Source organism: Acartia tonsa, chromosome 8 (assembly GCF_053477335.1).
Source record: "Acartia tonsa isolate MP-2025a chromosome 8, ASM5347733v1, whole genome shotgun sequence".
In the NCBI taxonomy this organism is placed as follows: domain Eukaryota; kingdom Metazoa; phylum Arthropoda; class Copepoda; order Calanoida; family Acartiidae; genus Acartia; species Acartia tonsa.
The window spans coordinates 39,954,572-40,023,493 of record NC_137267.1 but is presented as its reverse complement, the minus strand read 5'-3'; the positions used below and the strand labels follow the sequence as shown (position 1 = coordinate 40,023,493).

General features: G+C 30.7%; 2 protein-coding genes across 2 annotated transcripts; both read right to left on the bottom strand.

Annotated features, from left to right (window-relative positions):
• Positions 1–15,512: 15,512 nt before the first annotated feature.
• LOC145326940 (sodium/hydrogen exchanger 3-like) lies at positions 15,513–44,271 on the bottom strand. The gene is made up of 20 exons (XM_080170389.1): positions 44,193–44,271; positions 40,151–40,201; positions 39,149–39,230; positions 38,637–38,754; positions 38,221–38,263; positions 37,425–37,521; positions 36,732–36,874; positions 36,067–36,162; positions 31,075–31,124; positions 28,271–28,342; positions 25,800–25,944; positions 24,641–24,759; positions 23,655–23,713; positions 23,114–23,150; positions 17,937–17,983; positions 17,415–17,524; positions 16,829–16,917; positions 16,542–16,626; positions 16,102–16,164; positions 15,513–15,797 (listed from the first exon to the last, which is right to left on the bottom strand). Exons 1-20 carry the CDS (start codon positions 44,199–44,201, stop codon positions 15,723–15,725), a joined length of 1,590 nt encoding a protein of 529 aa, XP_080026515.1. The 5' UTR covers positions 44,202–44,271; the 3' UTR covers positions 15,513–15,722.
• Positions 44,272–56,950: 12,679 nt separating this feature from the next.
• On the bottom strand, positions 56,951–67,714 carry LOC145326938 (uncharacterized). Its single transcript, XM_080170388.1, has 17 exons — positions 67,591–67,714; positions 66,756–66,806; positions 66,149–66,212; positions 65,024–65,098; positions 64,756–64,837; positions 64,103–64,196; positions 63,899–64,005; positions 63,473–63,552; positions 63,032–63,135; positions 62,792–62,845; positions 62,486–62,558; positions 62,146–62,186; positions 61,092–61,161; positions 59,521–59,569; positions 58,692–58,768; positions 58,042–58,108; positions 56,951–57,302 (listed from the first exon to the last, which is right to left on the bottom strand). The coding sequence occupies exons 1-17, from the start codon at positions 67,670–67,672 to the stop codon at positions 57,207–57,209; spliced, it is 1,266 nt and encodes a 421-aa protein (XP_080026514.1). The 5' UTR covers positions 67,673–67,714; the 3' UTR covers positions 56,951–57,206.
• Positions 67,715–68,922: the final 1,208 nt, after the last annotated feature.

Genomic DNA, 68,922 nt, shown 5'->3' with positions numbered 1-68,922 from the left:
TTCGCACACACAGTATGTTAGTAGAAATATATTATTATTTAATAGCACTGCTATACTATACTTGTAATCTGTATGTGTGTATGTTAGTAGAAATATATTATTATTTAATAGCACTGCTATACTATACTTGTAATCTGTATGTATGTATGTTAGTAGAAATATATTATTATTTGATAGCACTGCTATACTATACTTGTAATCTGTATGTATGTATGTTAGTAGAAATATATTATTATTTGATAGCACTGCTATACTATACTTGTAATCTGTATGTATGTATGTTAGTAGTAATATATTATTATTTAATAGCACTGCTATACTATACTTGTAATCTGTATGTATGTATGTTAGTAGAAATATATTATTATTTGATAGCACTGCTATACTATACTTGTAATCTGTATGTATGTATGTTAGTAGAAATATATTATTATTTAATAGCACTGCTATACTATACTTGTAATCTGTATGTATGTATGTTAGTAGTAATATATTATTATTTAATAGCACTGCTATACTATACTTGTAATCTGTATGTATGTATGTTAGTAGTAATATATTATTATTTAATAGCACTGCTATACTATACTTGTAATCTGTATGTATGTATGTTAGTAGAAATATATTATTATTTAATAGCACTGCTATACTATACTTGTAATCTGTATGTATGTATGTTAGTAGAAATATATTATTATTTGATAGCACTGCTATACTATACTTGTAATCTGTATGTATGTATGTTAGTAGAAATATATTATTATTTGATAGCACTGCTATACTATACTTGTAATCTGTATGTATGTATGTTAGTAGAAATATATTATTATTTGATAGCACTGCTATACTATACTTGTAATCTGTATGTGTGTATGTTAGTAGAAATATATTATTATTTGATAGCACTGCTATACTATACTTGTAATCTGTATGTATGTATGTTAGTAGAAATATATTATTATTTGATAGCACTGCTATACTATACTTGTAATCTGTATGTATGTATGTTAGTAGAAATATATTATTATTTGATAGCACTGCTATACTGTACTTGTAATCTGTATGTGTGTATGTTAGTAGAAATATATTATTATTTAATAGCACTGCTATACTATACTTGTAATCTGTATGTATGTATGTTAGTAGAAATATATTATTATTTAATAGCACTGCTATACTATACTTGTAATCTGTATGTATGTATGTTAGTAGAAATATATTATTATTTAATAGCACTGCTATACTATACTTGTAATCTGTATGTATGTATGTTAGTAGAAATATATTATTATTTAATAGCACTGCTATACTATACTTGTAATCTGTATGTATGTATGTTAGTAGAAATATATTATTATTTGATAGCACTGCTATACTATACTTGTAATCTGTATGTGTGTATGTTAGTAGAAATATATTATTATTTGATAGCACTGCTATACTATACTTGTAATCTGTATGTATGTATGTTAGTAGAAATATATTATTATTTGATAGCACTGCTATACTATACTTGTAATCTGTATGTGTGTATGTTAGTAGAAATATATTATTATTTAATAGCACTGCTATACTATACTTGTAATCTGTATGTATGTATGTTAGTAGAAATATATTATTATTTGATAGCACTGCTATACTATACTTGTAATCTGTATGTATGTATGTTAGTAGAAATATATTATTATTTGATAGCACTGCTATACTATACTTGTAATCTGTATGTGTGTATGTTAGTAGAAATATATTATTATTTAATAGCACTGCTATACTATACTTGTAATCTGTATGTATGTATGTTAGTAGAAATATATTATTATTTGATAGCACTGCTATACTATACTTGTAATCTGTATGTATGTATGTTAGTAGAAATATATTATTATTTAATAGCACTGCTATACTATACTTGTAATCTGTATGTGTGTATGTTAGTAGAAATATATTATTATTTGATAGCACTGCTATACTATACTTGTAATCTGTATGTATGTATGTTAGTAGAAATATATTATTATTTAATAGCACTGCTATACTATACTTGTAATCTGTATGTATGTATGTTAGTAGAAATATATTATTATTTGATAGCACTGCTATACTATACTTGTAATCTGTATGTATGCAGGGAGTAAGGGAGGGGACAATGGGCAATTAATTCAATTTAAGAGCGTTCGCTGAAAAGCAATAAAAACCAGATTTATCAAGAAAATATTACCAAAATTGTAAGGGGATCATGGTAACCTAATTTAGAACAAAATTAGTTCTAAGAAAAAAATCATTTACTTGAAAATTCAATTATCAATACATCACAATGTAGTAAACATTCTGTAATTAATCACTAGAAAAATCTTGTTTAGAACTGCCTCAACCCTTCTGATATATTTATAACTGACCCTTAAATTCAAGCGGTTCTTAGACTATTTAATACATAAATATCACAGTAGAGTTTCTATACATGAAAAGACATTTTTTTGGGAAAAAATATTTGTTAAAACCAGCGATAAATAACAAACTTTTCTGTCTGCATATTCAAAACTAGCTCAGCTAGTTAGCGGGGCATTGATGCGCAAGTCCCCAAAATCAGTAAGAATCTGCTGTATTCATGCACATTCCCTTTAAGCCAGTCCCCAAAGTCTGAGACTCTTTAAAAATTGAATATTCGATCCATTGTCCCCTCCCTTACTCCCTGGTATGTATGTATGTTAGTAGAAATATATTATTATTTAATAGCACTGCTATACTATACTTGTAATCTGTATGTGTGTATGTTAGTAGAAATATATTATTATTTGATAGCACTGCTATACTATACTTGTAATCTGTATGTATGTATGTTAGTAGAAATATATTATTATTTGATAGCACTGCTATACTATACTTGTAATCTGTATGTATGTATGTTAGTAGAAATATATTATTATTTAATAGCACTGCTATACTATACTTGTAATCTGTATGTGTGTATGTTAGTAGAAATATATTATTATTTGATAGCACTGCTATACTATACTTGTAATCTGTATGTATGTATGTTAGTAGAAATATATTATTATTTGATAGCACTGCTATACTATACTTGTAATCTGTATGTATGTATGTTAGTAGAAATATATTATTATTTGATAGCACTGCTATACTATACTTGTAATCTGTATGTATGTATGTTAGTAGAAATATATTATTATTTAATAGCACTGCTATACTATACTTGTAATCTGTATGTATGTATGTTAGTAGAAATATATTATTATTTGATAGCACTGCTATACTATACTTGTAATCTGTATGTATGTATGTTAGTAGAAATATATTATTATTTAATAGCACTGCTATACTATACTTGTAATCTGTATGTATGTATGTTAGTAGAAATATAAATTATTATTTGATAGCACTGCTATACTATACTTGTAATCTGTATGTATGTTTGTCTTTCAATCTATGTTTAGATCAGCTGTTAGACCAAAAATGTCTAAACTACGCTAGGCAGCGCTAGTTCTGTATATTTTTTTCAGTTTTGGCGATTTTTCGTAGGATGTTTGTGGTATCGTCCCCCAAAATAGCTTTAAATCTTCCCTCTACCTATGAAAAGCCATGTTGGTTCAGCGGTTAGCGAAATCCTTCGGTACAGACACACACGCACAGAAACACACACTCAGAGATCCTATTACTTTTTTATAAGAATTGTTAATTATCTAATTAAAAAATTTCATTGTTGCAGTTTGGTTTGTTAGTTAATTATGAATTTGATAAGGTCATAAAATCAGGGTGTGATGATTTTCAAGCCAAGGTCTTATTCTGTTTAAAGTCTAATGTCCCATCCCTCTCTGGTTGTCTCCCAAGATGTATCCTATAAAGATAATAATCTCAATATTTCACCTAAATTACCCTAATAAGTAAAGAAAGATGCTTTAACTAATATACATATTAATATATTATTTACACACAAGAACAAGACATGTTCTAAGTTGGTAGTTTTGGTAGGGATCTTAAGGGATAAAACAATGGACTATACAATTACATTGATATAATTCCCAATAGTGATAAACAAAAGTATCACTTCTGTAGATTAAAGTAATTGGTTGAAAATTTTAGATATTGCTACTTTGGAAGTAACCGATCAAAATTTTATAATAATGGCCCAAATTTGTGAGCCAAAACTAAGATTACGTGGTTAGAAAACCAATATACGCCTCTAGATGCCTATAAGAAAACATAAGGGAGGAGGAAGGGTTAACTTTCAATTCTAAAAAGACAAAGTAAACAAAAATTGTGGGAGGTGTTATGTTTTTCTAGGGGTGATTTTCTTGGGAGGTTGTGGAGATACCTTTCCCCCAAAAGTTATAAAATTACCCAGGACCTGTGAGAAGCTTCACTGTAAAGGAAAACCATATATGTCAAGTGTTTGGCAAGATCCTTCAGTAAAGATATCACACTAACAGACATCTTGTTACTTTTATATCAGGATAAAAATGTTCTAAACTCCTTAGTACCGTTTCAATGAAATTTTTAAATTTGACCTCAAGAAGAAAACATTGTAAACAGAGAGTAGCTGCGCTACTTATGAACATGATATACGAGCTGACATGATTTACATGTTTTAGTAAATTAGATTAAGGTTTAGGTTTCAACAGGGATACTGGGATAGTACAATGACCGATATTTTTATACAGTTCCCAATGTTAATACACAAATTACCATTCTATAGATTATACAATACATACACATAGTGGTAAAAACGTTTGGACACTCAACTGAATAAAGCATAGCAACCAATCAAAATGCATTAAAGTCCAAAAAGTTGTTAAGCCAATGAATAAGAAATAGTTATCATAAAACTTTGGGGAATAGTGTATAATAAACAGCCCATTGTCCCCTCTCTTATTTAACGGGGATACTGGGATAGGACAATGAGAGAACATTTTATTGCTTACCTGAAATTAGTTTCCTTTTTGGGAGAAATATTAATTGATATTTGATCTAACTTATTGAGAATTTAAAGTAATCATTCAAAAAAAGATAAAATATTCTGTTACTATTCAAAGTTATGGTGAAGGTAAGCAAAGCAAAGCAATGAATTCCTTGAAAATGTTTGGGGGTTCTGTAGTTTATTAGATCTTACTAAACAAACATGCAGCAGCTTATTATTTAGCATATGGTATAGAAGAATATCTAAATATCTTACCTACTGTTGATGAATTAATTTCGTGACATTAAAATAAAGTTAGATATACCTTGAGTAATTATTATATAAAAGTAACAGGATCTGAGCGTTTGTGTCTGTCTGTGTGTAGCGAAGAATCTCGCTAACCGCTGAACCGATAAAGGAAAGTCCTAGGAAAGTTTATAGCTATTTTAGTTGAGGCTAATTCCACACCTTTAATGCACCTAGAGGGGCGTTGCCGCTGATAAAAAGTTGAATTAATTGTCATGCACATTTATTTAGACAAAAGGTTGTGCAATCAAAGGTTTTATTGTCTGTTGGGTGTTAATTTATCTAGTAATCTATGTGTTGAACTATAATAGTTTCTTTTAGTTATACTTGGTTGTTTGACCTGACGTTATGCTAAGTAGTTTTGAAAGTATCAAAATATATGTTTGAAATTTAAAATATATGAAAAATATATTTAAAAATATGATGAATCTTCTTATAATAAAGTAACCGGATGTTTGTCTGTCTATTTGTCTGTCTGTGTACTGAAGGATCTCGCTAACTGCCAAACCGATATGGATCTCCTTTTCAGGGTAGCTTCTCATAGGTCCTGGGAAGCTTTATAACTATTTTGTGGGAGGGTACCACTACCCTACAAAGAGAAATTACCCCCAAGGAAAAAAATATTTTTTAAAATTACATTTAAAAATTGGGTTATCGAATTCAACTTCCCTCTACTTAAGTGTCCCTAGAGGCCTCTAGGGGCGTAGCCACTAGTTAATAATATAGGGAGACCTAGAAATAAATGTACTGATATAGATTTAATTATTTTGTTGAAAAATCAGCGAGACTCTGACATTTGTCATAATTATTTACAGATATGTCAACTATAAACAACAGGCTTTAAACATTTTTCCCCTTTTCTAGAATTGAAAACAAATAGGGAATATCCTCGTATAAAAGAAACAGGATCTGTGTCTGTCTGTCTGTACCGAAGTATCTCTAAACAGATATGGTTCTCCTTTATAGGTTAGCCTCTCAGAGGTCCTGGGAAGGTTTATAGATATTTTGTGTGTTTCACCAACCTTCCAACAGAAATATCCCTAAGATGTTCAGACGTTTCAACCACTAATTGATTGAGGATGTACATCAATTTATCGGCCATTGTCATATCCCTTTATATTCCTTGGTCAATAAGAAAGGATTGGAAATTAATATATTTATTAAATGGTTTAAAAACTGTCCTAGTTCAGTGGAGCAGTAAATTTTACCTTTTTTATCTCTCCCTATTTATCAAAAGTGTTACGATACATCCTACTAGCGGCTACGCCCTGGCATCTAGGGGCTTTGAATTCGAAGGGGCAGAGGGAGCTTAAAAATAGCTTAAAACTTAAATAGAATGACATAAAGCCACCACTGATGGTTTTAGGCTATTTTATTTTCAGATTTAAGTCTTGGGATAGTTTAAGCTATTTTTCTTTCTTCGGATTTCCTAGTCGCTTATATAGAAAGCTTCGCCTTTATAATTATCCTAAAACCGAAGAGAAAATTTGGCAAAAAAGATGTAACATAAGATATATGACAGATAAATGACAGTTAGAGATGTAAAGATTGACAACTAAAAGACAAATTTGCTCGTTATTTACCACAGCCAGATATACAATATAAAAGTTGAAACTTTATAAATAGAGGGGGGGGGGGGTTAATGCAACCATCTCGTAATCAATGATTAAATGGCACTTACAATTCGAATTTCGATCTGAAATTTTGCATGAATAATCCTTGGTAGATCTGTTTTCCCTAAATCGAACAAAAAGTTGGAAAAAGAAACGGCTGGCGGCTCAGCCGTTTAGCCGTTTTTGGCCTATTTTCAGGGCAAATTCATCATTAATTACGTAGAAATCAACTTTTTAAAACATATTTTTGGTTTATTTTATGTTAAATGATAGCAATAAACATTCCATTGCAAAAAACGCGATATTGGGTTTGTTTAAATATCCATTTATTTGGCATTTTTCAAGAATGTCAAGCGTGGGAAAATTTTTTGAATGTGGGAATCATTTATTTTGATTTAAATGGTACATATGATTTTCATTTAAATTCATTTTTGGGACCCGTGGGAAAATTTTTGGAATGTGAGAACCATTTAATTTTCATTGAATTTGATTTTTTGGAACTGTGGGAAAAAACAGGAGAAAAAATATGTTTTAGTATAAAGAAATGTTCTATCAGTTTCAAACCTTTTTCATTCGATAGATCATACTGACTTTGGAAAAACTGTCAGACCGATTTTTGAAATTCAATCTGTGAAAAAAGATATTCAAGTTTTAATTTTTTGTTTTGAAAATATTATTTTACATGTATTGACGCCATCTTGGATTATGATAATTTTTTTTTGTTAGAAGATTTTTTTTCTAAAATATTTTTAAAAAATTATCTTTTTACAATAAAAAATCTTTGAACTTAAATTGACCAATAATTCAAAGATTTTTTCTCTTTGATTTGGAAGATTTTTTGGGATTTTTAATTTTTAATGTCAAATAAAAACACAACAGTGAAAAAAATGAAAATTAAATGAAAAAACGTTTTATGATTCTATTCAAGAAATTATTTGCTAACATCACCTTTTGTTGCAATAGAATGTTATTTAAGCAAACAAAATTTAGCATAAATGGATATTTAAATCCCTCAGTATTAAATGATGAGCTAATGCTCGATCATTTAATACCTTGGGATTTAAATATCCATTTATGCTAAATTTTGTTTGCTTAAATAACTCATTTTTTTTAAATTTCTAGTACCAACAGCTACCGGCTAGAACCGTTTGATAAGGTTTAAGAGCGACAAAAAGTATTATGTGGAGATAGGTTCATGACTAATTGGCTGTTAAGATTACCAAATTAAACGGTTGCATTAACTCCCCCCCCCCCCCCTTACTGCTAATTCTAACGTTGAAAGTTTTCAACCAATACAATTATTTAAAGAAGGGATAATTTTTTTTTATCATAATTTGGGATGTACAACAATTTATCATCCATTGTCTTATCCCTTAAGATCCCTAAATAAAAGATACAATTTGAAGTTACTTCCCTCTCCTTCACACCTTTTAAACACTGCGAATATGAAAGATTGATCGACGATTATTGGTAGGCAGTCACTTCCGCAGATAGGTCACATTATCAAAACAATAAATGTAATAAGTATAGATGTATAACTGACTTGCCTCGGTCTTGGGGACCTTTTTCGTCTGCTAGCAAATTGCTATCTTGCTTATCTGCACTTTTGTAGCGACTTGGCTGTGTTAATATTTACGATGCTATTGGATGATATTCAAAGATCCAATTAAAAGTCAGTACAGGGTCCGCTTCGTGGGGACATTCAGATTACTTTTAAATTATTTGCTACTATGTCTTTTAGCGAATATGAAACATTATGCAGAGGTGATAGTTTGCGAGATTGGATGCCCACCCCAATTGTTGTTATATAGATAACATCGGGGAGGGAGGGGACATTGGGCTATTTATTACACTAGTCCCCAAAGTTTTATAAAAACGTTTTCTTAGTTGACTTAACAACTATAGGGACTTTTTTTAAATTGTTTGGTTCATTAAGTTGAGTGTTCAAATGTTTTAACCAATAATTTAAAAATTTAAGAAAGGGTGCTTTTGTCTTTTTATCGTTGGCTGTACATCAATGTATCGGCCATTATGTTATCCCTTTATACCCCTAAGATAACAAACTACTTTTATCGGTAGCATCACTAGGGTTTTCCTTTGTATGTCCGTATGTCCAGTTAAATTCTTATTGCATTATTGAGTCGACTAAGAAATTTTTTTTCGAAGGAAGGGTTGATTGTCTGCAAAAGTTAGTATTTGGTTCAATTGTCTAGCTATAATACCCAAATATATTAAAATATAAATATCTTTTAAAAGCGAAGCTTTTCTATGATTAGGGTCGATCCGTCCGTCCGGAACGGATAGCTGTTTTTCGTTAATTCAGGCATGATAGAATTGTCCTATCGATTTCAAACTTTGCATAGTGATTCCGGTAATAGTTAGGTACGCTTTGGAAATAGAAGCCACTCTATAATCAATCATTACCAGAATGTCCGTACGTCCATTTTAAACATGTTGATTTTTTTACTCTTTTAATAACAAACTTTTATGTGATCTAATTATCCGATTGATCTGATTTTAATATATTGATACCTGGGAAAACAAAGTACAATATTATAAGCGAAGCAATTCTATAATAAAGTCCTAAAAATGTAAGTATGTCCATAAACATTATCCCGTATCAATTATTTTTTCAACAAATTTACCTACAATTTTGCTTCGACTCTTATACATTTACATTCTGCTTATTTAGTTCTGACACTATTCAAGTGTTAATGTCCGTTTGTCCTAAAGTTTCAGAGCTTCGCTTTATGGATGTTGTCATCCTTGTTTTGTATATGACTACTTGTGTTATCTTAGTAAGTAATGGATGTAATTAGCTATTCTTTATAGGGAAGCATTTTACAGGTCCTGAGTTTTTTTTGAAAATATCCATCCTACCAATTCAAAATACCCATTAAAAAATATTAAATCACCCGAAATTTTTTTTTTATTTTCTAAAAGTTTTCTAAATATTTTTTAATTAAAGGTGGTGTTCTTAAGTACCCCCCCCCCCCCATACACTCCCCTTTTCCTTTTTTTCCATCTCGATGAGCAACCCTTTGACGCAGCTGTTAGTAATATATATATATAATAACTCTTATTGATATAGATATACCTATCTGTCATGTTTATATTAATCAAATAATTTACAGATTACTTTATTTCCTAGCATACAGAGTGCAAAAATAAATTCTTATTTAAAACTTAATTTTTCCATCTATTTCTGTGAAAAATTGCTTCGAACCTGACCAGAACTAAGAAAAAACTCAAATGTTCCAGATGTTTACGAGGTCTTTTATACATGCATGAAACTAATTTCGTATTCAAAAACTTTATCACTTTCACTAGACACCCTGTAAATAATAGATAAAATTAGAGTATATCATACTATACTATCACTAGACACCCTTTAAATATTGTATATAATATAAAGTATAGCATACTATATTATCACTAGACACCCTGTAAATATTAAATATAATATAGAGTATAGCATACTATACTATCACTAGACACCCTGTAAATATCAAATATAATATAGAGAGAGTATAGCATACTATACTATCACTAGACACCCTGTAAATATCAAATATAATATCGAGTATAGCATAATATACTATCACTAGACACCCTGTAAATATTAAATATAATATAAAGTATAGCATACTATATTATCACTAGACACCCTGTAAATATTAAATATAATATAGAGTATAGCATACTATACTATCACTCAACTCTAATACATCATATCTACGTCTATAAATAAATCTATATACTCACATAGGAAATGTTATTATGAAAAGGAAACTCTTTTTCTTTACATTGTTACTAGCGGTTGCGCCCCTAACATAAGGGATATAGAATGGGCTGAAAAAATAGCCTAAAACTATCCAAAGACTTGAATATAAAAAAGAGGCTAAAAGCATCCTGGAACCTAAATGAAGCCTCCCCGAATGAGAGTTATAATATTTTAAGCATCAGGCCAAGGATTTTGACTTAAAATTTCTTAAATTATTAAAAACTGCTTTAAAAAATTAACATAAATTTTGAGATTCCATATTTCATTTTAATAAAATATTCAAAGATCTTAAGGAATAAGACAACTTAATTTACCCCTTTCCCCTCAAATTACGATAAACAAAAATAAAGATTATCCCTTCTGTAGTTTCTTTGTTGTAAAAATTTAAAAATAAAAGGTTTGTTGAACCCAATTAGAAATAGTCCCCAAACTAATAGATCGTGATTTTTAAACTTTGGGGTCCAATTTAGTTTACAATCCAACGACCTCTCTCTGTATATAAAAACTAAAAGCACTGACTATCCCTTTGTTAATGTGCATACCTATCTATCATAAATAATAAACATATACCATACATATGATGTAAACTTTCAGATTCATCATATTGATGTATCAGTTTTAAACATTTCCGAAATATAAATTGCTTTGTCATATTATTGCAATTATATATGCTAACTTATTATATGAAACTGTCATATGTGTATTATATACTTATGTTGATATATAATAGCCTAAACTCAGAAGGCTTTCGGACGATCTGGATCAGTAAAATGATATGTCTTGACATACAACTATGCAAATAAACTATGCCGATTTTGTAAAAATGACATTTTTTGTCTGTAGTGAAGCATCTCGCTAACCGCTGAACGGATATGGTTATCCTTTACTGTGAGGCTTCTTATTGGTCCTGAGATTGTTTTAGGCTATATTATCTTTGTAATTAAGTCTGGGAAACCACTGGTAATCCCTCCTGGGGCAAAGCCACTATAATACAGAAACTATTACAGGTATGAAAGAATCAAGAAGATTACATATTTCATTATTAGAAGCAAAGCTTCTCTACAATATGGGTTGGTCCGTACGTACATTCGTAACTGGTTTGTAATTTGGTAATGCTAAAAAACGTCCTAACATTTCGAAAATTTGCCTGTCATTTCTTGTAAGAGTAAGGTACAATTTAGAATGCGTAGCAGTTCTATAATATCACATTAAATAATGATTGGCACACCGTTTTGTAGATTCAATATTAAATTTAAAAAGCACTGACTATCTATAATTGTTAATATTCTTATGTCTGGTCTGTTGGACGTCTATGGATATTGTCATCCTTGATTACATATATTATGTATATTGTATATCATTATATTGATGTTAGTAATATATCTAACTTGTAAGGAATCAAAAGAAGTAAATTAGAGGAATAATGATATCTTTGCTTGCATTAATAACATGGACAATTACAATTGAAAGCAGCCAGTGATCTAAAGGGATAAGGCAATGACCGATAAGTTCATGTAAATTCCCAATAAATATACACAAATTACCCCTTCTGTAGATCAAAATTTTTAGTTAAATCATTTCAACACTCAACATTAAGCCAACGAATAAAAAAACGTAATTATACAACCTTCGGGACTAGTAAACTATCATAGGACCTATGTAAAGCTTACCTAAAATTTGTAACCTATAATCGGTTCAGTAGTTGTTGAGATCTTAAGCTTCTGACAAAAAAAACTTACTTCTTTATATAAGAGGATAAATGATATTTCTTGTATTCATTCGAATCCGGTGGATAGGAACCGGTTCTCATCCATACGAAAAAACTATGTCTAGCAAAGCATCGTATTATATCTAGCTTTCTACGAATATAAAAATGTACAATCATAAGATTAAAACCAGTTTTTTAACCCGTGCCTTCGGCACCTCGGGGCTAAAAGACTGGTTTTAATCTTATAGAGAAAGCCCAATATTTCCCGCTTTTGTATAATTTTTGAGGAGCACGATTCCTGTGACGTCATATAAAAAGGAAAGGGGGGAAGAAAATATCTTCCCTTTTCTCTCATCTTTGAAGAGACTTTCTTCCCCCCTTCCCTTTTTCTTTCCCGAAACGTATATGACGTAACTGGAATCGTACTCCTCAAAAGTAATACAAAAGCGGGAAAGATTGGGCTTTCTCAATTTTGAATACATTAAAGATTATCTTGAATAATCACCAAATGCCTTTTTTAGGTCAAACTGTCTAAAATACAAGTTTCACTAGCTTATTTGTCCATCTAAATCTATTGGTCAGTTTAACCGTCCTAACTTAGAATATATAGAAAATGTCGTCAATCTTTTATTATGATTCTATAGCAGAAAATTTTCTAAACATCTAGGTTATTTTCTTCCCCTTAGATGCTAGGGTTGAATCTACTATTATTGTACATAGTCTGAATATTAACCTTACTAAATTATTATTATCTTAGCTGACACATATAAGTAAGAACGAACAATATCTATTATCCAATGATGTCAATTTTGTACACTTAAGAAAGCCAACATAGTTGTCTTTTATAGTTTATGAACGGCTTTTAAAGGTTTGGGTTTAGATTATATAAAAAATGACTAAAGATAGGCCAGTATACATTTTACGATTGGCCAATTACAATGTATATTGGCCTATCATTGGTCATTTGTATTGTATGACGTAATTCTGTATAGGTACCAAAACGTCACTGAAATCATCGTATAAAGTTAATGTCAAGAGGAAGTTTATACCATACTTTGATTTGAAAACAAGGATGACAACATCCATAAAAGCGAAGCACTGAAACGGTAGGACAAACGGACATTAACACTTGTATAGTATCTGAACTGAATAATCAGAATTTTAAAGTTTAAGAGTCGAAGCAAAATTGTAAATAAATTAGTTGAAAAACTGCTTGAAGCAGGATAATGTTTATGGACATACTTACATTTTTGGACTTGATTATAGAGATGCTTCGCTTATAATATTGTTCTTTGTTGTCCCAGGAATCAATATACCAAAAATCAGATCAAACGGATAATTAGAACACTTGAAAATTTGTTGTTAAAAAAGTAGAAAAATCAACATGTTTAAAATGGACGTACGGACATTCTGGTAATGATTATAGAGTTGCTACGCTTTCTAAATCGTACCCAACTACTACAGGAATCATCATGCAAAGTTTGAAATCGATAGGACAATTCTAACATGCCTAAATTAACGAATAAAAGCTATCTATCTCGGACGGACGGACGGACGGACGGACGTACGGACGGACGGACGGACCGACCCTAATTATAGAAAAGCTTCGCTTTTAAAAAGCTTCGCTACTTCAGATGAACTAGATAGGATAATGAAAAAAGTGATTTATCATCTGGTGCAAGATTATTTGACAGAAAAAAAAGGAGACATATTATTACTTTCTTTATGTCTATTATCATTATTATCTTATAATACTATAGAATAAACTAGCAAACGCCCCTTACATCTAGAGACTCTGTATAAGAAATCTTAAAATAGCTTAAATCCATACCAAAACCTAAAAAGAAAAGTAGAATAGCCTAGAACCACCTATCTAAAGCATATCTAAAATAGAGAGCCCAATCAGTTCAGTTGTTATTGATATCTTAAGTTTCAAAAAAAAATCCTATAGTACTTTATATAATAAGATATATAAAGTTTAGGATATATAATCCTCTGATGGGACCAATAGCATCACAGTTCAAGCACAATCTGAACATATTATTGGTTAAATAGAGTACATTTCATTTTATTCAAATATTTAGTTGAATTTCTTAGGAAATTTTATTGTAAAAATTAGCTAAATATTTTTGTCCACAAGAAGTTCCTGTTTAAGTTAACCATAAGGGCTAATTTTGTTTATTATCATTGTGTAATATCTTATACATTAAGATCACTGGTAGTTATTAGGCATATGCTTATTAATCAGAGGAATCATATTTTTTGTAAAACATATTCTTTAAAAAATCTTAAGTCTTAAATTTTCTCCGGTATGATCCTGACGGATAGACAGACAGATAATTTGATAATATAGAGTAGCTTCACCACAAAAAGATTTATAAAATAATTCTTATAGAAATTTTTTATGAACATACTATCAAACCAACACAAAAGACCTATAGGGTAACATTGCGACTAAAATGCAATAATTCATATATGGAAAAGAATCATATATTTTCATTTACAAAAGTTTGGGAGTCGAAAAAAATTTATCTCATTAAAACGAAACAACTACAAGATTATCATTATCTTATAGGAGAGCGAATCATTTGTTAAACTATTGATAAAACAAGGATGAAAACTTCCATATGATTATACAGTGCAAATAAAAACATTATAAATATAAGCAAGGAGAAATGTTTCCATCTCCTAACTGTACTTTGATATTTGTATTTGATTATCAATTCCATACATGTCCTTTTAGCGAAACTACAAAAATGTTTGCAGTATTTTTAGCTCCTATATAATGAGATGTTATTTGGGATATTTTAGCCAAAAGTTTTCAAATTTATCCCCATTTTTATAGGCTTCAATACACATTACCAACCCTTAATTTAAGTTTTAAAAATAAAAATGAAATAGTTACAAACCTTCTAAGGACCTATGAAAAGCTACACTGTAAAGTATAGAAGTACTACTATAAAACTTTTTAAGCAATTATTTTAGAAATAGTTATACCAAATGTTCTCAGAGTACGTTTAGCTTTGAGACACTTCTTTTATGCCTTTTGAAGAAGCTCCATTGAAAATCGCGTTGAAAATCCTTTTTATGAAGATTTATATTTGTGCTCTTTTGAAAAGAATACATGTAATAAAAATAATATATCTTTGTTTGAAATAAAGAAAAAATCAGTTTATGTACTTTAATAACTAATAAGAATAATTATTTATTAAACTATTCAAAGCAGAAACATATTTTCAGTAATTTTTTGTTTAATAAATATGCATTGAAATATGGTACATTAAAAAAAATTTAAATCGCTGATTATCTAATTGTCAATTTAGATGGTACAGGATATTAAAACTGTACTTTTCAACAAACAGGCTAAGATTAATTTATCTTCTTTTAGCCAATCCCTGTTTAATGATGTCCAGAGGGTTTTTTACCCATCTTGGTTAGGTAATCATTTTGAATAATGGTATCAAATGTCTCCTGAATATCAATAAGACAATTACAATTTTGTTTATATCGAACCCAGTAATAGTGTCGGACTGATTATGACGTAAAAAAAATTAGCCAATGAGAGGCCATTATTGACCAATGGTAAAATTTATAGTTACCTCTCATTGGCTAATTATTTTTTTTACGTCATAATTAGTCCGAAACTTTTACTGGGTTCCTAATATACCAATTCATTATTAACAGACACACACACATTCACTTGAAAACTTCGCCAAATCAACTCTTCTTATTACCAAAATTATTCCAGTTTAAATCTAACTTTAATTATCTTTTCCTGGAATTTGGGTTCTGGTTTTCTGTCTCTAAGCAGAAGTCGTTGCAGGTAGTGCTCATCAAAGTTCTAGAAAAGTATTAGTTTTAAAAGGACGATTTTTTTCAATAGTAGTATCGATATTTATATAAAGAGACTTTACTCTTGCAGGAGTCATTGTAGGTAATTATCATCAAAGTTCTAGAAAAGAATTAGTTTTAAAATAAACAATTAGGTCCAATGTTTCCATGAGCAAAATATTTCAAAACTGGGTTTGGTTTATGATCTTTCTCCTTAAGGCCTATTCTGGAAACACCATGTGAAAATTTTTAGCTTTATAAGAAGCGTCTTAATATTTCAGGGTGAAAATACTTTAATAATTGGTTCAACACAAGGTTTGTTCATCAAATGGCATAAGACCAGACCTTTAACAATAACAAAAAGAGGGGAAATCCTCGAATCATTACCTTGTAAACCCTTCTTGTTCTGAGAGGAATTTCACTTTGTTCTCCTAGAATGTCACCAATTCCAAGCTTTGCAAGATCCATCAGCCTAAAATCAAAACATATAAGATAATCTATTATTTTGTTTATTTAATTTTTTAAAGATTTAAAGACAACAAAAAATTAATCTATCAATTTTCTTTATGTATAAAAGTTTCTAATAAAATTGTGGATACTACATCTAAGTATTTTACAATCTTATTGAAAGAATGCTATTTTATTTTACTAAAATCTAAAATATATTAACTAACCTGTTAGTTACTCTTTCTGTCATGGATGGGTCTGTGTTTGATCTAGTTTTAACACGTAACAACCTTACCAGGGGTTTGATTGTAATTCCCTGAAATATAGATATAATTTTAATATAGATAGAAACAATGGCAAAATCACCGCATCCTTGAAGACAATAAAATAGTTGTTGAAATATCCATTAAGGAGCAATTTCAGAATTTAATGAGTGAGATAGACGTTCCAAAAACATAGAGTTGGGTTTTAAGTAATTTTCAAATATTAAGTAGCTAATTTATATCAAAGCATACAAAAGATCTAATTATGCAAAGCTATCTTGAGAGGCCTTCCCCTTTTCACAAGGGTTTAGAAACCCCATTACACCCCTGTCCTGGATATCCATGTTATTTTTTTTGAATAATTATGAACAGTAATATCCAAGAAGCTTCTGTAATAATTGATTTCTTTGAAATGTTTTTCTATTGGTACTGATCAGGCACTAGATTATTTACCTAATTTTCTTTAATAATAAACATCAAATAGTTGGTTGGTAGGAAAGAGGGTTGTCCCCAATCCCAACCTGTTTGATATGATAATCAAAGTACATACCTGAAAGAAGACTGTGAAATATACCATGGCCAGAGTTGTAGTTACAAATAGGTATTTGTGGGGAGATTTCAGGGACAGCACCAGAGCAAAAGCTACACCTCCTCTCAAACCTTGGTTGATATAATTTTATAGAAAATCAAGGCTGGTTATGTCAATTAGTAAATCAATGATAATTTTAAATAAAGAAGGAAAAGTAAATATGAAGTATTTTAAGATGTACTAAAATTTAAATTTTAACAGATATTGTCATTAAATCACTAGATCTGATTATATAAAGTATAAAATTTTTTTTGTCTAAAGCTTACGACTACTAAACTGATTGAGCTCTCCTTTATAGGGAATTTTCAAGTAAATCACAGGATAGTTTAAGGCTATTTAAATTTTAGATTTAATTCTTGGGTTGGTACTAGGCTATTTTGAATACAGAATCCTCTAGATACTGTAGGCTCACTCGCTAGTTATTTAAAAAAAAAAAAATATAATAAAAATACAGATAATTTTCCTATCTATCTATCTACTGACCTCCATACATCATAATTACTTGTTCAATACCACTGATCTTCTTAATCCTAAATACAACAAGGATGAACACATCCATAAAAGAAGAGCCCTATTGCCCAAGGAATCAGCATTAAACAATAAAATATTGGGTATATTATGTATCATATAGTACAAATAAAGTTTTAAATAACATACAGTTGCTATGCTTTCTAAATTGTACCTTATTGTTGCATAAATCATCATCTATAATTTATTAGCTAACATGCCTAGATTTTCCACATAAGCTATCCATTATGAACGTACGGATAGTGTAGAAAGTTATGAAATGAGCAGCTTTGCTGCAAAAATCAGTGAGACATAAAATACAAATATATTCTTTACAATTAATATGCATTAGAATAATAATAAAAGTATAATATTAATCATTTCTTTAAGCTTTTCTATACAGTACAACTGTGATAGCTTGTACAGTAGCTGAGTTAATTCTAGGGAGGGAGGGGACATTGGGATGTTTATAACACTAGTCCCCAAAGTATTCTAATAATGTTCTTTATTCGTTGGCTTAACAACTTTGGGGACTTTTATTGAATTTTGATAGGGTGATTCTTTAAGGTGTGTTTCCATACGTTTTAACCACAACTTGTAATCTACAGAAGGGGTAAATTTGTGTGTCATCATTGGGGATGTACATCAATAGATCGGTCATTGTCATATCCCTTCATATCTAAGTATTTTCTATATCCCTTCTTATCCCTGGTATTGAATTAAATGAGATTCTATTATATACCCGTCGTATATAAGTTATCCAGGTTTTATTAAACAAAACTATATAAAGACACAGGGAGTAAGGGAGGGGACAATGGATCGAATATTCAATTTTTAGGAGTCTCAGACTTTGGGTACTGGCTTAAAGGGAATGTGCACGAATTCAGCAGGTTCTGTCTGACTTTGGGTACTAGCGCATCAATGCCCCGCTAACCAGCTGAGTTAGTTTTGAATATAGCAGACAGAAAAGATGGCTGGTTTTAACAAATATTTTTTCCCAAGAAAATTTCATTTCATATATAGAAACTCTACTGTGATATTTATGTATTAAAAATCTAAGAACCCCTTGAATTTAGGTTGCAGTTAAAAATATATGATAAAGACTACGTTGCTTTAGGCTGTTACTAAACTATCCTCAAAATTAGTCGAATCAGTAATGATGTAACAGTAAACACAAAAGTCCGAAAGTCCAATTCAAATAGGCTAACTGGCAGCAGTTTTTTATGATGAAATTATCCTCTTCATCTGAAATTTTTAATAATGATTCATCACACAACAAGGTACAACAATAAAAACGAAGCATCTCTATTATCAAGTCAACAGATCTATAGTATAGATGTATATACTGATAACTATCTCCCTCCCTTTTTAATGACGTTATTCGTCTGCTACCAAATTGTTTTCTGCTACTTGGCTGTGTTGATATAACCAACACCATTGGTTTATTTTCAATGATTACTAAAACTAAAAATGTTTGGGAATACAAAGGATATATACATTTACATCCAGCTGCCTTAGAAATTAGTATTGTGCTACTAGAACTAGGAAGTATTGAGTAATTTGATTAAAAACTTTGCATGTTGATGTGTTGGTGTACACTCACTTCCGCAAAAGTATCACAATAATAAATGTACAAGTATAGATAACTAAATGGATCCAATGTGTGGGACACTTTTCGTCTGCTAGCAAATTACTTTCTGCGATTTTGTACTTGGATGTGTTGATATTTCCAACGCTATTGGTTGATATTCAAAGACACAATAGAAAGTCGGCACAAGGTCCACGGGTTGGAGACATACAGTTATTTAACCCATTCCCCCTCTATTGTTTTACTTTAATATCACAACAACAAATATTCAGAAGCTGCATATTTTTTAACCGCACAATCTAAAATTATCCTTCTTCTTTTATTTATATACATTCCTTCTTTTAGTAAATAAGCTACTCTTTAATTCGCTTTGTCTGTCCGCAAATTTTTCGGCTGCTAGTGAAGATAGACGGATAAAAGTTTTGTGAATGACCATCAAGTGTACAAATTACTTTGTTCGTCAGTCTGTCGGTCTTGCATAAGATAACATTACAAATATTATTTCAGGAAGGTTTAATTGTTCAAGAACTATTGCATATTTAACAACTGAATATCTTCTCTATCATTACTTTTGTCTGTTTGTCCTTCCATGAATCTTTGCGGAAATTAATTCACACCTGATATGTGTTACATATTATCTGTGTAACTTTTTAGTAGGGTAAATAAGAACATTTTTGTACCTAAACGAACATGGGGGGGGGGGGAATTTGACTGTAATATAATGGTATCTTATTCAATGTATTACAAACTTTTTTTTTTAAACTAAAACTTTTGACCAATCATTTTATATAAACAATGGAATTGTTTTGTATATAGTCATTGTTGATGAACATTTATGTTTTGTACATAGTGTTATCCCTCAAGATTCCGAATTAATATAGTATAGAATATATGTAGATAAAAATAGCCTAAAACAATCCTTTAATTTGAGCTTCGTAAAGCTGCCCTAAAATAGAAATTCAATCGGGCCATTTAACTAACTAATCTAACTGGACTTAAAAAGAAGGATACTGCGTTATTAAAGGAACTAATAAGAGGAAAAAAGTAAAGATATACTTTTATTTTACCTATCAAAGTTAGCTAACTCTAATCTTTTTGTAGAAAACGAAGTTCCTCAAAAACTTTTTTCCCTCTTGTTCACACCTAATAAGATATCTTTGACAGCAAAGTTTTTCAATGATTTGGATCTAACAGTATGGCACTGATATATTCAGGATTAATTATGAATAGTTCTTAATAATCCATTTGCTGAGGGAGTGGAAGTATTTGAGGGGAACAAGGACGTGCAAGCTTTTTGCTTTGTTGGGGGTAATTTATCTCATTAGAATTACTTTAATGGCAGGGACGAAATACTCTCCTAAAATATATATTTTTTTATGGGGGAGCTGGTGGTTAAAACCCACATTTTTGCGAGAAATGGTGAAATCTTCCAAAATGAACATAGTAATAGTGTTTGACTGATTATGACGTAACAAAAAAAATTAGCCAATGAGAGGCCACTATAAATTTTACCATTGGTCAATAACGGCCTCTCATTGGCTATTTTTTTTTGTTACGTCATAATTAGTCAGACACTATTACTGTGTTCTTCCAAAATAAATTTTTGGTGTGTCATAGGCACTTCACTTTCTATGGAGGGGGTATAAAATGCATTAAATTACCAAAACATTTGGGGGCTCCTAGACAACCCCTAAGATCTCTAGGGATAGGAGTAATCACACATTTTCCCTGCCCCCCTGGACGTCCCTGGATGGGACCTTATTTAATTAATACCGTAGGCTATAAAAGGTATCAAGAAAAATTTTAAAAGAAAATATGTAAAATTATACAAAAAAAACGCTTTTATTGCCGTGACACCATCATTAACCCTCAAAAACTGCGATAACGATATAATAGTAAAATAAGTAAAAAATATGAAAAATTTACTTATGGTCATATTTGTCCTTGCTTTTCTTCTAAAAACTATCCAAGCTACCAAATGATGTTATCACCCTTGTTCTGTTTCTCTTGTTGTACCTTGTTGATAACAAATATGTTATTTTTTTGTATGAATATTATCTCTTCATAGACGGGTGGTCATTCATCTCCGCAAATGCGTCATATCATATGGATATTACACTAGATTTTCCTGTTATCTACTAAAGTGACGGACCGACCAATAAATGAGTTACATGGTAACAAACTAAATTGACGACAATTTTTCCCCTGTCATAATATCCACATCAATTATGAAATTGTAAAACACAATGTGGACTTGATTATATGCGAAAATCATATATCTATGATTTATACCTCTGCGGACGATTGAATACAACAAAGCTTAGGACCAGACCTTTATATTAGGTCCTAAGGAACTAATACTACGACTATTGTAGATGTTTATTGAGCGACCTTTGTCTAGAAGTCCTAACTGTGCATAGTAAGGAGTTACGCCTTTTTTGGGCCAAGGCTTCCACTCCCCTTCTCTTACGTTTATTTCTGTCGCTCATCCGACATAGAAGCAGTAGGTAAAACTTAGTATCTTAAGCTATGAAGGGGTCAGGATTAAGATTCGAATAACCTATAACCCAACCTGCGACTAGCTGGTTATGCGGCAGTAAAAGCACACCATCTCTTTGTAAAGAATAAGAATATTTTTGTCCTATTTTCTTTACCATAAATATGAGATAAAGACAAAAATCTATTTTTATTATAACTTGGAGGAAAAAGCGTTAAAAATTTGAAATTAAAAAATCTACTAAATCACATTGGATTAATCTGCGAAATTTCAAAATTAAATAACATTTTTTAAATCCATTAATAACAAAGTGAAGTGAATTATTTCAACACATACAAATAACGAAAAGGCAAGCGTTTATCTATAGAATACTGCGCTTCTACTAATATTATTTTCAATTGGCATTAATTTTCTATAAAACACATCCTTTTATCCCTGGTTATATTATGATTAGTATATATTCTTTTTTTACATGGATTATTATTTCTTTTTTACGCTTAACCAAACAATTTTTAGATACAGTACTGTATAAGGTAGGTAAATGCAAAATAGTTTATTATAAATACAAGTATTTTTTCCGCCTGTACTTCTATATATCTAAATATTTCTCCTTTTCTCTCTATCTATCCATTAGGTTGTCCCAGGAAAGGCATCTTTTGGGGAATTGTGACAAGGACACTATCTAAACCCAGCATCCTAACGAAATGATGACGATTAAACCATGAAGCCATTAGCTCTGATGCGATAAAATTTTAAACCCCATGAGAAGGAAATAAAAATTCAAATTTACTTATAGCTGACTGAAAAGTCTCTTTTAAAGGTACCAATGGTCTTGTAATGAGTAATGAAATAGTTTACAAAAGTGTGCTAAAAAAGTATTTTGGTCACGCTACTATCCACCCGTCTATTTTCTTAGCTTTATTTAAATTTATCTATCAAGATTTCTATACTCAATTGCTATCTATCTATTTTTCTATCTGTCTTCCTACCTATCTATTTATATATCTTCCTGCTATCTACCCATCTAAGATCTATCTATTTATCCCCAATGTTATGATGAAAGTTTACCTAATTAGATTTGTTAGTTTAGCAAGAAGCAACACTCCTGAATTCAGGATTGCCAACTTTAATCACTTTAATACATTATCAATTTTTTTTCATATGACGTATGATTAAAGTTCTTTTTTCAAAGTGAAAAAATCTTCAGTTATGGGAAAATGGAAAATATATATATTAACATATTTCAAAAATTTGCAAAAATATTCTTTATGTCGATGAAAATTATTTGTTGAAAATTTGAACCCTGTCACTTTGTACAAACCAATCATAAATCAACCCTGACCCTGCTCTAACACTTTTTTATTCTCTACATATGTGCTGTATATGAAATATGTAATATTTATAGTTGATACGACAAGCAATTAACACTAATCATAAACGTAGCAAGAATAGCATTGTCTAACAATAGGTGCAAAGAGTTAGTTGTCTGATAGGTGTTACTTCAACTATGTCATACATTGCTCTAGAGCCAAATAATAATAGAGTACCTCCTAATGAGGTACTGCAAATTAGCTACAAAACTTTGATTTAAGAAGTTGGTATCTCCTGCCTATGACTCTCCAAACCAAACAGCAGACAACTGTGGCAATGATGAACCAAAAGTTGAAACTAAAATAAAACAATTAATTTTAAGCATTTTTTAGTGCGGGTTCCCTCAATTCACAAGCACAACCCACCCTCCACCCTCTTATTTTGAAATAAGTTTTAAAAAAGAGAAATTTTTCCCGTTTTATTTTAGGTAAGGCTAGAGTTAGGGCACTGCATTTAGAGGCCCTACTGGTTTCCTTCTGTGGTACATTTTTCCTCCTCCCTCCCCCCCCCCCATCTCTCACTTTTTTAAAATTTATAACCCGTACTATTAAATACATGCCTTAGTTTGAAATATTTTCTGTATTGGACAACCCTGCTCAAAATGTAAAACTATGATATATCAACCCAGTTTTATTTCTAAAGACATTTAGTTCCATAATTATAACATCTCAATTTTAAATAGGCTCTATCTGATATTACACTGTGATATTTGAAAATTATTAACTTTAGTAAGAAACTACTAGGCTTTTTAATTAAGAAGGACACATCATGGTTTTGTTAATTTCTGACATAATTAGATTATATCCGACAAAAACATAGCCTTCACCTTTTTTAACAAATTGTACTATCTTTATAATTATTTTTAATGTAATTTGTATCTACAATTAGCAACTTATGTAAATACTTTATGTTCTTTTTACCAATTTTAGAATCGAATCTACTCTATAATTATATTGTCTGTCCGTCCGTCAGTTCTCTTGGACCTTCTTTGGGTTTAGTTACCATTTTTCACCTTTTTATTAAGTAATTTGAAGCATGACCGACAGACTGACAGACCAAGTAAATTATATACTGGATGTTGTATGGTATAGGGAATCTTTAACAAAAATGTGAGTTTTCTATCTTAAACAGCAGTTGAGAAAATCACCTTTCCTTCATAGCGTTATAGACTGATTAACAGACAAAGTTAGTTATAGTGTATCTTTACTAATAAAAATAACATACTAGTAGCTTTCATTGTAGACTGTGATAACACCAAGAAACAGGAAGATGGTCATTTCAGAGATATTGGCTAGGATGTGCATCATACTCTTGATGGTAGCATTCGAGGAATCTGATACATTCTTAAAAGACAAGAATAGAAAATGTTAACATAATGTCTGTCTGTTGAGTGAATCATGCTAGCCACTGAACTGATGTGGATATCCTTACAGTGAAGCTTCTTCGCCCTCCTTCAGATATCAACAGATGGAAAAATATAAACCCAATTTGTTTTACTTTTTCTTTAATATGTAATTAAAAGTGGAGGCAAAGGCGTTCAAGGAGGCGGGTTTTAAGAGGTCATTTACCCCACACAAACTTTGAAATCCCTCTACCCCTGTCAAAATTTTAAAAATACACAAGATTACCCCTCACCCAAAACCCTTGAAACACCACATTTTACCCCCCTTGAAATAAAATCTTGGACGTCCCTTTGGGGTGGTCCTCTTCCCCCATTTTTTTTTTGTAAAATTTGAATATGGTATATATATTAAATGATTTTAATATCCATCAATAAACAAGAAAAAAATATTTATATGTAAGTTACTTAGTCCACAAATAGGTTCAATTAGAACACAAAGGTAATGAATGCAAGGGGGGGGGGGAAGTTTGGACACATTTACGTAAACCTGGCACCTCGGCTTTATCTTTGGACTGAGAGGATAGGTTATTACAGATAAAATCATTCTTATATGATGAATTTCACGAAGTTTTAATATTTTTTGGATAGGCCTCCAGGTTCCGGAGCTGCAGGCCTCCAGGTGTTCTCTGTACAGGTAAAAATGAAAAAAAAAATTTTAAGAGTTAGAGGTCAGCTTATGAAACAAAATATGCATGTTTTTTCTTCAAATATGTGAATAACATTAAAAAAGATGCATATTTTGTTTTATAAGTTGACCTGTAACTTTAAAAAAAATGTTCATTTTTACCTGTACAGAGGCCACCTGGAGGCCTGCAGCTCCGTAACCTGGAGGCCTATCCAAAAAATATTAAAACTTCGTGAAATTCATCATATAAGAATAGTTTTATCTGAAATAACCTATCCTCTCAGTCCAAAGATAAAGCCTAGGTGCCAGGTTTACGCAAATGTGTCAAAACTCCCCCCCCCCCTTTAATAATCTACCTTCTGTACGTAGTTCTTCATGGTGATACCACAGAAGGTAACAGCTAGAATGCCGGACATGTGAAATATTTCCGCGGTGAGATAGGAGAGGTACGCCATGGATATTGTTACAAGGGCTTCCATCAGTTGGACACTCTTCATATGTCTACAAATTGTTTTTGAATTATGTTTTTTCAAAGATTTATCTATGCTACACCCTAAAGGCCCCTAGGCCCTAGGGACACTTGAGGAGGGAGGAGTTGAATTCGATAACTACCTCTATGTTTTAGATTTTAAAAAATAAAGTAAAAAAAATTTGGGAGGGAGATGTCGACTACCTCATTCCCATTTTTAATTATAGTTTTGGGGGGATAATTTTTTTCTAGGGGCGAAGGGTTGTGGTAACCTCCCCCTAAATAGTTATAAACTTTCCCACGACCTATGAGAAGCCTCCCAGTAAAGTAGGACCATAACGGTTCAGTGGTTAGTGAGATCCTTCAGTACAGACCGACAGACATAGATCCTGTTACTTTATTTTATGATTTCATCTACACCAATAGAGGCCTCCAGTGAGGGGAAAGGGAACACAACGACCCTCCATTTTTTATTTTAGTTTTAATCAATTATTAAACAATTTATATATCAATTATCTATGATCTACAATCAATACATATTAATGCAGCTATCAACATTTTTATTGAATATATCGATCAATCTTTTAAAAATATATCAATCAATTTATCAACCTATCAATTACCTCATACGGGCGAGACACTCTAACCAATAACATAGGATAACTAAGGGGGGCCAGCGACGAGCGGATGCGCTATGTGTTGATACATGGTCGCGGATATCAATTTATTTATCAAGCTATAAATTCATTCTTTAATCAATAATCAATGCATTAATAAATCTATCTCTCATTCTAACAAAAGAAAAGTCTACAAAGAAGGCGTCTTAACTTTTTTGCTTTTTATTTAGAATAGCTAGCCGGTGCTTTTAGTACGTAGTAGATGTAAAATTTTCCATAGAATTCAGATATGCAATTGTTTTTTTTGTAGACCTCTTATTTTTTAAGTAAATTAAGTTTTTTTTTTTAAATAATTAAGTCGGTTTTAAGGTACTAAAACAGAACAAAAAAAGAGAAAAAAATAGCCATAATGAACAAAAATAGTAAGATCTTTAATTTGACACCTTACTTTTTAAATTCTGTTAAGTAATTGTTAAAAAAATCAATTTTTTTAACCTCGGTGAACAAAAACTGTAAACCTTAATATTTTCTCTCACAGGCATAAAAAATATGTGTTTATAGATGACTTTAGAATGAGAAAAATATTACGAATCCATTCTAAGCAAAATTGAAAAAGTTTTATAAAAATATGATAAAAAATATAAATTTATTTTAAGAATCATAATTTTTGGCTTTAAAGGGTTGACTTGAACAAAACCTAAACAAATGTACATACACTGTAACAGATATTTTTTAAACACATTTAATTGCATTGTTTTGAAGTTTATAAATAGATTGAAGCATATTTGTTCATAATTTTTCATTCTTTACATGTTATGTAAGTATCACTATTTTTCTTGTAGTATCTATTGTATATATTGTATGAACATTATCCTTTTTTTTGTCAATTCTATTGGTTAAGTTTTGAGTTGAAGCTTCTTGATTTGTCAATTTTTGATATTTTTGATAGTTACAATAGTTACAATTAAGTGTTGCCTGTAAAAATATAATATTTTAGATCATTTATATTTTTTAAAGTTTTTACTTTTTTTTCAATCTTGCTTAGAATAGATTCGTATTATTTTTCTGATTCTAAAGGTATATATGAACCCATATGTTTTATGTCTGTGTGAGAAAATATTTAAGTTTAAAGTTTTTATTAAACCAAGGTTAAAAAAATAGATTATTTCAATCATTACTCAACAGAACTTAAAAAGTAAGGTGTCAAATTAAAGATCTTACTATTTTTGTTCATACTGGCAATTTTCTTCTTTTATTTTGTTGTGTTTTAGTACCTTAAAACCGACTTAATTATTTTTTAAAAAAACTTAAATTACTTCAAAAATAAGAGGTCTACAAAAAAAAACCGATTGCGTATCTAAATTCTATGGAAAATTTTACATCTACTACGTACTAAAAGCACCAGCTAGCTATTCTAAATAAAAAGCAAAAAAGTTAAGACGCCTTCTTTATGAAGTAATCTATCAACTAATCTATTAATGTTTTGAATATATGAATCAAAAAATCTACATACATTATAGATGTATATATATACAGATAACTACCTGCCTCCCTTTTCCAAAGACCTTTTTTGTCTGCTAGCAAATAGTTTTCTGCTACTTGGCTGTGTTAAATTATTGATTGATTTTCAAAGACTTAATGGAGAGTCGGCACAAGGTCCTTGGGATGGGGACATAGAGTTATCTAACCCCTTCCCCGTCTATTGTTTTACTCTACTAATATATCTAAAATTAATTTTTACCTTGTTGTCCAAGCACAGACATAGCCCCAAATTATTCCAATAATAGTTCCACCACCAGCTACAACCAGAAAACTAAAAAAAGTTATTTTTTTAAATTGGTCATTCCACAGGGATCTAAAGATATAAGACAATGGCCGATAAATTGTTGTACATCCCCAATGATATTACACAAAATTACCCCTTCTTTATATTAAAATTAGTAGTTGAACCGTTTGTACACCCTACTTAAATAATCAACTATTCAAAATTTAATAAGTTCCAAGGTTTTTAGGCCAACGAATAAGAAGACTAAAATTTTAAATACATTGTCTTTAAAAATGTATGGGTGATCTTATATTTTTGGTTAGGGATCTTAAGGGATAAGACAATGAACTTTAAATTGGTGTATGTCGATTCTTATTAATGGTAAACAAAAATACTCCTTCTGTAGATTAAAATCATTGGTTGAAAAGTTTGGAAATTGCTAGTTTCGAAGAAACCAATTAAAATTCAATAAAGTACCCAAAGTTTTTGAGCCAACGAATAAGTGAATGAGACAACAAAACTTTGGGTACCAGTATAATTTACAGTCCAATTTCCCTCCCTCCTTGATTTTTGGTATGTGTGTGTCTCTGTGTGTGGTTGCATCTTTTATGATGATGAACACCATTTCCTCTTTATTAAACATAGTCATTTACTTTACTGTTTACCTGCCTGGAGTTGTGGTCTTAAATCTACTATGGAACCATTAATTAAATTGCAAAAAAAGGCAATAAGAATTGTTTTTAGTAAGAAACACATCTCACACACAATGCCTTTATTTAAAAAAATGAATGTCCTTCCTTTACATGAATCAGCTAATTATTTGAAATTATTATTTATGTATGATTTTATAAACAGTAAGCTACCAAGTTCCTTTCAAGGTACATGGCTTCGCCGTAATCAATTACATACCAGAAATCTTAGAAACTCTAATATGTTTGATGTTAAAAAACCGAAGTTTAAATCTATTGAAAGATTTCCTAAGTATCATTTTCAAGAATTATGGAATAACCATTGTAATAATGATTTATTAACCCACAATCAATCAAGAAAAAAATTTATAAAAAATCTAAAAGAATCTTTGTTATCAAGCTTAACTTTAGTGTGTAACAACCCATTATGTCAAGAATGTAGATAAAATTATATTTCTTTTCAATATTGTTTGAAATCTGATAAATCAATCAAAATCTATTTGTTAAAATGTTTTTTTTTTAAATTTCTATTATTGCAATAATGGTGTGAGACTTGTATGCCCTAATCAATCCTTCCTATTATCATTCTTTCCTCTCCAATATGATTTTATTTATTGCTTATTATCTTTTTTCTATTTTTTTGTCTTATCTATATGGCCTGTATGAAAACAATGTGTGAATACACATTACTGCATACTTCCTAGTTTTTAGGATACTGCCATTTGGGAAGAAATTTTTTTTTATAAATTAACCATATCAATAAAATTTGACTGTATATATAAATGTATATAATATTCATTTAATTCATTTATTATTTTGTTGTTTTTTTTTCTATGTATGTACACCCAAGAATAATAAATCTAATCTAATCTAATCTATTTCATCTTTCTTAAGAAAATTCAAAACTAAGTAAAACTGCAGCTACTCTACAATGAAATATTTCATTTTTACCATTCTACTCATTTATCTATCTATTACTCTAACTAACTAACTATATTTCTATCTATATTTACTATGTCTAATTGTCTATGCCTCTCTATATTCATCATTTTGACCATCTATCTATCAATTTAATACTCTAACCCAGCTTCTACCAACAATGAAATTAATTTGAAGAAAAAAAATAACGAAACCTATACGTGTTTTTCAGCTGTCGTTGGGGGGCAACACATCGTAAAATTGAAGACCTCTCCATTTGTCCCCCAAATAATATTTCAGATTTATTTCGCTTGTTTGTTATACCTTATTCCTGACTCTAACCTATCTATATATATATCTACATTCACTATGTTTATTGTCTATCTATCTATGCCTCTATATATCCATCTGTTTATTTATCTATTTTTTACTCTAACCAACTAATTCTATTTCTATCTATATTTACTATGTCTATTGTCTATCTGTCTATGCCTCTCTATGTCTATAATTTTTCCAACTATATATCTAACTCATACTCTTACTAACTAGCTATATACATATTTATCTACATTTATTATGTCTATTGTCTATATATCTATTCCTCTCTATATCTATCATTTTTTCCATCTATCTATCTATCTAATACTCTAACCTAGCTATATATATATATCTATATTTACTATGTCTATTGTCTATCTGTCTATGCCTCTCTATATCTATCATTATGTCTACATATCCATCTGTTTATTTATATATTTTTTACTCTAACTAACTAATTTTATTTCTATCTATATTTACTATGTCTATTGTTTATCTATCTATTCCTCTCTATGTCTATCATTTTTTCCAACTATATATCTAACTAATACTCTTACTAACTAGCTATATACATATTTATCTACATTTATTATGTCTATTGTCTATCTATCTATCCCTCTATATATATAACTATCACTCTGTCTATATATCCATCTGTTTATTTATCTATTTTTTACTCTAACTAACTAATTCTATTTCTATCTATATTTACTATGTCTATTGTCTATCTGTCTATGCCTCTCTATGTCTATAATTTTGTCCATCTGTCTATCTATTGTTTACCCATCTATCCCTCTCTATATATAACTATCACTCTGTCTATCTATCTATCTAACTATCTATCTATCTATGTACCTGACTAATCCCAGACCAATATCAGCTCCATTGATTCCTGCTTCTCCTTTCTAAAACAATAAGGTATCTTACAATTTTACTAATTTCATTTAAAATCCTGAATTGGATTCAAATGAGAAGCAAAATAATTATGTACATATTTCGAAGAATTAGAGTAAATTTGTCTGCTGTTCACGTCCACATTCTGAATATTTTCAAGCATAACTGTTACAAAGTTATATTGATCATATAACTCTATTTTAATAATATCAGTATGCCTCAGAGATTTAAAAGGATAAGACAATGGCCGATAAATTTAAATACATTACCGGTAGATTACAATCAGTGGTTGAAATGTTTGTAAACACAACTTGTACACCAAAAATTAAATGCATTGAAAGACCCTAAAGTTTTTAAGCCAACAAAAAAGAAAACTTTGTGGACTATTGTGATAAACAGCCCAATGTCCCCTCCCTCCTATGCCTACTTATGTTGACATAATAGTAACAGCAAAAAAGTTTGACTAGGTAAGTTAGAGAGAGAAAGACGTGATGATTAAAATTCAATGTGATGGATTTTATAACCAAAAGAGTTCGGTCCTTAAAAAAAAGGATTACAACATCTATTAAAAGAAAAGCTCAAACAATTTACCAGAATATTAGAGGAAGAAAAGGAGCTTTTACTCAAACCTATTTCTACGAAAAATATCTCAACGTTACTGGCCATCTAGTAGTTATTAAATATCTAGGAAAAACTTTTTCGAAAATAAATACCTAAATAATTTTTAAGGATTGGGAATAGTTTTGATAACAAAATTGTGAAATTTTGTGTCAAGTTTTGTTGTAAAGTTTTGTCAACTTAGTTTGTGTATGTGTGTGTGTGTGTGTGTGTGTGTGTGTGTGTATGTGTATGTGTAGGGATCTAAAGAGATAAGACAATAGCAGAAAAATTATTATGCATCACTGTAATGATGCTACACAAAATTTCCTTCACTAAATTACAATTATTGAAGCAACCAATCAAAATTCAATAAAGGTCCTCAAAGTTGTTAGGCTAACGACTAAGAATACGTTTTTATAAAACTTTGGGGACTACTGTAGTAAAATGCCAAATGTCCCCTCCATCACTGGTGTGTGTGTGTTTGTTTCAAACCTGTCATACTTTTATTTAAACAATAATTCAGAGGGAAAGAAAGTGAAAAATTAACGTAGACAATTATGTCTAATGATGACAATATCCACAAAAGCGAAGCTCTAAAATTGGAAGAAAGGACAAACGAATAATAACTATTAGAGTGTTTTATAACTTAATAAGCAGAAAATTAATTTGTAAGTCTAAACAAATTGTCTTACTGTCTATCTACTTTTGATTGAACCGAAAGTTCGTTAATCGATGGACCAATATTACTCTCCTTTACAGGGAATCTTCTCATAGATTTTGGAAAGGTATTCTACTTGTGGCTATGTATAATTTGTACATATAATATGTATAATTTCGGAAACCGCTGGATCGATTAGTTTATTATTTACAATAGAGGTTTTAGTCTAGGCAAGATATTTGAAAAAGTTATTTACTTTTTTATTTATCTTTGTAAACAAATAAAACAATTTATAAGTGTTCAAGGACATTATCTATCTATACATTTTTATATAAATTTTTATAAACAAGTTTTCAAGTACAAAAAAACATTGGGAACCAAAAAAAATACCCTTAAAATTTTAATGACCCCTTTCGGGTATAGTCCCTTTCGTGGCAATTCGTCGTATTTTCAAAATGCGTTTTGATTGTTTATTTTAGATTAGGTTAGGTTATATTGGGTTAGGTGATTGCCTCGTAGGGTTATGCAATTGGCCCAGCAGGGTTAGAGAGCCCCCCGCATTGACTAGAAAAGCTACTGTGAAAATACGAAGAAACGCCCCTTAAGGGGCTTTGCCATGAAAGGTACTATACCCCTCCTTTCATTTGTTTGCGTCAAGACTTTGTGGAGTATTATAAAATTTGTATTGGAGGGTACAAAATAACGGTTTTCAAACTTTTCCAGTGCAACTATCCTGAACTATGGTATGCTCATTCATTGTCCGACTTGAGCACCCTATGTTTTAGAGCCATAAGGAAAAAGGATAAGAGGATGAATACTCACCCCCTTTTCATGGTAAAATACTACTTCCCCATCCCTAAATTTGTAAAGAAAATTTAGCAGACAAAAATCAAAAGCCGCCCAGGGCTTTTTGTATGTCAATAATAAATAATAATGTGAATAAAAAGAAAAGCGATATTTAGCAAACAGCCATGGGCGGTCAGAATCAGCTGAATGTTCATTATGAAAAAAATTTCCCTCTTTTTAGAAATAGAAGGATTCATCTTTCATGCACAAATTTTTTTAAATAAAAATAAAATTTTATGTAATTTTCAATTACAACATTAAAACAACAAGGATGACAACATCCATAAGTAGCGAAGCACAAAAAATCGTTGATGGGAATACGTACAAGTAGATTTAAAAGGTTTTTACTAAAATCAAGAATAGATTTATTGGATAAAATAAACATGAAATCTTGTTTTATTTTGTATGATGACAATGGTCAAAGTAAATTATGTTAAAGATGTTCATAACAATGAGAAAAATCATTTTGATACTGATATCCCAAAAAAGTTTGAAAATTGGATAAAAATAAACAAAGATATGGGGAAATATGTAAAACATATAAAATAGCCAAAAACCTGATAAAAGGCAGTCTGGCCGCCATGGTTGTTTTCTTAAAACGACAAAAAATTAATTTTTAAATTCTTAACTTAAAAAATTTAGAAAATCAGACCTGAAGATACACTGAAGATATGGAGAAAAGTGTTAAATATATAAAAATAGCCTAAAACCTGCCAAAAAGGCAGTCTGGCCATCATGGTTATTTTCTTTAAAAGACGGGAAATTTAATTTTGATATCTATAACTGAAAAAAATTTGAAAATCGGACTATAAACACTGAAGATATGGAGAAAAATGTTAAGAATATAAAAAAAACAGCCTAAAACCTGCTAAAAGGCAGTCTGGTCGTCATGGTTGTTTTCTTTAAAAGACGGGAATTAAATTTTGATATCTATAACTGAAAAATTTTTGAAAATTGGACCATAAACACTGAAGATATGGAGGAAAATGTGAAAAATATAAAAATAGCCTAAAACCTGCTAAAATGGCAGTCTGGCCTTCATGGTTGTTTCTTTAAACGACGGGAAATTTAATTTTGATGTCTGTAACTGAAAAAAATTTTGAAATTCGGACCATAAACACTGAAGATATGGAGAAAAATGTGAAAAATATAAAAATAGCCTAAAACCTGCTAAAAATCGGTCCGACCGCCAATGATGTTTTATAGTCAATTGTGCTCCTTAATGATGGGAATGTTGTCAAAAAATTTCAGAATTCTATCTTTTATAGGAGCTGAGTAAATCCCATTTCCCCCATAGCGTTACGGACTGACGGACTGACGGACTGACGGACTGACTGACTGACGGACGGACAAAGTGAATTATAGAGTAGCTTCGCTACTAAAAATATCTAATCTAATAGTCTTGCCCTAAATATGGAAATAGTAAAAAGTAAAAAAAAAAAATTTTTTTTAATTTTTAATCCTCCCAATTGAAAAGTAGTGGAATGACAATAAAATTTAGCGCGACAACAGCGCTGAGTAGGCCTCTAGGCCCACTGCCTATTTTCGTCTTCTAGTTACTTCGATTCCTCTCTTTTATTAGTAGCGAAGCTACTCTATAATTCACTTTGTCCGTCCGTCAGTCCGTCAGTCAGTACGTCAGTCAGTCCGTCAGTCCGTAACGCTATGGGGGAAATGGGATTTACTCAGGTCCTATAAAAGATAGAATGCTGAAATTTTTTGACAACATTCCCATCATTAAGGAGCACAATTGACTATAAAACATCATTGGCGTTCGGACCGATTTTTAGCAGGTTTTAGGCTATTTTTATATTTTTCACATTTTTCTCCATATCTTCAGTGTTTATGGTCCGATTTTCAAATTTTTTTCAGTTACAGATATTAAAATTAAATTTCCCGTCGTTTAAAGGAACAGCCATGAAGGCCAGACTGCCTTTTTAGCAGGTTTTAGGCTGTTTTTTTATATATTTAACATTTTTCTCCATATCTTCAGTGTTTATGGTCCGATTTTCAAAATTTTTTCAGTTATAGATATCAAAATTAAATTTCCCGTCTTTTAAACAAAATAACCATAACGGCCAGACTGCCTTTTTAGCAGGTTTTAGGCTATTTTTATATATTTAACACTTTTTTCCATATCTTCAGTGTATATGGTCCGATTTTCCAATTTTTTTAAGTTAAGGATTTAAAAATAAATTTTTTTGTGGTTTTAATAAAACAACCATGACGGCCAGACTGCCTTTTATCAGGTTTTTGGCTATTTTTTTATGTTTTACATATTTCCCCATATCTTTGTATATTTTGATGCAATTTTCAAACTTTTATGGGATATCTGTATCAAAATAATTTTTCTCATTGTTATGAGCATCTTTAATATAATTTACTTTGACCATCGTCATCATGCAAAATAAAACAAGGTTTCATGTTTATTTTATCCAATAAATCTATTCTTGATTTTAGTAAAAATCTTCAAAATCTACGTATTCCAATTGACGATTTTTTGTGCTTCGCTACTTATGGATGTTGTCATCCTTGTTTTTTCTCTATGTTTAGAGCCAACGAAAAATATAACAGGGTTTAAAAACTTTGGGTACCAATTAAATTTACAATTTTCCCTTGTTCCTAGATAATCTTATTAATATAAAGTAGTAAGGTTTTTGTCTGTAGCTTAAGATTGAGTTCTCCATTATAGGGAAGCTTCACATTGGTCCCGGGATGGTTTTAGACTATTTATATTTTAGATTTAACTCTTGTTATGGTTTTAGGCTATTTGTCTACGCCTCACATACAAAGCCACTACATGCTAGGAGCGCATCATCTATTATGATAATAAAGTGTAACATAGTTACCTCTTCAAAAGCTTCAAACATATGGTAGAGTACGACAGCTACTCCGTCGTTGAGTAAGGATTCTCCAAACACAATTATGTTCAACACTTCATCTACCTACAATGATTATAAAGTAATAACAAGGATGCCAACATCTATAAGTAGCGAAGCACAAAAATAAGGCTATACGGATGCATATAAAATTTCTAAGGAAAAAATGACTTAATTTCATCCAATAAGCAGCCGTAGAAGCAATGTTTATGAAGGTGGTTAAAGTTTGGAATAACAAAAAAAACAGCCGTCTAGATTGAATAACAACTGAGAAAATCACATTTCCCCCTGGCGTTACGGACTGACAAAGTCAATTTTAGAGAAGCTTTGAGTTGATGATAATTGGGTTTTTTAAATTTATAAAAACAAAAAGCTTTTTCTATATCTATTTATATCTATATAGCTTTGTATCTTGTATCTATTTTGCCCTCTATACAACCATCTATTTCTAGCCTTCTATACAACCATCTATCTATGTAGCACTTCTAAATATTCTATGTACATGTATCTATTCTAACCAAATATCAGTCTATTTAGTTATCTATTCACCTATCTGTATGTCCATCTATCTATCTATCCATCTTTCTATTTATTTATCTATCTATCCATTTATCTATTTATTAAAAAGTTTGTACCTGAATCTCCTCAAAAACCGCCAGAACCGCAACAGGATCTACAGCTGCTATCAAGGAACCAAAAAGTAGAACTTCCAGATATTCCAACTTTGCCAACTCTTCCCCGAATAACTTGCTGCTGGACAGACCGTACAGACTAAATCCTAAAGAAACAAGGATGACAGTATCCATATAAGCATTGGTCCACAGCTCATCCAAACACTCTGTATAATTAGACAAGTGAAAATTAGATTACATTAGGTAATGTTGATAGATAGATAGATACAAATTAATCTTTCTGAAGCGAATATACATACTATCAGTGCATGTTGACCACTGCACTGATAGTCTGAAACCCCCTTATTGCTTTTAAAAAATCTAAAAAAGGGGGGGGGGTATATGTCCAACCCCCTAAAAAATAAAAATTTAAATGAAAAACTATCCCCCGTATTTAAAACATAAGGGACATATTAGTAAGAGAGAGAGATTTATAATAACGTTTTCTTATTTGTTGACTTAACTACTTTGGGGATTGGATTTTGATAGGTTGGTTTATTAAGATGGATGTTCAATCGTTTCAACCACTAATTTATTCTAACAAACGGGTAATTTTGTGGGTAATTTAGGGATGTACATCAATTTATTGGCCGTTGTCTTATCTCTCTAGAACCCTGCATATTAAGACACTTTATATATAAAACCAAATGTTCTCACCTATGGTGAACATATTAAATATTGTTCCAATAACAGCCATAAGTAGAATTGTCCCTAGCTGGTCGAAAAACAGTCGGTTTGGCATGAAGTAACCAGCCTAAATATAAGTAAAGTTGTGTCTTTAATTCTGATAGGGGGAGGTAGGTTGTGCTAAAATTCCGTAAATATGTGAGTTTTAAGAACTTAAAATAGAAGTAAAACTCTAAAATTTTGAATGACAGTTGCTTTAATGGGGTATAAAGTGGATATGTACTATATTAAAGCAACTGCCACTAAAAATTTTGAGTTCTACTTCTATTTTTAATTCTTAAAACTCACACATTTACGGAATTTTAGCACAACCTACCTCTCCCTCAATCATACTATGAAATAAAGATTTTATTACAATAGCAAAACTGACATTTACCCTTTGTTTCAATGACATCATTAAAAATCCAATTAAAACATTTGACAAGGGTCATTTTCAAAGTTTTTACTTATTTTGGGGGGAAGGGGTACTTCTTTCAAGGTGCGATTTCTCTTGGGTGGGTGGAAGTACCCTTTCCAAAAATAGTTTCAAAAACCTTCCCTGGACCCTTGACTAGCACCAACTTAAAGGAGAACCATATCGGTTAAGTGATTGGTAAGATCCTTTACAAAAAAAACGCATAGATTCTGGGGTAGTTTAAAGCTATTTAATATTTTATTTAAGGCTTGTAATGATTTTAGGCTATACTTAACTTAACTTAAGTACAAAAGGTTCTAATGTTGATCCTAAAAACAATTTATTTTCACGTTTTTATCTTATAAATCTTACCTCCATAATGATTGGGGGAAGGAGGAACAGAAAAAATATATCTATAAAACAAATTACAAAAATATGAATACATTTTTTCATGTGTAGCTACTTCAGAAGTGTTATTTGGTGTGTCAGTAGACAGCGAAGCACCAAAAAAAAACATTGAAACGAACAAAATAAGTGAAGGTACTAAAACAAAGAAAAGAAAAAGAGAGAATATGCAAAACTCAAAGAAAAGCATGAAACTAGTAAAAATAAGGTTTATGTCTTTGAAGCATGATCGACAGACAGACGGACAAAAAGATGTATAGATTAAATGAGCATTTGATTGATCACTGAAATTTAACACCTTTAACCCCCCCCCCCACCCCAACCAATCAAAAAAATAAAAGATGATGTGGGCAAACAATAAGTAAATATATAATTTGTTTCCTGGAGTTAGGGTGATGACGGTCATATTAACAAGGAAGAAGAATATACCAAGGAGAAGACCAATGAGGATCATAATGCTGGATTCTGGCAGCTTGTTGGCGAAAGGAATTTTGTTGTAGCCTAAATATATTTTTTTATAGAAAAAGAAAAAGTTTTGATGTATAAAAGGGCCTAAAAACAAAGGTTAATTAGTTAAGTAATGAAGGAAGGAAAGGGAAAACTTTAGAGGCCTCTATGGCAATTCAAGAAGGGGGAGGGAGTTAGACCCTACACTTTTGATTTTAGTTTTAAGAAGGAACATTTTTAAAATATTTTTTTACCTGGGCGCTTTCTTTCCGATGAGGGTGGAGATACCCTCCCCCAAAATAGTTCAAAATCTGACTTGGTCTTTATCGTAAAAGAGGTCCTTTAAAGCATTAAAGCATTTTTGTAGACATTACATAGAGCTTGGGTCTATCTTGTAAGTGCCTTTAGATTGGAAGGACTGTGAGAGTAGCTTCATATAAAATTTAACCTAATTTAGCAAAGAAAGTGATGAGCATCCATGAGAAGACAGCATAGGGAATCTCCACTCGTTCCCATTCCAAATGAAACACCTTAAATAAGATAACAAGGATGACAACATCCATAAGTAGCAAGTCATAAAGCAGTAGCTGGACAAAGCGTCTCAAAAATCAGCCATATGCTGTCACAAAAATGAGGAATTATCCATCTTTTTTAGGGGTTTTCTTTCCCACTTCTCCCTCCTTTTTATGACGTCACATGGCTGATTTTTATGACATTTTGTCCAGCTACCATAAAACAATCAAAAATGGATATAATGAGCATATGTTCAAATTAATGCGATAAATCAGCTGTTTGCGTAACCTTTAAATATTTGAATTCATAGTTCTTTGGAGCATGACTCACAGACTGACGAACAAAGTAAATTTTATACATATTTCTATTCTCATTGGTACAGAAAATTTGGATCTACTGCAGTTCACGGTAAAATATTGCTGGTAACGAATATTGCCAAAAATCTATGAATTTTAAAGGCTGCTAGCTGCCAAACGGCTGAACGTGCAGATCATACCCGCACACCATTTTAAGCAGTATAAAAAGGCCTACAAATAATCTGGAATAGCCAAGATCCAATGATGCACAGGGAAAGCTTCACTGAAGAAAAAACGCGTAAATTAGGCCTTTTTCGCGCATTTCTCTGCACTGCGAGATAAGTATGCATTATTGATTTATGGCTATTCCAGATTATTTGTAGGCCTTCTTATGCCGCTTAAAACAGTGTGCTGGCATGATCTGGACGTTCAGCAGTTTGGCAGCTAGCAGCCTTTAAAATTCATAGATTTTTGGCAATATTCGTTACCAGCAATATTTTACCGTGAACTGCAGTAGATCCGAAAATTTTTACTATAAATGTAAGCTGTCTATCTTATATAAAATCTAAGAAAATCACATTTCTCTGTGGCATTTAAAGTTTAAAATATGTCTGTCAATGTTATGTCAATTAAAGATTTACCTGAAAATTTTCATGCTCCTTCTCCCCATGTTCAGAAGAGTTTTTAAGAATCTAAAAAAAAACATAAATCTTAGTGTTTATGTTCAGTGAGAGGCTGTTTATTACACCATTCCACAAAGTTTTTTTAATTATGTTTTCTTTTTCGTTGGCTCAACAACTTTTGGGACTTTCATCAATTTATCGGTCATTGTATTATCCATTTAGATTCCTGGTTATTGTTTTTTATGATATTATTTATTATTTTAAACAAATGATCAAATTAACATTGGCTTTAATGCGTTTTTATTTCTTAAAACATAAAACATGCTTAAAATAATCAATTTTATTAAAACTTTAAGAACCAGAGCTGGATCTTTAAATCATTTTAGTGGTGAGCCAGATCGGGATGAGCCCAATTTCAGCTAATCACAGCGCTACATTTCATAAAATGCTGTGCTCTCATTGGTGGAAAGTTGGCTCACCCCGATCTGGCTCACCACTAAAATGATTTAAAGATCCAGCTCAGTAAATTCTTTGACTATGGACTTTCAGGGATATAACTATGGATAATTATTTGTTCCCCCAGAACAAAATAACCCCTTCTCTAGATTAGGATTAATAATTGAAAAGTCTAAACACTGCACTGTTTGTTTCAAAGAACCAATCCAGCACCCAATCTTTTAAAACCAACTTATGAAAAATTGTGTTTTTTTTAAACTTTGGGTATTAGGGTCCTAGGACAAACGCAGAAGTGGACACTTAATCTAACCTAACCTATTTTAAGCCATATTTTAGGTTTTTCTTAATGCCTTACCCCTGCGGGGGGCTTATTTGTATATTAATATCTTAACCTAACCTAACCTGTATAGAAATACTTAATTAAATTAATATTTTAACACGCCTGCGTTTGTCCACTCCGATGTTTGGGACTCCTGCGTTTGTCCTGGAACCGAGTGGACACTTAACCTAACCTAACCTATTTTAAGCCATATTTTAGGTTTTTTTATGCCTAACCCCTGCGGGGGGCTTATTTGTATAAAAATATCTTAACCTAACCTAACCTGTATAGAAATACTTAATTAAATTAATATTTTAACACGCCTGCGTTTGTCCACTCCGATGTTTTTTAAACTTTGGGTATTAGGGTCCTAGGACAAACGCAGAAGTGGACACTTAATCTAACCTAACCTATTTTAAGCCATATTTTAGGTTTTTTTTAATGCTTAACCCCTGCGGAGGGCTTATTTGTATATTAATATCTTAACCTAACCTAACCTGTATAGAAATACTTAATTAAATTAATATTTTAACACGCCTGCGTTTGTCCACTCCGATGTTTGGGACTCCTGCGTTTGTCCTGGAACCGAGTGGACACTTAACCTAACCTAACCTATTTTAAGCCATATTTTAGGTTTGTTTAATGCCTAACCCCTGCGGGGGGCTTATTTGTATGTTAATATCCTAACCTAACCTAACCTGTATAGAAATACTTAATTAAATTAATATTTTAACACTCCTGCGTTTGTTCACTCCAACGTTTGGGACTTCTGCGTTTGTTCTGGAACCGGTATTGGTATGCATGGTTTACATCCAATGTCCACTCCCTTCCTTGATAAAACTATTTTCTGCATTGAAAAAAGGTGTAAATCATTCATGAATATATCCTATGTGCCATGTAAAATATGTTCTAGCCATATAACAAATGAACAATCTTTGGCAGGGAGGTGGTCATTGGGTTGTTTATTACACTAGTCCCCAAACTTTTAGAAAAACGTTTTCTTGTTCGTTGGCTTGAAAACTTTGGTGACTTTTATTAAATTTGATTGGTTGTTTTATTAAGTTGTGTGTAAGTTTTAAGAAAACTGGCCATAATACGATACGATACATGATTTTTCAGTATGGCTCAGAACCGATTTTAATCCAGCGGATATTAATGGGTTTCAAAGCCATTATACAGGAAATAAACATCACATTATAAAATTATCTATTATTGCTATAGTGTCATTGTTGCCAGGGATCTAAAGGGATAAGAAAATATGGAAGATAATGAAATCACCAACGGTAATACACAAAATTACCCCTTCTGAAAATTAAAATTAGTGGTTGAAATGTTTGAACACTCAAGTTAATGATCCAACCAAGCAAACTCACTAAAGTCCCCAAAGTTGATAAGCAAACAAATAAAAAAATATTTTCATAAAACTTTGGGGACTCTCTTTGTGTATTTTGCTAACATACATAGAACGTATTACAGAAGTGCCTGAACACCCTTCTTGAAACCTTATTGTGTATTCTATCTTTGTAAAGCTGTCACGAAAAGTTAGATGTGAACAGAATTTATCTATCTATCAGAGAGAGAGGGGACAATGTGCTGTTTAATATACAAGTCCCCAAAGTTTTATAATAATATTTTCTTGCTCATTGGCTTTACAACTTTGGAGACTTTAGTGAATTTTGATTGGTTATTAAATTAAGTTGAGTGTTCAAACATTTCCACCGCTAACCCTAATCATTACCTTATTTTTTTACATCCCTGTCTATCTATAAATATTTTTAGTCTAAGTACATATGTATAAAGGAAGTCGAATTTTGTTTTTTTTTAGAGTATAATTTTGCATAAAAGTAACAAAGTCAAATATACTAATTTTAGGTATAAAAGTAATTTAGATGTTTTAGTGTGATGATTCTAAACTTTTGGGGCATCAAAAATATCCTTAAACAAGGAAGAGAACATCAATAAAAGCAAAGCTCTGAAACGGTAGAACGAACAAACATCAACACTTGTAGAGTGTCAGAACTGAAAAGGCAGAATATGAATTTACGATTAGCGCATTACTCTAAAACTGTTACCAGAAAGTCTGTACGTCCAATTAAAATGGGCTGATTTTTTGACAACATATTTTCGAATGATGTAATTATCCTATCCATCTGATTTTTAAAACAATGAATCCTAGAACAACAAGGTAAATTATTCTAAGCAAAGCTTCTTTGTAATCAAGACCTAAAAATATGTGTCAAAAAATATATCCTTAAATCAGTTTCCTTTATTAGTGAAATTTTGCAACAATTTTTTTAAGACTTTCAAATATTAATACTCTGCTCATTACGTTTTTACAAAACAAGTGCCAATGTTCATTTGCCCTACAGTCTAATATAGGAGCTTCGCTTAGTGTGTATTGTTATCCTTTTGTATATCATAATTGGGTGCATATATTATATTTTCCTTTGTCTTATTCCTTAAGATCCCTGGATAAATGGGTATTATCTTGTCACGGCATAATAACAAGTCCTAAGGTCAGGGTCAAATTACCTATTAGGGATATAAAGGGATAGGACAATTGCCGATGAATTGATGTAAATCTCCAATGATGACACACAAAATAACCCCTTCTTAAGTATAAATTAGTGGTTGAAACGTATGAACACGTATAAAGCTTAATAAATAACAAATCAAAATTCAGTAAAAGTCCCCAAAGGTGTTGGACCAACGAATAAGAAAATGTAATTGTAAAACTTTGGGGACTGGTGTAATAAACTGCCCATTGTCCCCTCCCTCTCTGGCATTACCTACAGCTGTAGTATCCTATTGTAGTAAGCAGTAAGGTTTTATTGTTTGATATTCAAAATCTCGTCAACCGCTATACTGATTAAGTTCATTATTTTAGGGGAGCATCTCAAAGGACATTGTGTGGTAAAAATTTTTTTTTAAATTTAAATCTTTGAGTGGTTTTAGGCTATTTTATTCCTACCCTAGAGACTAAAGGCACAGCTAAAATCCATAAAAAAAAAAAAATTTATATCAGTCACTATAATATGATAGACAAAGTTGCGATTGATATGCACATTTATTGCGAAAGCTCTCATTTTAAAAAATTAATATAGTCAACATCTCTAAAAAAAATTTCGAACCACTTTTGTATACTTCTTTTTTGTGCCGTCGTAGTCTTATGAACATAGCGTTTGTGAATTTATCTAGCTGTGCAAATAACGCAGTAATGCATTGCAGACCAACATACCGACACTCTCAGCTTGTAGAGTAGCTCTACTTTTTACAAAATCTCACCAGGTCCATTTTTAGTGCGCTTGGCAAAAAATGAAAAACCTGACTAAAATAAATAATTATGTAATGATAATGATAAGAAAAATAAAAGATAAGTTCTAGGTGAATCTTCATTATAAGAAAAACGGATATTGAAAACTGTAGTTATATACTTGTTGGGTTTAGAAATAAATCATTGAAAAAAAAATTAAAGAGGAAAGAAAGAGACACCAGCTGAAATTGTTTATAAGCTGTCATACTGGCCTACCATTGGTCAATTAAAATGTATACTGGCCTGCTATTGTTAATTTAGTCTGTGTATTGGCCTACCATTGGTCCCTTGTATTGTATGCCGTCATTTTTTATAGGCTCTTTAAAAAGCTTCGCAACAGCTGTATGAACTTGCACCAGATCGCATTGGCCCTGTCCCTTTTTTTGTAACAGGTCATGGGTATGTCAGCTGATAGTAGATACAGTGGAAATTTCTGGTAATTTGTATCCTTTTTAATGTGAACCGGTCAATTGTAAGACTTCACAGCTTTAAGAGAGCAAAGGAAGAGTGTTGAATTTTCTAATTGAATTATAATTTCTAAAATTGTACTCTTTAAATTCAAAATACGTAATAGTCCAATAAACACAGATATGTCCATGAATAAAGCGAAATTGCAAATCAATTATCAACTAAATTATCATATGAGCTATAATTCTTTCTCTGTCTTTTTCCATTTGAATTCGTTTGTACATTGTTATTATCATGTTTATTTTAAAAATTTTAAAAAAATATCTATTGTTATTATAAGACTGACAATAACGTAGAAGCACAAAGTGACACAAAAAATCAGCCATGTGACGTCAAAAAAATAAGGGATTATCTCTTTTTTAGGGGTTTTCTTTCCCACTTCTCATCTCATTTCTATCATTTTTATGACGTCACATGGATGATTTTTAGTCACTTTGTCCTTTTACACAATAATCTGAAAAAAACCTAAATAATTAACAGACAATTTAAAAAAACTGATCAAAAACAATTGAAATTATTTTAGTTATACGTCTACTACTAGATGGCACTTAAAGAAAAGAAAGTTTTCAATTCAGTTTTAAAAAACAAGTTTAGTGAACTACGTTTTTTGTCTGCTAACCAAAGGGTCAATGCTATTTGGGGCAATATCTGAAATATTAATTTATTGTAAAAACTAACCTTTCCAAAAGAAAAAGATGAACAAAATAGTTATAATAGCTAATGTGAAACTTCCATCAAGATTATGATCAGAAAGTCAGACATACAATCATCATGTAACTTATAGAGAGGCTCAGCATATGAAGATTACAACTTAATAATCCCTAAGTATTAAAATTTAAGTATTTTTTTATCTTGTCATTTAAAGTTTTAAAAAGATAAACTCACTAGTAAAATGTAGGTTTTTAAGCCAAAAAGAGGAATACTCTGGAAATTCGACCTGTTATCATTTATTTATATCTAAATAGAGAGCCCCACGTCTTTATTTAAATCATAAGTGCATAGCCTAATTTTTTTCATATTTTTATATTTTAAACCTAATAAAACCCTCTATTTTTCAAAAATCTAACATCATTTCAACAAGTTTTATTCATTTATTTTATATTTATATTTAAGTTCTTTTAAATCCACAATAATATTTGTTTTTTTTTGTATAGAAATACATTTAATTACCTAAGATGGCATTCAAAATTTAAAATAAATTTCAAAGTATATAAAGATTTCAAAAAAATTATTATAGCAATTCAGATTCTCATACTGGAATAGGTCACTAGGACGAACGAACATTAACACTTAGAGAATAATTATAATATATGTAAATATTTTAAATGTCAAACAAAATTGGAGTAAATTTGTTGAAAAACTGAGTACGGACATTCTGGTTACGATTATACAGTTGCTACGTTTTCTAAATAAATACTCAACTACTAAAGGAATCACCATGCAAAGTTTGAAATCAATAAGACAATTCTAACATGCCTAAGTTAACAGGGAAGAAACTATATGGATGGGCGAACGTACCATCACTATTTTTAGAACAGTTTTGCTTTTAATAGACACATCACTTTGAATTTATAATTCATAATTACAAATATGTTTTATAAACATGTTTTACAAGTATTACAAAGACCTGTTAGTTCCTTCATTTGCACAAGATTTTCAAGAATAAACACTGAATCATTTTTCTCTTAATCTTGGCAATTCTTGCCTTTTCTTTCACAAGCAAAACAAATTGTTTTAGAGCTTTTAAATGATCTTGTGCAAAATATGGTATGTTTGTTATTTAAGAAATAATCACACTAAACATGAATTTTATTACTAAAAAGCTTCCCGGATTTTTCATATGTTAACTTACGGATTTTTTTTAATGAATTTGTTATGTTAAAAACACATTTTTACAGCTTTTTTTCTAGAAAAAATACACTCAAGTTCAAATGTAATTTATTCTTTAGGCTATGCACTTATGATTTAAATAAAGACGTGGAGCTCTCTATATAGGTATAAATAAATGATATCTGGTCGAATTTCCAGAGTATTCGACTTTTTGGCTAAAAAACCTACATTTTAGTAGTGAACTGTTTTGCAATGAAAGGACATTATTGTTTGCTAAGTATTAAAAAAATGTTTAACATTTAAAGAATTTTTTGTTGGATTTTGTTACAAAGTTATTTAAATTTCACTTTAAACTAAGGTTAAGAACCAAAAGTATTTAAAACAAGGGAAACAAAGGTTCTTGTTTTACTTTGCAAATGTTTTAAACACAACATTTATATTTTGAGTAGCTGCTCATCAAGGGGTTGTGAATTGAAAAAGGTAGAGGGTATCACAAGGTTTAATTCAAAATTAAAATAGCATAAAAATATACTAAGACCTATATGAAGCTTCCATGAAATGGAGAACTTAATCAGCTCTGTGGTTAGCAAGAAACAAAAAAATATTTATGTATTATGTAATAGGATGTACTTTAAGATACCACAACATGCACCTAAAAATTTTTAATCAATGTCTTTGTCTATTAACTAGCTAAACATGTTACACTCATTTTCTACAACGACTTTTATATCAGATATCTTTATAGCCAATTTAAAACAATTTCAAAAGGAGATGGTTCGAACCTGGTGCACACAGAAATGCTTCAAGAGCTATTAGAGACACTTTAAACTTGTTGTTACATGTTTGTGAGCCAAATTGAAAAAGATACATAAGAAACAAGCACATTTATTAGATTAAATCAAACTAATTATCATACATACCCATTACAAATAGAAATAAATATTTCAATAGTAAGATTTTTTTCTGCAAAATTATGTATTGTATCATATAATAGAATATTTTGCAGGAATAATACAATAAAAACCATATGATTGATCCCTGTTTTGTTGGCCCTGGTCAACAAAACTGGAATTTTCTTTAACTTTTTCATTTAACTAACTGCTAAAAACTGTCTATAAATTATGACAAATAAAAGAATAATTTAGAAAAATCGCTATCTTTCAATAACATACAAAAAATCAGAATATATTGACTACAGCAAGAATAGCAAAAGCAACAAGACTTGCACAAATATTGGTCCCTTCAGAAGAATTTGAAGAACTGACTCTGTGCTGTTCTTGTAGTTCCTTCCAAGTCTTAACAAAGTAATCGTCATTTCCTGAAAAGCCTGTTTTAAAGAAAGAATTAAAATAGGCTATCCCTACTTGAAACTTCTCTCTGGTAAGGTTGTAGGCTAATCCATTGTTTGCAAGATCTGTACTAAGCTGTTTGTATTCTGCAGTTGACTGACTGAAGTGTGGAAGACCCTGCACAATTTTGTACCACTCTTTGATCAACTTGTCCACTTCTGCTGTGTTTGCTTTCAGAACTTTAACAACTTCTTGGCCCTCATCAGTTTCATCAGGATATGCTTGCAATGTTACCATGACAAATGTTCTAACAAGTTCTTTGGTAAGTTTAGGCGCAATTTCTAAGATTGAAAACTGGGATTTAGTTTGGATCCGGGGATTCTTTGGTGGAAACTCTGAGGCAATCATGTTCCATTCTTCAACAGAAACCTTATTGCCAGTAATAAGCTTCAAAAAACCATCAAGATTTTGTTTGTCTTCCTCTGTCATTTTATAAGCTAGGCCTTTGTCAGCTAATACAGTAGTGATTGGCATTTCAGATAGTCCTGGGATAAGTTTCATAGCTGTTTTCAGGCCAATCTTCAAAGCTTTGTCAACATCTCCAGAATTGGTGCTCAGGTGTTCCAGTAGATCATCTTTAGCATCTAGAAAATCTTCACTTTTAGAATAAAGAAAAGTTGCCAGAATTTCAGGTATTTGTCCAAACAAAGTTGGAGCTGTTTTGGAAACTTCTTGGATTGCAAAATACACCTCATTTGATATGTTCTCTGCATTTGGAAAATTAATCTGCCCATAAGTGGTCACAGCCAAAACAGCTGCTATCAAAACTAATGTTTTCATTGCTGGTATTTGTATTCTATTAAAATGATTTTAAGTTTTGTTAATGATAAAATCCTTATCAAAATTCTTTGAACTTCCTGCTTGAAACCTGATTAAACTGAACTGACAATTCTAATCAAACAAAGACATTGTATCATGGAAAGAAAACGAAGTTGCGGGTTTCGTCACTGTATTTTCACAGTAGATTTTCTTTTTTCTAGACCTTGCGGGGGGCTAAAACCCTGCGCAGCCTATTTCCTAACATTGCGGGGCAATCATTAAAATTTACATAACCTTAAATAACCTAACAAAAGACACAACCTACTACTTCATTTTCTTTCCATGATCCAAGGCATTAATTGTTATATATCGCGTCGTATTATAGACAGCTTTCCACTCGGAGCTAAAAAAAAACAAGTTTTAATTTTATGATTTAATTTATTCTTAAATTCAGTGTCATATTAAAATAGTTATTTATTGCATCGTTTTAAAGACTGTTTTGCGCCAAAATTAAAATAAAATATTTTAAGATTTATTTCATTTAACCTTGTCCATTCTTTTACTTTGAATCAAATCATCGGGTATAGTTCCTTTCGTGGCAACGCCTCTTAAGGGGCGTTTCGTCAAATTTAACCTAACCTAACATTATATAAAAAGCCATTGTAAAAATTTGACGAAACGCCCCTTAAGAGGCGTTGTTAAAAAAGGGAATATACCCAAATATTCTAATCGGCTGGGCATCTCCCTGGGGCTGCTATAAAGAGGGGTAGTGTTATTCAAAATGAAAAAGAAATATAAAATGTTTGAGGTGGTAGATATTTTTTCATTGGATGGTGAATGTTTCCTATCCTCAATTAGATGAAAATCAGACCTACATACATACCTAAGGCATCTTTCATATAAAAATTATTTTAGTAAAAAATTATCTGAATTGGGTCAGATGAAATAAAAGATTTTTTTGTTTCAACACAGAAAATACAAAATATCAGGGTTGTTAGAAAAAAGCAAATTCTACAATTTCATAAATTATCATTAATGATCAATCAAATCTTGAGATACTGTCTTGTAAAAGCTTGTTTTGAATATGTAATGTGTATCCATAAAGCATTATACAATAGAAATAGAAGAATAGAAGCATATTCTGAACCCCTTTTTCGTCAAATCTAAGAAGGAACATTTCTAGCAGACAAAAGTATTGTTTACTTTCGACTCAAGCTGATGTGGATTCTTAAAAAATTATAGACTCGCTACTCGATAGTGAGGCAAAATTATTGTTGTGAAAAATAATCCAAAGCACATTAAAAATCTACAAAAATTAAACAAAATCATATGTTAATAACCCTTTAATATTTTATTTAATTTTTGTAAATTTTTTTATACGATTTTGGAGGATTTTTCACAAAAATAATTTTGCCTCACCAGCGAGTAGCCAGCCTAACTTGTTTTTTTTAAGAATCCACCTCGTTTCGAAGCTTTCAAATTTAAACGAAATTTTTGGGCAATTAATTCTGATTCCGCAAAGCTTTCTACTAAGAAAATATACTGTTTACAGCTGACTTTTAACTAGGTATGAAATGAAAAAAAACATGCATTCTTAACAAGATGTGTACAAAATTTCAACCAATGAAATTAAATGTATGTACCGATGCGATTCTCCTATTGGCTCAATCAGACATTCCCTCTCTTTCTTAGTACCTTTATTCATTATACAAATTATATCTATGATTATATTTTCATATCGACTATATGGCATAAAATAAAATTAATTATATTTTGTACTTAACAATATTTAAATGACATTTTATCAATTATATTCTACACAATTTTTGACATGGTCGTCACATATATGTATATAAACGTGTCAGGATGTCTTTCTGTAGCAAAGAATCTCGCTAACAGCTGAAAGTTATGGATCTCATTTAAAGTTAAGCTTCTTATAGGCTTATGATAAGTTTACCCTACCACTCCCTCCCTTCCACCTTTCCTCTAGATCCCTCTAGAGTGCGTAAACGCTGTGCAAAATTGATAGATGTAGAACATTTTTTATTCATATCCCTTGTCCATGTGTTTATGCACAGTTTTGATTTTCAAAGAAAAAAATGCACTTCTCAGGTCTGTTCATGTAAAGTAACTAGATAAAGAAAGAAATATTTTATGTTGTCCATTGAAAAACAAGGATGACAACATCCATAAGTAGCGAAGCTCAAAAATTAAGAATGTAAATCGAAAAAAAAAGTTACTTTAGAGCAGTGTCATACAATAAACATTAATTTTAATAAAATAGGGAAATCACGAAACCTTTAAAATCACACAACCTTTAAAAACTTTAAAATCTAGGGACCGATCTAGTACCGCTATTAATAGACAAATCTTAATAAAACTTATGGAAATATGTAGAACATGAGCATATTCAATCCCTGATAATTTCAGCCGTCAATCCTGAAAAGGAATAGAAAAATTCACGAAAACCTAAAAATCTAGGAATCGATCCAGCAACCCAATAAATAGACAAAAGTTGCATTGGTTCAAGTACCAAAAGTCAAAGACAGTCACGAAAATGAATTTTAGATTCATTGTCCACCCCTGTATCCCTGAAGAAAAACAAACAGTTATTTTGTCTCAAAACAGCTTATAAACTTGTATTTTTACTTATACATAGATTATTTGCTTATTATAGATTATTGTGCTATTACAAAATGGAATAGTTTGTTATCGTGTTATGAACAGCTATCCGCCGGAATAAAAATGTACAATTATAATATTGAAACCAGTTTTGTTACCCCCAAGATACTGATGGCACGGACTAACAAAACTGGTTATTGTAGATTTTTCTATTCGTAGAAAACTGGCTATAAAAAATGACTAAGAACCTGTTCTTATCCACTGGATATTTATCGTTTTTGAAGCCAGACTTGAAAAATAATTACAGTTTTGAAAAATAACCATTTCACTCTGACAAGTTGGTGATAGAATAAAGGAAATTTACATTTCTTTGGGGACAGGTACAGACATTCACCTTTTTTTCCCATCTACCTTTATACATTAAGATAAATAAGTTTTCCGGAATTTTAAAGTTAGGGGGAGATTTGAAATCTGCATCAAATTTTGAGTATTTTTTATAAAATTCGTTTTTTCTATAATTCTTTATCTAAAAGCGGAAATGCAATTTAAGTTAATTAATTTTGGCATCTGTGATTGGTGGATTTAAAAAATCTGCGCTCTGATTGGATGGCGTACATCATTTAACCAATTAGAGCGCAGGTAGTTTAAAATCCACCTATCCTATTGGTCAAAATTAATTAACTTAAAATGCATTTCCGCTTTTAGATAAAGAATTATACAAAAAACGAATTTTATAAAAAATCCTTGAAATTTGATGCAGATTTCAAATCTCCCCCTAACATTAAAATTCCGGGAAACTTATATATCGTATTATACATATAAACAGGGATCTAAAGGGATAAGACAATGAACGATAAATTGATGTACATTGTACATCCCAAATTGTAATACACAAAATTATCCCTTCTGTTGATTACAATTGGCGGTTGAAACGTTAGAACACTCAACTTCATGAACCAACCAATCAAAATTCAATAAAAGTCCCCAAAATAATTAGGCCAAGAATTATAAAACTTTCGGAACTAGTGTTATAAACAGCCCATTGTCCCCTTCCAACCTGCAAAATAAAAATTAAAGTTTTTTGTTAAGGCAAAAAGTTTTTACCTTTTCGACCAATTAGATATTATTTTGCTTTGTCGCCTTATTTTAACTGTCCCATGGGCTTGTAATCAATGGTCTCCAAATGTTTGTGTATCTGTCTGTCAGTCTCAACTTTTAAACCTGTCTATCTGTCAAAGTTTTAGAAAGTATATTGCATGTATGAATTATAATTCGTTGTCTGTACACAAAAACCCAGTAATCTTATCTTTTAAAAAATGCATGAGTTTTCATTAAAACTAATCTTGTTGTATAAAAGTATTCAACCTACTTTGTTAGTATTTCCTCTAGAAAAAGAAATATTAGTTGATTCTTGGGTTTTAAATTGTATGTATTTATTCATGTAATACTTGTGTTTATTTAATTATTTTAACCTTTCTTACACAAAAAATATTTTTATTTTGTGTGGTGTAGAGACAAATGATCAATAATTTTAATATTCATGTACCCACTATGATGAATTAATACATTTATTTAGAAACAGAAATAGTTATTTATCGCACAGTATTATAGACAGCTTTCTGCGAATATTGAAATGAAAAATATAAGGTTAAAACCAGTTTGTTAGCCCAGATGTGAATTCATAGCTTACCCTCCCATAAAATAGTCATAAAACTTCCTAGGACCAATGGGAAACTACACTATAAAGGAGGATCATATAGGTTACGTGGTTAGCTATATCCTAAAGGAGAGACAGACACACATAAAACAAAGACACAGATCCTGTTACTTTTACATAAAGATTTGTTTTCTATTACCTAACTAGCCCTATAAATTCTCTGACGGAGGTATATATAAGATATTTTGCTTAATATTCGAATATATAAAAGATGCTCAAGAATAGATTTACATTACAAAAAATTATTCCAATTGGGAGATAAAAACCCTGTATAATGAAACAATTATATGAGGGGCTGTATATTACACTGGTACCCAAAGTTTTATAACCTCATGATCTTATCATTTGGCTTAAAAACTTTGGGCAGTTTGATTAACTTGTGATTGAATTGTCCTAAACTATTAGTGTCCAAACTTTTCAACTAATGATTTTGATTTAGAGAAGATGTAAGCGTGTTTATTATTTTTATAGATGCACATATCAATTTAATGACCATATTCCTCATAATTTTGAAAAGGAAATCCCGCCGTATAAGTTTAGCATTTTCATATCTGATTTTAGATTTTTTTATTTAATATGTTTTTAGTCAGCTTATACCAACAACGAAATTAATACGGGAAAAAAATCACAAAACCTGACTTGTGACTTGCAGCTGTCATTGGGGGGCAACACATACTCTGCCCACAAAATATTATTTTAGATTTATTTCCCTTGTAGGCCATACCTTATTCCTGAATTATAGAACTGTGTAATTTATCGGATTTCCCCTCTATTCTTTCACTTTATTAGGTGTTTGAATAAAATTGCATATCTATTTCTCTCACTTATTTGAATTCTAGTTTTGACTTTGAACTTGGAGCCTAAAACTATTTACCAAACTTTATGAATAAAGTATTAGAAAATATTTCTAGTAAGGTATACCTAGATACTATGAAAATAGTTTAAATGTAATAATTTGGTGGTGGTCTTCTATATTTTCTGCCTGGACGAGAATAAGGGATAAGACAAATGATGATAAATTGATGATTTGGGGAAAATTGCAGTCATCAAAATTTGATTTGTAGATTGTTTTTTATTGATGGAAAAGTATGCCTCTGAAAGTTAATACAATACAATTAACCAAACTTTTTACGCTAATGGTGGAGAGGTCGTGAAAATTTAACTTTGGGGACCAGCATGATTTAGAGTCCAATGTCCCTTCCCTTCCTGATTTTTATTTGAAATACATTGAAAATATAGAACAGTAAATTATTTTAGAAATCAACAAACAATCCAACCATTACCTTTACTTTACCCTACCCCCAAAGAATAAAGAACTTGGACGTTCTTGTTTTGGAGATACTTTACATTGATATAATTCTAATGATATTTTAAATAATTACACATTTTCTCTTTGATAAAGTTTATCAAGTTATAAACTTTACAGAACATTCTTTCAAAATAAAGAATTATTAAAAATAGCCACTAAAATGAAAATGATAGTTTATTTTCATACTAGGGACTATGCCTCTAGGGGCACTTGAGGGGAGGGAGGGAGAATTTCAATCTCAATCTCATTTACAATTTTAGTTATAAAAAAATTTGGAGATGGGGCATGGAATAGTTAGAAACCTTTCCAGGACTTATGAGAAGCTACATTGTAAAGGAAAACCAAGCGGTTAAAGGTCTGCTAGATTCTTTAGTACAGAGAGACATCCTGTTATTTTTATATAGACTTTTTTATAACAAAATTTTTTGCCCTGGGGTGGGAGACGTACATACAAAAAAAATCATAGATTAAAGCCAAGCCTCTTAAATACAAGAAATTTATTATAATATAGAATAGTCGATAAATTGGTGTACTTCTTCTATGATAATAAACAAAATCACCAGTTCTGTAAATCTATATTGAATGTCAAAAAAATTGGACTTTGCTAGTTTTAACCAACCAATCAAGATTGAATAATATATCCAAAGTATTTTACAGTCTTATTGCTCCTACATGCATTCCTTTTATGACAATAATTCAAAGTGAGATGGGCCAATGGGATGTGTATTACACTAGTCCCCAAAGTTTTATCATAACGTTTTCTCATTTGTTGGCTTAATAACCTAGGGGACATTAGTGAATTTGATTGAGTGTTCAAACGTTTCAGCCACTAATTTTAATCAAAAAAAGGGGTAGTTTTGTTAATCATCATATGTTTATATACATCATTTTATCGGCCATTGTCTTATCCCTTTCGATCCCTGCAATGATTCTAGAAATCGGTAGCTACCCAATTTTTGAATGTAATATTTAGCCTATCCTATACTTGAAAGATATTTGTAAATTATCCTTTTCTAAACTTAAAATTTGTACTCGTTTGGTTTCAAGCTTTGGGAATTTTAAAATACTTTATAAAATTGATGATTAATATATTCAAGAAAGTTTAGCAAAGTTGGAGTAAGAATTATAAGCTGGTACAGGGAGTGATATCCTGAAGATTTTTTTTTATCTATTTAAATCATCATATGGGGTGAGACAAAAGACAATGTACCATAAATTGATGTACATCCAAAATATTAAAAAAAATTACACTTAACTAATGCCGATTTAATAAAAGTGTCAAACGTTTTGACGCCATCCAATGAAAGATTGTGAAAATTAAAAATGGTTACAAATTTAATTTATAGTCCAATGACAACTCCCTATCGGTTACCCCCATTAACGACTGTTAGGATTTAAAAATAAAATTTTGATTAATAGCTTTAATTGGGCTGTTTAAACAAAAATTACTTGTTATATGATTATTTATTTTTTTCTTAAATGTAAAAAAAATCCGTGAAAATCACTCTTTTATCCCAAACATCTTATATGCACCAAATAAACAAAATAATGATTCTCAATTTACTCTATAAAATGAAAATAGAATAATACACGGCACTGGTGTTGAAAAGTGACTATTCAAGGAAAAACAGACAGCTCAATGGTAGGAATATATTTCTATTAGTCACATTTAATCCTTGTCAACCTACACAAAATTAAAAACTAAAACACAGAAAAGTTTAAATTTAAACGAGTTGCGTTGATATAATTTATCGGGAAATATGTTGATGTTTTAAGTATGTGTAAATCACTCACAAGTCCTAATTAAAGTGTAAAGGGGATTGATGGGAAGGATTCTCGAATCCACGTCATACCAAAGACATCCATAAGTGTGAGTAAGGGGAATCCCTTTGCCCAACATCAGGCGCAGCACATTACCACGCACAGTTAGGATCTCTAGACAAAGAAAGAGGAATCAAAGGGTTGATTATCTGCTATGTACTGTACCACGGGTCTAGCCTCTGTGTTGACAAGTTGACTGTTCAGTCGAGGAGCAACTAATCCATACGAAATAAACTAGAGCATACTCTTGTGTAACATAAGTATCCATAGTGAAAACAATTTGTAAATGCAATAAATATAAGTTACCGTACTTTAAAATCTTTTTACCATTTGGTGATTTTCATCTTGATTTTAATTGTGACACTTTGATGTCAACAAAGCATTTGACTATTAAACCATCCCTAATTCCCATGACTAAAAAGCATATGATCTATAAATCAAACTTGCCCGTCTTTTCGAGTAAAAATAAACCAGCAAGCTGTTTATAGTGCTTTTAAAAATATGACGTCATATATTACAAATGACTAGTAATAGGCCGATACAGAGACTAAATTACCAATGGCAGGCAAGTAAAAATCTTAATTAACCAATGATAAGCCAGTATGAGAAAATTTTCAGCACTTCAAAAAGCTTCATAAACTAATTTTATAAACCTACTAAAATATCGTCTTACTCATGAATATCTTTTTTTAAAACAAGAATAGATATATTTGTAATTTAGACAGAGTAAATTATATTCCACAGCATTATTGTAATCGGTAACATTTCGGCTTGCTGTCGGGAAGTTGTCGGGTTCGAGTGTGAACCACACCGTGTTATACTAAGGACGTACCTAGAAAATGTTAACCACTGTAGCTATATAAGAAATGTTATATCAATAAAAGTAAGAGCAAGATGCCTTAATTAATAAACAGGCACAACTCACTACAATGCACAGTTAGGACTTTGAGACAAAGGGTGCGCAATCAGAGGATCATTGATTAAAAAGATTTATAAAATATAAAAGTTAGAATTTTTAAAAAATATCTACTATAGATGCATTTGTTTGTACTATAACATTTAGCAATTTATTTTTACACTGTAGAAAATAATTATTTGTGTTCAGATCTTTTTACAGTCCACAGGGGTTCTCTATTTCTGGTTCCCTCCAATGAGATTTCCACCCATTCCCAATGGATAGAAACTTGGGGTATGTTGATATAAATGCCTGAAATATAAAGAATTAGTCAATGTGTTTGATTTTACAACAATTCAATTTATCTTTGGACGTCACAAAAAAAGCTTTTCAATAATCAGAAATTTATTGGCGTAAAATGTTATTAAATCTTGATTGGGTTATACAAACAAACAAAGTCCAGTCTTTTCCACCTCAACTTTTCATTTTATTGTCTTATCACTTAAGATCCAAGTTAGGTTAATCTTTCCATTAAAATAAACAGTCCTATGACAAACGCAGGAGTCACAAACGTAGGAGTGGATAAACGCAGGAGTGGACACTTAACCTAACCTAACCTATTTTAAACCATATTTTAGGTTTTTTAAATGCCTAACCCCTGAGGGGGGCTTATTTGAATATTCATATCTTAACCTAACCTAACCAATATAGAAATACTAACTTAAATTAATATTTTAACACTCCTGCGATTGTCCACTACGACGTTTGGGACTCCTGCGTTTGTCCTGGAACCAAATAAACTAAAGTTGCAATCCACGACTATAGCATAAAAAGTAGTGTTAGGTTCGAATCTCGGCCCAAAACTGCGTCATAACCATAGACTTTAAAGTGGTGCTGTCAGGTGAGCGACATAAATAGTTAGAGTAGGGATAATGTTTTTACCCTGAACTCATTACAATGCACAGTTAGGACTTCAATACAAAAGTTTTACAATCGAAGGGTATGCTGTCTAAAGTGCTTATGTCCATATAATCAAGCACACAGCATTTACCTTTGATCTAGTCCAATTTTGATTCCCAGGTTGGCAGATAATTGGCTCCACAGTTTTTCCGTACATCCTGGAATGATTATCAAAAGCTGATTAAACTATTTTAAGTAGATGAAAGGACAAGTAACTTTTTTTTAAAATTTTTACATATTTCTAATATCTCTGGTATTTTTGGTTCAATTGTCAAATTTTTATGGATATTAATATCAAATTAAAATTCTCATTGTTCTCAGCATCCAGTTTAGAATTTACTTTGATCGTCAGTCTGTCGGTCATCATACAAAATATATGTATATTTTAAAGACTTTAAAGTATGTAATAAAGGTTAAGTGATTTTTTCTCCCAAAATATTTTATTGATTTCAATAAATGCTCTTTAAATCTCCTTTTCCGGTTTGTTATCCACAATGATGATTTGTTTGTGCTTCGCTACTTATGGATGTTGTCATCCTTGTTTATTTATGAATTTTAAACAGCTGTAATTTTCTTTTTTTCTAAGAAGGGGGGGGGGGGTAAAGGACAAAGGTTATGTTTTAACTTATTAAATTTTTTTGAATTATTTTTTTTAAAAGTAGGGTAGCATATACAAGCAAACAAGGACAATCATGTACATAAAAAGATTAGTAATGATGAGATAACAAGATATTTGTATACCTGGAATACACCCAAAGGGAAAAGCTAAAAAGCACAGTAAGTGTTCCATATATGACCACTAATGGAAGAACAACATACTAAAAACAAAGATCATCAAGTACAACTAGGTTTTTGAAGCACTCTTAAAAACTGCTATTTTTTTACTTTTAATTAGATTTTACAATGAGCTTAAACATTTTTGACAAAAAATGTAAGTTAAAGGGGACTATTTACATATGAGAGCAAGTGATTCTAAGCATCTTCCAGCATATTTGGTTATATTTGGTTTATCGACTAAAAAGTTTGGTTTCACCATTGTTTTATATGAAAAAAATTTTTTGAGTCCAATATCAACAAATGTTTTGATGAGTTCAAACTGTTGTTTAAAAGCTTTGACATATAAAAAAATATATATTTAATAAAAGGTTTGGTAACTTGTAATATTGTAAACAGTTAAATTAATGTACTTTTGCAATTTACACCATTTAATGCTTTTCGGTTGTGTTATTTTATTTTATCATTTGAACTCAACAAAGCATTTGATGACAATGCCTCAAAGAATGCTTTACATTTCAAAGTTTTTTCATATAATACCATGGTGAAACCTAACTTTTTAGTCGATAAACCAAATATAAAACATAAACATATTATATTCACTAAAAAATTATTATGGATCAATTCTGTAAGGTGCTTAGAATCACTTGCTCTCATTCGTGGATAGTCCCTTTAAATAAAATAACAAAATTTAACCCTTTTAGTAACTTAACCATTAGGCATTTACAAACACTTTTTTGGGTTGCCTTTTTTGTTATTGACTGAGTGTGTTTTATAATAACTTAGTTAATATTACCTCTAGGTAATAATTTGGTGTTTCATTTTCATCACAAATTCGACCAATTCTAAAACAAGGACTATTATGTAAAGATTAATTAAAGATAATTTGAACTATTTGTTTTGTTGTTTATAAAATAATTTTAATACTAATTTGGGGTATGATCAATATAGATGTACATTAATGTACCCAGGGATAAGGGATGGGAAACGTAAGAAAAAATTATTCCAAGCCTATTTTCCAACTAGGCCTAAAAAACTAGTTTTGGGATGATGCAGTAGTTAGATTTGAAAACTATGAACAATGATGAAATAGCTATTATATGAATGCAAAGAAAAAAAGTATAGAATAGAATTCAGGTAGTTGATTCCACCTAGCATAAAATATAATAAAAACTTTTCAAAGAACCAATATGTTAGTGGGTTTAAGTAGAATCCCGTTAAGATTGTCATTACTTCACCCCCCATTTAAAAAAAAGTTTTTTTTTGAGATGGTTAAATCTGATTTATTTTCAAACATTTTAAGGGGGGATCTACTTCACCCCAAAATTTGTATATAGAAATAAACACCGCTTTAGCCCCCCAGCTTTAATAAATAAATTAAGTAGAATTGAATAAGTACATGGGTAACATTCTATCAACTAATTGTTCCATAGCATACATATAAATTAAGAATTAAAAGAAAAATAATTTTACTTTAAAAATTAACAGAAAAGTTGAATTAAGTGTGAAATAATTTTTACCAAAATTAATGAAAATGTTTTTTAACAAAACACAGTACACTTTTTATTTACATATTGAACTAGTTTTGTATTTGTAATCATTTAGGTGGGTTATCAATTCCACATGAAATATAACTTTTAAATTGTCTAAAGACATGAGTTTTTCACATTGTTCTGAAGTATAAAATGTTGAATCCTACGCAGTCTTCAAAAAACGATCTCTCTGTTTATGTTTTGCTATATGGACATTTATTAATGTGTAGATTTAATAATAAGTTGATGTGATTGAACATCATATATATTGTTGTCATTCTGATAGCAGAAAATTTCCATTGTTGTCATTCTAATAGCATAAATTTATGTTTGCTTGAATTAATTTAGCCAATTAGGAACTGGGGGAAGCGTTGGTTATTAATTAATTGGTTAATGCTAAAAGCAAGTTTCAGGCTATTGGATATTAGCCTACAGCCAATAATGAACTGGCGAAAATGAGTTGATTTTATAGGCAAAAAAGAAAAGTTGCCCCATCACTTTAAAAAGGAGGCTGAGACCTAATTTTCGGTCAGGTTTCCTATCCCTTATCCCTGAATGTACCTTCCATTGTCTTATAACTTAAGATCTCTGCAGATAAATAGTGTTAATAAATAAGTGATGTTTAGATCCACTAGGATAACATGATATTTCTGGAATTACTTACTGGAGACCAGTGATTTTTGATCCACTAGGATAACATGATATTTCTGGAATTACTTACTGGAGACCAGTGATATTAGATCCACTAGGATAACATGATATTTCTGGAATTACTTACTGGAGACCAGTGATATTAGATCCACTAGGATAACAAGATATTTCTGGAATTACTTACTGTAGACCAGTGATATTAGATCCACTAGGATAACATGATATTTCTGGAATTGGATCTATTTCCATTTCACCTGAATATTTTAGATTTTTCTTGCAATGTCTGTATATACAAAAATAGTAGATTATTTCAATTCATGCTAGGTTTGTCAGTTCCAAGAGAAAGGAGAGGACTTTAGACAGTAAATTAATTTGATCAACAAATCTTAATAATTCACTTCCTTTTGTTGGCTGATAAACTTTGTAAATAACGAAATCTTGATTAGCAGGTTCAAACTAGCAGTGTAAAAACTTACACCAAATCATTTTTAAAAATTTAAACAGGGAAGTTTTGTTTATCATGAATGAACAGTATATTGTCTTGTCCTATCCCTTTTAATCCCAAACCTAAAAAGTTATCAACAAGGGATGAGAAATTGAAATTAAAGGGGACTATCCACGAACCAGAGCAAGTGATTCTAAGCATCTTCCAGCATTGACCCATAGTATTTTTTTAGTGAATATACTAGGTTTATGTTTAATATTTGCTTTATCGACTAACAAGTTAGGTTTCACCATGGTTTTAAATGAAAAAAACTTTGAAATGTAGAGCAATATCATCAAATGCTTTGTTGAGTTCAAAGGACAAAATAAAATAACACTGCAGAAAAGCATCAAATGTTGGAAATTGCAAAAGTACATTAATTAAACTGTTTACAAGTTACCAACCCTTTTTCTAAATATACATTTTTAATATTAAAATTTATTTTGTGTCAAAGCTTTTAAACAACAGTTTGAACTCATCAAAACATTCGATGATATTGCACCAAACAATGCTTAACATTTCGAAGTTTTTTTCATATTTATAAAACCATGGTGAAACCTAACTTTTTAGTCGATAAAGCAAATATTAAACATAAACTTAGTATATATACTAAAAAAATACTATGGGTCAATGCTGAAAGATGCTTAGAATCACTTGCTCTGGTTCGTGGATAGTCCCCTTTAATTTCAATTTCTCATCCCTTGTTGATAGCTTATTAAAACTATTAATTAACAAATTAAATATTTTTACTTACCATTTTTAATATTTACCACAATGTAAACCACAGCAACAACTCTGCAAAACAAGAATTTAGAATATTGTTGTTTCAAAGCTAAAAAAAAAATCTAGAAAAGCCAAAAGATCAGAACGTCAGACAGACAAACATATATAAGTGTATAACAACAGCGCAAATGGTATACAAATATCATTTAGAAGTCTAAAATAACTGTTTGAAATCAATAGGACAATCCAAAAATGTCCAAATTAACTATAAGAGCTATCCATTACAGATAAACATATGAAAAATTGAAAAAGCTTTCCTGTGAAAAACTTTACAATTACTAAATCATTAAAACGTAATAAAAATACAATACCCTGATGTAAATGTGACTAGAGTGTTAGCAAAGTAGAATGCTAAAATCTGGGGTAGGTACAAATATCCAGGACCTTAAACAAGTATGTCCATAAGTAGCGCAGTGATAGTAAGCTAGCAGTTGAAAGCACAGTAGAAATCAAGTTTATGTTATTTATTTAAAATCCGTCAAAAAACATAGCTTATTATTTTTCCAGACAAAGTTATGTTCGGTCATTTAGTGCTAGTTATAGAGTAGCTGCGCTAACACATTTTATTTAACGGAAATGAGAGCATAGGTACTAAACAATATGTACAATGATTTTACCTGTAACAACTCCTTTCTCAATGTGTTTGAATGCAATGGTAGAAAATAATGATCCTAAACAGAAATTCTTTTACAATTGGTATTAATACCCAACAAACAAAAATGTTTTGAAAATATGTTTTATTCTATTCAGCAAGCGCAAAAATAAATTTGGCAGGGGTTATCCCCCTAAATAAATCTTAAAAATCAAAAATAAGAATTTAAAGGGAAAAAATAAATGATAATAGTTTAAAATTTTACCGATAGATGTCCAGGATGTGCATATGATATGTGTTTTATTGATGATTTTAGCTAATACCCATGATAGAACAATGGTCACACTCCAAAGTACAAGGATATATTCCCTGAAAATACAGGAAATCTTTATCAGGGACAATGGACGATAAATTGATGTGCATACCCAATGTTAATACACAAAATATTTCTAGTTCTGTAGATGACAATTAGTGGTTGAAAACACTCAACTTGATAAAGCAACCAATCAAAATTCATTAAAAGTCTCAAAGTATTTAAGTCAACGAATGAGATAGCTTTGGGGACTAGTGCAATAAACAGCCTAGTGTCCCCACTCTCTCTCTCTGAATCTTAATACAATTAAATAAGAACCATATCGGTTTAGTGGTTACTGAGATCTTTAGTTGAGACATAAAAAACCTTACTATTTATATTTTAGGATAATACCTGAGAAAGGCAATAATGATACCATACATGAGAGTTCTGAACAAAACATGAAAAAGAAATACTGGTGCGGCTATCAACATCTTAAAATAAATATTTTTTATAGATTTTTTTTAGCTAAAAGAGATAAATTGAGGCCACAGAAGCCTGTAAAAGCTTATGGTCAAAACTGTAAAAAGACTGTCTTGGAATTTGGGTACTAAAAATGCAACTTTTCTTATTTTGGCTAACTTTAGAGGTTTTGGGGACTAAGGCACAGGGATAATCTTTTCTTTGGACAGTAACTTTAAAGGTAATTAGGCACCTATCTATAAATGGCCTATAATGTGATTCATCATTCAACCTATTTTTTATTATTTCCATGAAAATTGTGGAATCTTCAGTAATTATCCTGTTAATTTATTATTCAAGATTGATTCAAAACCTTACCTTAGTAAAAGAAGGGTTATGTTGTGTGACTTCTATGAAATGATTTTCTGTGGATGATTTGGTAATACTCAATATTGATACTATGGCTGCAATCATTGGAATCCATTCTGAATAAGAAACATAAATTTTCTTCTTAAATCCAAATATCTACATATAATTACAGACGATTTTAAGGATGGTAACTTAGCTTATGAAATAGTTTACCAAAATCTCCATTGTCTTGATAGAAGCCTCTTGTGGCAAAGAAATATGTATTTAGCATGAGTTGGGGAGCTGATTCAGACATTCCTTCTAGACACTATGATATTAAGAAATATAAGTTTAATATGAGTTGGGGAGCTTATACAGACATAACTTCTAGACACGATAATATTAAGAAATATAGGATTAGTATGAGTTTTGGAGCTGATTCAGACATTCCTTCTAGACACGATAATATTAAGAAATATAGGATTAGTATGAGTTTGGGGAGCTTATACAGACATAACTTCTAGACACTTAAATATTTAGAAATATAAGTTTAGTATAAGTTTGGGAGCTGATTCAGACATTCCTTCTAGACTCGATAATATTAAGAAATATAGGATTAGTATGAGTTTTGGAGCTGATTCAGACATTCCTTCTAGACACGATAATATTAAGAAATATAGGATTAGTATGAGTTTTGGAGCTGATTCAGACATTCCTTCTAGACACGATAATATTAAGAAATATAGGATTAGTATGAGTTTGGGAGCTGATTCAGACATTCCTTCTAGACACTATAATATTAGGAAATATAAGTTTTGTATGATTTGAGGACTTAAATCTGATGTTTTTTGGAGTCACAAAGTGTTTTTTAAAAAAATGAAAAATACCTTGAAAAATATGGAGTAGATGAAAATCTCATCTGATTTTTCCTTTCTATTTGTCTTGTTCAAGCAAATGGCATATCCATATCTGTAAAAAGCAAGCAAAGTAATGTCCATGAGCAATTCAATTAGTACTACCGAGATTGTCTATAGTACAACAAAAGTATTTATTATTAGAAATAGTTTAAAGCCTTAACATCTTATAACTTAACTAAATGAAAACAAAACTCTGAAACTATTGATTTACATATTCAATTCATACATGTTAACTTACATTATAGGAATGAAAAATGGGTTCAGGAGTCCTCCTACGAGAAGGGCCAAAGCTCCTGTCTTGATTGAAGTTACCCTAAAAAAATCAAATTCAAAAGATGTCCTTAAAACATGTTTGATGTAATTACAGTATTTTTTTTTAATAAAAAGGAAAGATTACAATTAATGTTATTCTTTCAGTTAGGCGTTGATTTTTTAAAGTACAAACGGATATTTAAGATTGATAAGAATTGAATGTAATTTAAGTGCACATGTAATAATTACATAAACTGAATAAATAAATAAACCGTATAAACTACCTAATAAAGCTTTGATTTTTTAAAATACAAACGGATATTTAAGATTGATAAGAATTGAATATAATTTAAGTGCACATGTAATAATTACATAAACTGAATAAATAAATAAACCGTATATACTACTAATTAAAAGTACAAATAAAGCTTTGTCCTTATCTAAAAATGGACAGAGGGAGGTTAAATGTCCAAATTTTTAGACCATAGCACTGTGGGGCAAATCATAATGAATTATTACAGGGCTATTTTAGTGTTTTTGTGTAGCATAAGAAGGTTTTCGAGGTAAAGATCTTTTTTTTAACATTTTAGATACTTAGCAGGGTTCGGAAGCCGCGCGTAAGCCGCGTGTAAGCCTCAGTAAAATCTTCATTTTATCACTATAAAATTCAGCTGGATGTATAAAACTACTCTTTAGAAGACAATCCTTCTTTCTGAAATTTCTTTTTCTGCTCACAAGCAGGTTTAAAACTGAGTATTATGCGCGGCTGAGGCGCGGCTTCCGAACCCTGAATTACTTAGAATGATTTTGAAGACTTAGGGCCTAGAAGTAAGAAGCATAACCCCTTTTAAAGAGGACAAATTGATTGTTTATTACACTAGTCACCAAAGTTTTCTATATATTTTCTTAACCGTTGCCTTGACAACTTTCGGGACTTTTAATGAATTTTGATTGGATGATTCATTAAGTTGAGAGTCTAAACGTATCAACAAATAATTGTAATCTACAGAAGAGGGAATTTTGTGTATCGTCATTGGGGATGTACATAAATCTATCTGCCATTTTCTTCTCCCTCTAGATCCCTACCATTTTGTGTATTTAAAATATTTACCTCAATATATAAACTCTAAAGAGTATCCAAATAGTAAACAACACTCCTGGCAGCCAAACTAATGCTAAAAATTGATCATTACAACAATATCTTTTTAGGGTCCTAGGACAAACGCAGGATAGAAAGTATCGTTATAGTAGCCAGCCTGAAGCACAATTTTTTAGAGTAGACGAAAACCTGGTGCAATATCCAATCCAAGTAATTATTTATCGATTGAAGTAATAGATATTTACATTTTACCCCCATTTTAGAAGGATATCGTCCTGAATAATTTAATTTTGTAATACTCTTTGTCCTTTCTTCACAATAATATTATATCTTGGCGGATTTTTGTAATACTAAACTAACGGGTACTATCTCTGCCAGCTCTTGGACTTCTATCCTAGCCTTACAATAAGGAAGACGAAGAAAGTCGCTCAAAAAAATTCTGTCGTCATAAAAATGAGCGATAAGGAGAGGAGGAGTGGGAAAGAAAACCCCTAAAAAAGAGTTGGATAATCCATCATTTTTTTGACGTCACATACTGTTTTTGAGCGATTTTCTTCGTCTTCTACAATAAGCATCAAAACATGCTATTTAGGAAAACCGCCAATTATTCAAACCTTACCAATTGCCACGTGACCTATAGTTGAATGTCCTTCGTTGATGAGTGTGTACCCTTTAAAAATAAGAGGTTAATTAGAGGAAATCTGGAAAAAGAATATGTTGTGACCGCTCTTTTTATCCCAGCTTCTATTAAAGCTAGAGAGCCAAAAATTTTGTTACAGCTGTATTCATAAAAATATTTAGAATATCTAACAGTCAAATTCAATTAGTCCTATCAAGTCACAGCCACTATTACCAATCAACTTTTAACAGCTGTAGCCGCTGTAATACTCATTCAAACAGCTTCTAGAAAAAATCTTAAGTAAAAATTGCAAACTATCTTTGTAGATTTACGGAAATCTGTTTTTTTTTAGAGAGAATCAGACACCTATAGCCGCAGCCACACTATTGTTTAGTCACTCTCATCCACAACCTTATAAGAAGGCCGACCCCTTTGCAAGAGGCAATTTACATCAAGATATATAGTAACGAGATAAAAAGCAAAGTTGCACAAACAATCATAAACACTTTAATCTGCTTGTACATTGTAGTAAATATGCTTACAGTAAACCATTATTTTTTAAAGAAGTTTACATTATGACTCAGAAACTGATTTCTACATTTTACTTTTCTTTGTGCAATCTACTAATAGACAAAATTTTACTTGTTTCATATCCTATGATATAAATTAGTTTTTTTGTCTAAAGCTAAAAAATCTCGGATATTGATAGGCTGTACTTTTCAGGGAAATTATTTGAATGTTTTGGGGCGGTTTTAGGTTATCTCCTGACTTCTCCTACCCACCCCTAGATGATAGGGGTGAGGCAAATATTATGATATAAAGTGAAAAGAATTACCATTATAAAGATCTGTGCCAGCATCAGCCATGACCAGGAGAATGTCAAAAATCACAATTTTCAATATCTTTATCATTGACATCTGTAGCAAATATTATCTTACTTTCCTTTATTATGTGTATTTTAAACAGCTTTCTGCGGATATTAAAATGAAAAATTATAGGGTTAAAACCAGTTTTGTTAGGCCTTAGAAACCGAGAACCAGTTGTAATATAATCCACTGGATATTTATCATTTTCAGTATGGCTTCCAAACCGATATATATCCGTTGGGTTAGAACCAGTTCTCAGCCATACCAAAAAAGTTATGTATATCATCATATCACACAAAATTTCCACGAATATTAAAATTATTACCAGTTTTGTTGCCCGCGCCTTTAACCCCTTTAGGTTAAAAAACTGGTTTTGATTTTATAATTCTATTTTAATATCAGCGTAAAGCTGTAAAGTATTAAGTAAAGAAGTAAATAGATAATTATTGATATTCCTCATCAGCTTGCTTTGCGTTTCTCATCTTTGATTTTAATTTTTCGAGCTTTGTTATCTTTTCGGAACCTAAAAAAAGTATTAATCTTAACAAAGAGTTACAAATGTCTAAATTTACAGATTCAATTAAGTTCTCGACTTTAAGGAACCTTTTTATTAGTTCAGGGAAGTTTTCAGACTATTTAATTCTAAGATTTAAATCTTGGGATGGTTTTTGCTTAGTTACTGCCTTAATCCTAATAAAAAAGATTTAGGCAGGCCTTTATATATCTTCTCAGAGCAAGGAGTAATAAGACGCACTTTCAACTCAAGAAATTAAAGAATAAAATATTTTTTTACCTTTATCAGTATTTGTGTTATCAAATAACTTTTCACTCTTATTGCCTGTATGTTCTTTCATTCTTTTCGTTTCTACTTATATATTGCCAATTATGCAAAACACGGAGAAAAATTTACTTTAGAGCAGTGTCATACAATTAACATTAATCTTGGTAAAATAGGGAAATCACAAAACTTTTAAAATCACGCAACCTTTAAAAACACAAAAACTTAAAAATCTAGGAATCGATCTAGCACCGCAAATAATACACAAATCTTGAAACTTTATGGAAATATGTAAAACATGAACATATTCAATCCCTGATAATTTCAGCAGTCAATCCTAAAAAGGAATAGAAAAAATCACGAAAACCTAAAAATCTAGGAAACGATCCAGCACCCCAATAAATAAATAAATCTTTAAAAAACTTCGTGGAATTCTGTAAATGTGGAAAGTAAAATTAATTAACCCCTGAAAATTTCAGCTCTCTATCTTGAAAAGGAGTTGAGAAAATCGCAAAAACATTAA

What these genes read in the sequence shown, in the direction of transcription:
- LOC145326940 (XM_080170389.1), bottom strand. An exon ending in TGAAGAACTACGTACAGAAG is followed by an intron (nt 24,760 to 25,799) that starts GTAGATTATTAA and finishes TTGTCTTTTAAG; the next exon opens with AATGTATCAGATTCCTCGAA. An exon ending in GTCTACAATGAAAGCTACTA is followed by an intron (nt 23,714 to 24,640) that starts GTATGTTATTTT and finishes GTTTTATTTTAG; the next exon opens with TTTCAACTTTTGGTTCATCA.
- LOC145326938 (XM_080170388.1), bottom strand. Translation starts at nt 67,672, where the DNA reads ATGTCAATGATAAAGATATTGAAAATTGTGATTTTTGACATTCTCCTG. An exon ending in TCAAGACAATGGAGATTTTG is followed by an intron (nt 64,006 to 64,102) that starts GTAAACTATTTC and finishes TTTCTTATTCAG; the next exon opens with AATGGATTCCAATGATTGCA. An exon ending in ATCATTATTGCCTTTCTCAG is followed by an intron (nt 63,136 to 63,472) that starts GTATTATCCTAA and finishes CTGTATTTTCAG; the next exon opens with GGAATATATCCTTGTACTTT.